This window comes from Enoplosus armatus, chromosome 12 (genome assembly GCF_043641665.1).
Source record: "Enoplosus armatus isolate fEnoArm2 chromosome 12, fEnoArm2.hap1, whole genome shotgun sequence".
In the NCBI taxonomy this organism is placed as follows: domain Eukaryota; kingdom Metazoa; phylum Chordata; class Actinopteri; order Centrarchiformes; family Enoplosidae; genus Enoplosus; species Enoplosus armatus.
Genome location: NC_092191.1, coordinates 4,070,574 through 4,140,000, shown reverse-complemented (window position 1 = coordinate 4,140,000; position 69,427 = coordinate 4,070,574). Strand labels below are relative to the sequence as shown.

The 69,427-nt window shown below is 40.2% G+C and overlaps 2 protein-coding genes across 4 annotated transcripts in view; both read right to left on the bottom strand.

Moving 5' to 3' along the window:
* Positions 1–8,728: 8,728 nt before the first annotated feature.
* Positions 8,729–35,511, bottom strand: cdh5 (cadherin 5). Its single transcript, XM_070916407.1, has 15 exons — positions 35,443–35,511; positions 25,941–26,180; positions 25,304–25,583; positions 24,631–24,747; positions 24,272–24,439; positions 23,923–24,104; positions 21,616–21,729; positions 21,376–21,518; positions 21,148–21,281; positions 20,293–20,402; positions 19,612–19,714; positions 14,658–14,788; positions 14,358–14,472; positions 10,151–10,283; positions 8,729–9,113 (listed from the first exon to the last, which is right to left on the bottom strand). Exons 2-15 carry the CDS (start codon positions 26,178–26,180, stop codon positions 8,729–8,731), a joined length of 2,355 nt encoding a protein of 784 aa, XP_070772508.1. The 5' UTR covers positions 35,443–35,511.
* Positions 35,512–66,344: 30,833 nt separating this feature from the next.
* The window catches only part of mtx2 (metaxin 2), a 4,625-nt gene continuing 1,542 nt past the window's right edge, over positions 66,345–69,427 (bottom strand). The window contains exons 4-11 of one of the 3 annotated variants that reach the window (XM_070915942.1): positions 69,275–69,347; positions 68,941–69,017; positions 68,649–68,741; positions 68,490–68,528; positions 68,277–68,402; positions 68,047–68,123; positions 67,493–67,644; positions 66,345–66,775 (exon numbers count right to left, since the gene is read on the bottom strand). In XM_070915942.1, coding sequence (XP_070772043.1) covers positions 66,726–66,775; positions 67,493–67,644; positions 68,047–68,123; positions 68,277–68,402; positions 68,490–68,528; positions 68,649–68,741; positions 68,941–69,017; positions 69,275–69,347 — 687 coding nt within the window. In that variant the 3' untranslated portion in view covers positions 66,345–66,725. Of the gene's footprint in view, positions 67,645–68,046; positions 68,124–68,276; positions 68,403–68,489; positions 68,529–68,648; positions 68,742–68,940; positions 69,018–69,274; positions 69,348–69,427 lie in introns of all 3 variants that reach the window. The other 2 variants (XM_070915943.1, XM_070915944.1) reach the window with 2 other exon arrangements.

The following is a 69,427-nucleotide window of genomic DNA, read 5'->3' as shown; positions in this document are numbered from 1 at the left end:
CAACCCAAAGAAAACAGTTTTCTCCTCCTGCAGTAACAATAGAGACAGCAATTTTATTTATGAGATTTTATCGAAAGATGTGGGCAAGAAGACAAGTTGGAAGGTTTCAGAAACAACATCGGTTTGTCTCTGACAATGGAAGACATTCTTCACACTGAATTGGACACAGAGACTGTTTGATTCAACTGAATTCAGCCTTTAAACCTTATAGTCCATTCTAGAAACCTGGTTTCTTGTTGACACCCATTGAAATGTTTTCTGACTTCTTGTTAGGATTCCAGCATTTCCAATGATTCCAAATACTGTGTGTCAGGTGTAATCATAGGGACATGTGCATCCAATTATGCAAGAAATCAAGAGTTTTGCATTTACTGAAACAGACCATAAAACAGCAGTGTCTTAGCTTTTATATTCTCTCTCTTTATGTGACATTTCTCTACACTGCATAAAATAAAGAGGTGATTTGTGCACCTTCTGCATTTCCCCCTGAATGGTTTAGAATTACGGTGATAGTAATGTTTTTACTTAAATTATCAAAAGGTTTTAAAGGGTTTGAACATCGCTTGGGTGCATAACAATCATCTATACTGAACGATCTAAAGGAAATAACAATACACTGAGAATGAATGAGGACATATTTTGACAGATGTGAGATGTTTATACCATTAGAATATTTAAGGATTTCATTTGATGATGTGTAATGAAATTAAAGGTATCTAAAGGGTGTGTTGATTATATGAACCTATTGAAGGTACATTCCTGTAGTGAAATGATAGGATCACTTTCAAATGAGTTAATGAGGCAACAGAAGAGAGTACCAGGTTGGAACTTAAAAACCTGTTTTCCCTTATCAAATGCCATTACACAAAATCATGTGTGCACGTGACACTTCAAATTTCTGTTGTTGCAAGGTGCACACTCACATGCATCTCTGCTGTTTTTCATGCTAACACAAACAAAAATAACAGCTCACGACAAGACGCAGAGTATTCTCTAACTGGATTACATGCTGTACTCATGTAAACAGCTACCCGTATCAACTCCTTTTGCATGTAAACACATACTGCAGCCCACTTCAAAATTCAGACTTTCTTTGATCAGGCTTCAAAGGATTATCCTTTCGCAGTCTCCATGTAATCGTATTCAAGGATAAAGCACGCCTCAGTTTAATAGTTGGTTTTGTAGTTTGACCGTAACTCAATGTTTAGCATGTTGCCCGCCAGCTGGTCCTGCCCCATCCTCACCACAAGTAGACCAGAAGTTGAGCTGAGGTTGAGGGAGGAGGGAAGATGAGATGGAAGTATGCCTCTCTCCTCTCTCCATCACCATCTTTCTTTCCTCTCAGTCGCGCTCCTTCCTGCAGACATCCGTCACATCTTCCAGCCATCCTCCTCGCCTGAATAACTGATGACGGAGTGAATTTGGTGCCTGTGCAGCTCACAAGACTCAGTGAAAGCTTTTTAAAAGCATCCCTGTTCCTGATTAGGTATTAGAGAGTGTTATCATAGAGGAAATATGAGAAAATATCAAGGCATGGGGGTGGTTTCACGCTGGACCACATGGAACCATTAAGAGTCGCGTTGTGGTCGTGCTGTCCATGGAGATATGAGTCAGAAATCTGCTGGTTTAGAAACATATTATGTAGATTATGATTTGATGGATGTTAACGCCCTGCTTTAGGGTGTCATCTAAATGCATGTAATGTATTTAACCTCTGATGTCTTTTACACTCTCTACCTGGGCAGCCGCCACATCCCCCACTTTCTCCCAAACTCCTTAATTAACTTTAGGTTTATGTCTTAAAACAACACTCACACGCCTACCCTCACCCATCCACACATGCTTTAAGGTACAGTCACATTACACTTCAAATCTGTCCCATTAATAAATAAATGATCAGAGTGACAGAGTAACTGTAACCAAAGTATGAGAGTGATTCTACAGTTTATAGTCTGGTAATGTGATATTGTACTGAAGAGGGTGATAAAACACGCTAGAAAAATAACGAGTCAGTGTTTTTATGGAAATGTAATGTGACTGTACCGTAGACTGCTGACTCGTTTCACATCTACACACCCCAGGTAGAATTCTGTATTCTGACTGTAACTTTTTATATTATAACCTTTCATATGATTGAATGCATGTAACGTCAAGAGGCCAACTTCCTGTTGTTCGAGTTTGAGGTTTCAGTTTCACCAATTGCACCAAACAGCTGTTATTGACATAAAGTATTTTAGTGTGCCTGGTGTCAAGCAACCAGTCAGAAACATTGGCCTTAGCCTGGTAACCCAAACCCAAGCAAGACAATGATCCACACAAAGTACCAGCAAGTAAGAGGTCTTGGTGTTGAGATGTGGCCTGAATTTGAGACTCTAGAAGAATTACAATGTTAGTTGTTTATTCAAATGTTGAAAAAAAAACAAACCATCTTGTAAGGCTAATTTGTAAGACAAATTAGCTATTTTGATGTTTAGGTATTAGGTCTTGAGCTTCCTGACACATATGCGTGTATGTATGCGGTCACACATAACAACATTACGTTGAACAAAGCCTGAAGGTGTTTGGACACCTGGTCCTGTTTTAAAGTGAGATTCGTCAGCCAGATCAAAATCACAAAATCTTATATGTTGATCTTTAATAGTGTGTGTGTGTGTGTGTGTGTGTGTGTGTGTGTGTGTGTGTGTAGTCCCAGCAGGGAGTCAACCCAAGATGTAATGGGAGAATTGACGTCACTTTGGCATTTCCCTCTCATGTTGTCCCTCTCTCACTCTCATTCTTACCCCTGTGATCTTGCACACATAGTCGTGTCTCGCGTTCATGTCTCACATGGATATGATTACATATATGGAGGTCTGACCCCTCAATCCACTGGCTCCTACAATAATAAAACAGCATGAACCTGTGGTGAATTTACACTTGGTTTGAAAATGAGAAAAACAGAGGATATCCTGCGACTCACATCTGATCACATGTCAAAGATGAAGGTGAAGGAGGTCAGAGCTTTCCCCACACCGCCTCACAATGTGTAACATTTGACATTTTGGATCATTTTACACAAAAGGAACGGAGCTGATCTTCACCACATGGGATCTTATGTATAAAAAACACTGACTGGTATTATATACATTTTTTGTTTTTGGGATCCATGTCAGCCCTTAAACTTAAAATTTACGTGGTGAAAATCTGCTGCAAATCAACCACCTGACCTATTGTTGGGTTATTATCAGCTAATTCCACCTCCTCCTTTCATGGGCATGAGGGATGATGTTATTGTTTTTCAACTAACCTTCAAATCCAAATCCCTGAATATACTTTTGGTATCGTAACTCTGAAATACGTGTTTTTGTAAATTTTCTAATATCTTTACTTTTTAAAAATGTTTTTTCATCTGCTCTTATTCACCTTTTCTTTTTAGTTGTCCTCCTCAGCTTGACAAGGGTAAAAAGAGGATTTTCCCTGTTCATACCGATCTCATGTCCATGAAATTAAAACATAAATGTACTTGTACTTTAATTGTACTTTTTAAACATACTCATAAATGTATTTTTGGCTATTATTTAAGTGGTTTGAAACATAAAAACATAAACCTGTAATCTTTAAGTGTCGCAGAACTTCAAAACACCAATCTCAAGACAGCAAAACATATTTGAGTGTTTATTTTTATTCTACACTTACAAAAATGTCAGGTAATAAAAAGTAGTTGCTATACACCATAAAAACAATATAGAAAACATTGTGTTTGCCTTCAAAAAATGAATTACAGTATTTTTTTTTTTTTTAAAGAATAAAGGCACATTTTGCTCCCTTGAAGACCCTTACTGTATTTACACAAGAAGAAAATGTATTTCTATGTGGTTGCTATTTTTTATAGGTTTGACACCCATTTGTGTGTATGTACATGGGTACAATCACAAGCACACACACGTGAACACAAACAGAAAATCACATATTCACTCGGGCAGTCGCTCATACATCAGAGACTACTCTCTTTCATTTGTAGAAAATGAACCTATTGTTAATTTTTACAGCAATAAAAAAAACAAGATTGTGTCAAGTTTAACATCTTCTAAATACAGTAACTGAGGCAAAATATAAACAAGGTGAGGCCAGAGAAAAAAATCACTATTAGGCACAATTTTTCTATGTACATTTCACTCAAAGTAAACCCTCAATAACAAATGGCATACACAGAGGAAATTACAGTTAAATCACTTAAAGGTCTGGTTCGTGAAGCTAGTATATTGATACATATGGGGCGTTTGTTTCTTGACATGAAGATGAACAACTTTTCTTTTGTGCCTGGATCCCAACCTGAGAGATTTATTTTCACTGTCTGGATCCAAAGTGATTCACCATTCGATGGAGGAGACAAATGCTCTCACACAACCATTAATGGCCAACAAATAAAACTTAAACATGGCACTTTTCAAGGTATTAAATAACTCGACTCGACAAAATGGCATCACTGTTACATAGTGGATTTCAGAGATGCACAATAATGGCAGTTATATAATGCTAGTTATGTTTTGCAATATCTGATGAGTCGCTGTGGAGAAGCGAGTAACATCATAAATGACAAAAAAAATAGTAAATGAAAGTGGCAGCCTGAAATCAACGTGTTTTACATGTTTTTACATGTCAGGAAAACAAATTCAGTTTCATTCCAAAACAATATGTCCAAGTCATCATGTTGCCAGCACACAAAGGAAAAACAAATATTACACTTTTTAAAAGGAATCACACATGACATTAGTCCTTGTCTAAACACATGCTCCATATTTTGATGTTTAATTCTATTAATGACTCTTTTAGATGTGCAAATGTATATATGTATGTGTGTTTTTTACATACAGTTTTGGAACAGGACTAAAGAAGCGGAAAACACTGCTGGCGAAAATTGTTGGTAACTTTACCCATCTACCTCTCCAAATGTCTCACCTTAAGTACATGCAACACTTATTGCTGTTAGGAAAGTGGATAATAGAGCTCCTCCATCTGCTACAGGCTGCTGATTTCAACAAACAACATTTTTTTTGTTAACCCAGTTTTTAAAATGAAAGCTGTAATCAACCATAATGGTGATAATACACAAACAAATGCAAGAAAAAAACAAAAACAACTTTAATACTGTTTCCTTGAGAGCCACATGACAGGACAAAAAAATATTTCCTCCAGTGTACAGTGAAGTAGAATTTAACTCGACGACAGCCGCTGTTTGTTAATCAGTTAAATCATCTTTATCGTGGATTGGATTTTGGAAATGTGTTCAGCAGTAATAAGAGCTGTCACAAGACTCACCAAGTTTTTAAAAAAATGTCGTCTATTTCTTTTTTTGTTGTTGAAAAAATATGGTCTACTTGTGTTTGAATGTAATCATCAGTGCAAACTTTTAAAATGTAAAAATGACGATAGCGTAAGAGATATAAACAGAGGCTAAAAGTCCTTTAAAGTTCAAAACATAGATTTCTTTTTCTGCTACTTGGAGCCACCAACGTGAAGAGTTGCTTATAATGAATGTAAAGATTCAACTGTGAGTAATCTTTATTGATTTCTGAACATTGTGTTGCTTCATAAAGATGCCAGGGAAGCAGGTTGTTAACAACACTTTCATGTGCGATGTGTCTCAGCGTTTCATCACACACATCTTTGCTCTGAAGTGTTTCTGCTCAGCTGGAAAACTCATCACTGCTCCGCATTGTTCTCTTCATCTTTCTTTCTTGTTAACCCCCAACCTCATCCCATGTTTCTCCTTGCCTCGCTCCCTTTTCCTCTCCTTGTTTCCCAGGCCGGGCTAACAGGAAGTGAGCACAATGTGTTGGCTCACGAGAGATAACACAGACAGGAAGGGGCGGGCGCAATGCCCCAGATGGACAGGAAGTTGACCCCACTGTTTGGTTTAGCTGATTAGAGGACCGAGAGAGAGCGAGGCAGTTAGGAAGAGATAGCGTGAGGCAAATACAAGAAGAGCAGGAGAACGAGAGAAAGACTGAGAGTGAGGTGGAGGAACTGGCTGCTCTGAGTATATATGTGAACCCAACAGGAAAGCATTCGGAGGGCTTCCAGCTATTGTATCCACCGTTTATCAAGTGGCATTCCACGCAGGCCGGATTAGAATAAACAGGAGAATAAATAAACTATATTCTCTAAACTAGAATGAAATGACATTTAAAAAAAACAAAGGGACCGTCCTGAAGACACGTGGCTGCGTCTTCAGCAGAGTAGACTATTTTAATTGGATCGGGCACCACGTTACAATAAAGCTAACTGCTTCATAAGTTGTCATTCAAGAAAATAATCAGATTAATCAACAATGATAATAATCCTTAGTTGCAGCCCTAATAAAAAAAAAGTCATGTGTGTTACCAAAACGTAATGCACAATGAGGACGAGTATGGCTCCAGGCTCCTGTGTTTTTTGTGGATAAACGTATAGTTCAGGGTGGACTATCCTGTTTATACCGTGACCACATGCCAAAATACACGCATTGTGCATCCATATTTTGGGACAATACACTGTTTAAGATGGAAACTAAATAAACAGTGCCACTCTAAATAGTTGCGCAAACTGTAGCCTAATAATAATAACTAAAAGGAGTAAACAGTAAGTTTGCCTCATTGTGAGATAATAGGAAGTAGTTCCAGGACAGCTTCATCAGTACAGTGCTTTTTGTTTCTGTAAAATTCATCTAAAGATTGTCAAAGTTTGGATCAGAGAGTTTATGACCACAGTAGCCAAAAAGGATGAGAGGTTAAAGTTATTCAAGCCACCTCAGAGCCATCACAACTGCCCAACTAGCTGCCCTTGCCACTCGGTGTTTCCTGAGTTATCTGAATGACTCTTGTTCTAGTAGGCCTCTGAGAATTGGGCTTTCATCTCAACAATAACTGTGATGATGGGTTCTGTCAAATAAACCCTGGGAACACACTGTAATTCTGTCTGAGCAGCCGTAGTGCTGTTTCCTTTCTGTCTGTCTATTGTCTTTTCTCTCTTCAGGGCAGAAGATATCTGGGAAAATGGACAAAATGAGTCACTGAGAAAATGATTTCAGATGGTTGGTTTCAGAAAAAAACTGCAAAAGCTCTAAATATCAGAAACTTTTGATGCACCTTATCTGAACTTTTTCCCTTAACTGTGGTCAAACACATGACACCTAAGAATTGCTGCCCGATTGCAGTAAGGGAAATGTAGTAAATCTGTAAAACTATATGCAATGACAAGTAGGCATATCACAAAATAACCCACTGGACATCACACTCTGATCAACACTGTGAGTTTTCCAGGGTTGAAATGTCTTTAAGGATAACTGTCTTTAAGGATAAAGACAGTCCTTTTTAGTATTTCAGATAAAGAAAAACACAACTGGCATCTCGCTGTGATCAAACACTTCAAACCTCTTTGAGCTAAAACTCTTGTGGCTGCTCAAAGTTTTTCACCTCAAACAGTGAACCCCTCAAGCGATCACATTTACAAATCAAATCGTCAACTTCAGATCAAAAATAAAATCTTGTTTGTGGCCCTTTTGTCAAATATAAAAAAAGAAAACATCAAAGTTTGAAGAGATTACAGGCCCTCAATACCAAAGAGAAGACAGAAAAAGTATGGCAAAAATCTCAAGTCAACAATGAGTTGCTTTGACATGCACCATTTTGCATCCCCAGTGGGACAGAAATAAACACATTTTAAAGTTCTACCTACATTAAAATTCAAATATTAGTCAATGTACTTAAATAGGCTCATATCCAGATGACATTAGCCAGGATATATGCATACTTTTACAATATTGTTTTTGTGGTAAATGTAGTCTTTGTGCCCATATATATATATATATATTAAGGAATAGGCATTAGTGATAGGTGTATTTGTAGATGAATAAATGTGCATAGAAAGGACTAATTTTTAAAGAGACACGATACAAACCTTTACCTGCAACACAGTCACTGGTGATTTAAAAAAAGGGGGATGCAAAATGGTGCTGCATAAAGGAGCTGAGACATGAATTGAATGCAAAAGGACATAAAGAATTTGAATAACTGAGTAACATCGCTGGCCAGCAGTGACCTGATTAACTCATAAATTGTCGCAATGGAGTTTCTTCGTTTTCAGATCTTCTCGGGTAGAATAAAAGGGTTGTCATGTCAAACATCACAACACTGTGCCGGAACAAAATGCATCCTTACGGCTCGAATCTCTCGCTGTCACCAACAATCAATCCTCTTGCACTTCTGTGAAGCAGTTAGTTCTCACTTTCTCCTGTGGCGTTGTGTCCTGGTGTTACTTTGAAAATCTTTCCAGCATCTCACTGGAGAAAGCAAAGGGCACCATGTCGTCAAAAGAAAAAGAGATCTCCTTGATTCAACTTGATGGAGCTTCCTGGATTTGGATGAAGCTCTTATTTTCTGACTAACTGGGAGTGAACAGACTGGGGAGGCTCGACAAACTAACAGACTCACTGAGTTACACTTGAGAACAAAAGTTAGTTGTTGTTACACTGGAAACAAGAGCGCCCTGATACTGTTTTCAGAAGCTAGTCTTTGGAGAACACAGTTGTATGCTAGATCGAAGCTCCTGGTCCAGAAACCCCATCAAAGCCTGGTTCTACGTGTGTGTGAATGTATATTTACTGCATGCTTTTGGCTTTGTGTGAGTGTATTTTTGTGGTTGTTTTCAATGTGTGTGTGTGTGTGTGTGTATTTTGGCATCATATATGCTTATAAGCAGACGGCCTCCATCAGTATTGATGGTAGTAGTCAGGTCCATCCACGCCATACAGCTCAGCCAGGGTCCTGAACCTCGGCCCCCAGTCGCTCAGGAAGTCGTAATCCAAGTTCGAACCAGTGGAGGAACTTCCCAGCGAGCTGAGACTTCCGGCTAAAGACTCTGGTCCCTCGTAGCCGTAGATGTGGAGAGTGTCGTACGGGAAGCCGTCTCTGTCGTGATCCGCCTCGTCTTTCTTCACCTTGATCATCACAGCCATGTCGCCCTTACATGCGGTGGGTTGAGAGTGGTGAGGGGGCTTCTGGACCATGGCGTAGAGAGAGGGGTGGGGGTGGCGGTCTGGGTGACGGAGTAGGGAGCCATCGTGGCAAGCGGAAGAGAGGATTGAGACATCGTAGCTAAAAGAGAGAAATACTGTATGTTAGCTTACTACGAGCTGGTTTACTCCCCAAATAAGAATGGGATCATGGGGCCATGAGCTGAGTTGTTTTTATTCATAACGAACATTTTCACATCAACCAATGTTGATGTCATGTGTCAAACCTAGACTGATATTAGTCCTACAAAATAAGGAAAATAAACAGTCAGAAAGTGCCATCAGAGGGAATAAAAACATAACCTAAGACTGTAAAATATAATATTTCATCCTATTTAATTTTTCCTATTTGATCCTTTTTAAAACATCCGGGGAGCCCTCAGTCTAATATGTTTAACAGTACGAGAACAGAAAGGTCAATAATAGCTTCAGGTTGCGTTCTGCTGCTTGTCTTATCCTTTCTTGACTCTGTCTTTGACTACTTCACCCAAGCCCGTCATGTCGTTTGACAGCATACAGTATGGTGCTGTTAATATGGACAGTGTATAGGATTATGTATGGTTTTAATACTATCTAAATATGGATGAGATTAGATTCAGATTAGATTAAACTTTAATGATTTCTTTTGGGTAAACTGGGTCAGCAAATTGACAGATACAGCAAAGAAAATAAATATTGCAAATAGGAAGAGTTGATAGAGAATATGATTTTCTATGAAGTATAAAGAGTGCAAAATAATAAAAGTAAAACATCAATAAAAAAAGAAACATCAATGAGCAGAGTATAAAATGAATATCTTTGCTGTAGCATTGTAAACAGAAATATTAATGTGAAGAATATTTACATTTACAGCATTTAATCCTGTGTTTCAAATAATAAATTACAAAAGAGAAATTAATGACAAGAGCAAAGATGAAGATGAGTAAAAAATTTAATGTATAGAATTCATTCATCTTTGACTTGATTGTTTTGTTTCAAAGGTTAAAAATCTCTTGTCTCTGTTTTAAGTGAAGTTCATGAAGAAAAAGGGAAATGTACCTTGTCGTAACACACTTCAGTTATATCCAGGTTTTCTGAATAAAAGTATGTGTGTGAGTCTTTTTATTTTCATGTACGTACCCATTAGTGTCCATCTCTCCTCCTCCCTCCTCATCGTATGTGACCAGCTGCTCGTGAATCTCCCCGCTGTTCTTCATACTGGCCAGAGAGTCCTTCTGGTAGCGTTTCCTCATCACGAACAGGATCACTATGACTGAAAAGTAGAGCAGAGCCTCGATTTGTACCAGTGTGAGGTCTGACCTTACAAGATTAAAGCGGCCAAAAGGCATTCTAGGAAATCACTGCCAGAGGAGTAGATGAAGGAATAAAATAGATGTATTTAAGCCATATATAAAAGATGTGAAAAGCTTCCATTAAAGAAATAAGTAAGAATTCATAAAGATTGAAGACATCCACTGTAGAACACAAACAAAAAGACTGCAATCTTTCCTGCTGGACCAACAGTTGTATGAATTTCAAAACATGAGAGAAAATTAGGCCAGAAAAACCACAACAGAAGAAGAATGGGGGCAGGAAACAAGTGAGGAAAGTGGAACACTAATGAGGGAATGAGACGAGAAAACAGAGCAAGAATGAGGGGAGAAAACGAGGAGTGGATGGTTTAAGGTGTCTGAGGCGTTCGCCTCGAGCATGAAAGCCTCAAATGAATCTACTCAGCCGGAGACAAACAGATACCACAAAAAGAGAAAAAAGAAACAGAAACGGGAAGACAGATTCAGTAAATACAGGAGGGGAAGTGGAAATGAGTATGAGAAAACAAGGCGAAGGGGGATGAGAAAGAAAGGAAAGGGAAGAAAAGTTGGACCTGGCAGATGACGAAGAAACAATTGAGAAAGAGGGAGAAGGGGGTGAAGAAGGGAAGGGGAAACAGAGGAAAGGAAGTAAGAGAGCAAAGACAAGAATGCACGGATAAGAGTCTTAAAAAATAAAATCATTAGAAAATGCCCTGTAAGAATTATGACTTTTGTCCGTCAGGAGCAAAGATGGAAGTAGCGGCATTGTTGTGGAGCCACAAAGACCACAGAGGAAGAAGGTTGTGGTAGTTGGATGGATCAACAGAGACCACTGTTCACTTCCTGTCTCCTCCAGTCAGTCAACACTGGTTTCTAATCCAAAACATGATCTTTCACTCGCCCTAATCTAGTTAGTTTCTGCCCAAACCTGCTGACATTTTTTTGTCTTACCATTTAGAGAGGAGCACATATCAAACGACTGAGTAAAAATACACTGGACAACAGATGGACTTTGATTTGTGTCGAGAAATATCACATGTTCCTGTTCCGAAACATAAACGTACATTCATTAAAAGCAGTTTGCTGATTTAAAGAAATGTGGGCAACAAGGACTGTAAACGTTAAAACTTTCTCTCACTATGTGGCATGAATTGTTTTGTCAAAGTTTTAACGTCTTAATGAGAATAACAGGCAGCAACCCTTGAACATCAGACTCTGTGGGATGTTAGCGCCTGGTTGTCAACATGAGCAGGCCCACACAGCCTACCAGTCTACCCTGGTCTTATCAGTCGTAACGCCCAAGACCTAGATACAATAGGCCCAGCAATCATAATGTGTGTTTCAAGCTGAACCGTAAAAAAGATTGGGAAACTGGGGAAAGCACCAAAAGACAAGAGATTTTGACCCTAACAGGCATAACATATAGACTTTTACAGGTTATATGACGACAGTAATGCAGTGACTGTAATGACTTTGTTGCATTTCTTTTGTCTAAACTTACTGTGTGAGTTGACAAGAAAGTGAACAAAAAGAAACAAAAAGTAAAGTTTTTCGTTTTCTTGCTGACGCCCTGCATTTCAGTAGCCATAGAGATGAGGAATGAGGACAAGGGAGAGAAAGAATAAAAGGAAAAGAGAAACAAATAAGGAGAGCAGCCAGTGATTGAGGGAAGGAGGAAGAGGAAGAAATGGGAGAAGTTGGTTCTGAGGAAATCAAGAGAGAAGACAGATGAGGAGAGGAAGGATACATTTGACATTAGATTAGGCCCCAAGCCTCAGTCCCGATATGAACCTCTTTCTCTCTCAGCAGACGGGCAGCATTAGCCATGCCTTTTAGTCGAGGGCGAGCGGGACTAATTTAAGTTTGCCTGGGAAACCAACAGATTAATCTTTTACAACACATGCTCTGCAGTTTAATAAGCTCTGGAGATATCAGACTTAGAGGGACGAGAAAAGAGGGAAAAAAAAGAAGAAGAAGCCCTTTCTTTGTACAAAAACGACTGAGAAAAATTTCTTTTCGTGTGTCAAACCCGACTTCTTGTGAGAAAATGCGTTGGTGAATGGGGAGCGCGGTAAATTGCTTTGGGCCCTGGCAGATAATGACAGTGCATTAAATAGTTAATCTGGCCTGCGTTGGGGGTGTTTGATAAAGAGAAAGAGAAACAGAAAGGGGAAGAGAGGGAGGCAGAGAGAGAGAGAGAGAGGGAGGCAGAGAGAGAGAGACCCAGAGGGAAAGAGAAGGAGGAAGAGAGAGATGAAGAAAAAATCGGAGGGGAAAAGGCGCGATAGTGAAGGAGTGTATTAATAGTTAATAGGTTGAGTGTTTGGTGGTGTTTGATAAGCAGACGGCACCTAAAGAGCTGATAAACTCTCCTCATTACCACTCCTATTCTTCTGCTGCTTTTCCCACAATTCTCCTCTTCGGCGTCTCTCGTCTTTAACCTCTTTCTGTCTCGCTCTGTCAATCAGTCTGTCTCATTCCACCTCAGTTCTCCGTCTCACTCGCCTCTTGTCTGTCTGCCTGTTTCACCCCTCTCCACCTCCCATATCTAAGTCTAGATATAAGTTTTTTTCCATCTGTCACTCCGCCTCCGTCCCTCTTAATCTTTAAGTTCTTCTTCTCTTTGCCTTTCTTCCACAGCACTTCTCATCCCAGATCTCTCTTGTTTGGCCAACTATCTCCGGCGTGCCTCTCATCCAACATGACAAGTGTCTCTTTTTCCCCAGAAAAAAAGGAGCAGGGGGCGAAGGTATCAAAGAGAATATTGAGCTCACAACCGCAGGCATTATTTCCACATCCGCCGCTGCATTATTCATAAAACCAACAACAAAGGGAGGGGAAATGTTCCCCACAAAACACAAACCTTATTTATCGCAAAGCAAGGGCAAGTGAATCTGTGCACATGCCCCAATCACCCAGTGTGGCGTCTCCCATCTATCATTGATACCGTCTTCATGAATTCCTCTCAGAGAATAAAAACTCTGCGGGTTAAAGAAGGTCTTTTGCACCTGTTTGTTAACAGACTGTAAAACAACCAGGACTTAAGGTAAAAATCAATTCATCACCAATGAACATCTTCTCACAAATGTCTGTTTTTCTGCTCTGTGGACACCCATCACCTTCTCCCTGAAGGTGAGAAGTTAAATTAAACCAGTGGAGGTCAGCAAAAAGAAGATCAGCCTCTGTTGAGATTAGTTTTCAGCTTCTAAATCAGTCAACATAACTCACAAGCCCAACAGAGTATATGCGGCAAATACACTTGATTGGTGTATGGTTAAATATTGAAAAAAGCCCAGGATTATCACTTCTGTAAGACAGGATGTGAACCTCTCATCCAACGCCCTGCTCTCCACATTTATACTTTTCACTGCGCTACATGATCATCACACTATTTCATGCATTGTAGATGATATTGGATTTTCAGAGACAGGACAGGGATCCTTACTGCACTGATTTAGCAATGCACTCCTATAATATTGTCTGACTCACGATGGACAGCAGAACCAGATATATATATGTGTCTTTTTTTTTCTCCATACATTCCTCTTCCTTCTCAAAATCTGGCGCCTTCATTACCCACAATGCATCTCGACCACCGAGACCTCACAGTGCAGTCAGAGATTCGTGAGTGTTATGCTAGTAGCAGCTAATGTAGCCTCGAGCCTCGAGCAGAGATGAGGAGCAGAGGTCTGGTAAGCTCACTTCTTCACTTCACACACTCAGATTTTGTAGTTTTCAGTCCCAGCCGACGCCGACTCAAGTGACTCACTTAAGGCAATTTATCAGATTTAACACAGCTCCCTCTGGAGCCACAAAAGGTTTTATACAACTTTTTTTTTCACATATGGAGTAGCACTCCCCAACACTTGTAAACAGACTTTGATGTGTAAAATCGGGCCCTTTAAGATGCTCTTGAAGATGAAAAAAATGGTGTCCTGAAGGAAAAGTTCTTCAGGCATTCATAAGGAGAGCAAGAAAAAAGGATTGTCCCCACCCTGATGGAGACCCTAGCATATGATCTGTGAGAAACTTACCCAGTATGGTCAGGATGCAGAGCAGAATGGCTATCAGGGCATGAACACTCACTCCCATCCTCCGAGCGCCAGCTTTGCACTGCGTAGGAATCCGCCTGGCGTCACATCGGCACGACTACAACAGGTGATACAAACAATCACTCATTAGTGAAATGAAGGTGCTCATTTACTGCATGTCCAGCTACACTACACTTTTTACAACATTTTACAATTCATCCATTTGTCTGCACTGAAATAATCTCAAGCAGTTTAGTACATCACAACACACACACACAGAAAAATACACACACACACACAGACCTTGATTGCCAGTTTGGTGATGCTGGTCTGGATGGGTCGTCCTCCGTCACTAATGCGCACATCCACGCTGTAATCCTTGGGGTCATCCAGGCTGAACGGCCCCTGTTTCACCATGATGTCTGCTGTGCTGTCTTAAGAAAGAAGCATATAAATACACACAGTGAGTGTACTAAAATATGACAACCACCTTCACAACACAAATTTACCTTTCCTTTCTGCAAAATCCATGTCTAATTTGTCTGACTCATCACTTCAGTTCAGTAAAGCGGATCTAATGTTCACCTGCTCGGTATATGGAGTCTTTAAAGTCTATTTATACAGCAAGCGTCTGTTCCACAGATAAAACAAGATATGGGAACAAGAAGAGAGTCGTTACATAAAGGTAGACTGATCGTTTGTGATTATCTGTCAGTTTGGTGCATTTAGGATTTGAGTCATTTAGGATTATAGATAATGGCAGCACCTTAAAAACCTGAAATTGTGGCACCCTACATAAGGCCCAAAATGTTGTAAATGCTCATTGACATGCATTAACGTACTGGTGACTGGAAACGTCCGTCCAAAGACATTACAGCCCCTAATCATTTGAATAGAATGTGGTCAATCGGTGGCCACACAGGTTTTGAAAGTCAAGAGTCAAAAGCTGAAAGTCCAAGAGCCTCAAAAGTACAGAAACAAAAAGAGAACGACAAATGTTGAGCAGAACAGAGCAACGTCTCCTCAGCAGACCTGACCAACAATACAGTCATTAGTCAAATCCCCGGCAGGCAGAAGTTTCCTGCTGAGACGATGGGGAGAGCCTTTCTCCACAATATCCCACCGCTGGAGGAATTTCAGAGAACACAATGGCAGGAAAAAGCCTTGTGAGCACTCAAACATACTTCGACGCACTCTGTTAAACTCTTTGACAAAGAAACATGCAGCACAGCTCTGGTTTAAGGGCAAGTTTAAATAAAAACAACCTGGGTGTTGCTGACATTTGCACTTTGAATACTAATGACATCGGTCTTGTGGAGGGAGGTACAGTAAATCACTTGGCTCAACAATTTCATCTCTCCTGAGACTTGTTTCACATTTTTTAAAATGAACCCCACCCTTCACAGGTTGTACAGTGTTATCAGCGAAGAAACTGATAATCATTGTATTTGAAAGGCCTTCCTTCGTCTCTATACATTTCCACTTTGTTTGACAAGCTTTGTTTGTGCTGTTATAATACATACTTCTCATGAAAACAGGTCACAGTGTGTTCTGTAGATTATCCAGAGCGATGGACGGTATAAAGACCTCACCAGCACTAGTCAGTCAAAATCATGGCTACAATAACTTTACAAGCCGACAGCCTCGCTAACTGCCACTCAGTAAGTTCATTAGCTCGGTCTTAACGGCACAAAAACTTCTTCCTTTTCTCAAACTAATTGCATGGCAAGATAATACTGGAGGTAAGTGAGAAAGGCCGCTTTTTCTCATTTGGGTAAACTGAACCTTTAATGAAAGTTTGAAATGTCTGACATACAAATAAGGATTATACAACCACCTCGCTGGGATCAGGTTTCCACTGTTACAAGACATGTAGTCACTGAAGGTGTGTGTGTGTGGGAGGACGTGGGTACAGATGAAGCCTTAACTAACTGAATAAAAGATGAAAACAACTTCTGTCCTCCCTTCATCTCATCCCTCCTCTCCGTCTCGTCTCTCCTGCTCCTTCTTTGTTTGAATGCATCTCTTCTTCTTGTCTCTCTGGATTTCTGTATGTTTCTCACTGTCCTCTCTATATTTCTTTTGTTCTCTCCACCTCTCTCCTCTTCCCGCATCTCATTAGTCTTTCTCTCTTCATCACTTTGTTTTCCTTCCTCCTCCTCCTCCTCCTCTCACTTGTCTGTCTGGTATTAATGCAGTAAGCTTCGTGTAGTCGCCTGGTCTGAACACCGAGTCCTGTCACTTCACTGTGCCGCTACACTGACTGTTGGAGTGTGTGGATCCCGTAATGAAAGCACGGTTGTTTTTTGCAAGTTTTAAAGAGCTGGGAGTCGATAAATATTTAAAAAGCCCTCACTTTGCAGCTCTTGTTGCATATGTGTGTGTGTTTGAGTTTGTGTGTTAAGTGATGTGAGGTGCTGTCAGATGATTTTTGGGGACCACAGTCTTGAGCCACAGGGGAGAACAGAGGTTCACACTGACAACAAGCACTTATCAAACAACTATCCACCTCCTCCCCTCTCTTGTCCTTCTCATCTCTTTCTTCTCCTCTCTTTCCTCTAACCCCTTTTCCTCTCTAGCTCACTTTACTCTTCTCGTCCATCAGTTCCTCCACTATATTTCTCTTCTCTCAGTTTCTAACATTTGATGTTTCATTTGATGTGTCCTCGTCTCATCTCCTCCTCTTTATCCCCATGTATCCTTTCATTCCTTGTCCTTCTCTTCTCTCTCATAATTTTTTTGCCTTTTTTCTCCCCTTCTCTCATTTTTTTCTCCCATTTATTCTCCTCCCCCTATTTTCTTCCTCTTTCCTCCAATTTCTAATCTTCTGTCCCTTTTTCCACCCTCTATCGTTTCACATACTCCTTTGATTTTCTCTGACTTTTCTTCCTCTTTACTAAACATTCTCCACTCATTCATATTTTTTTCTCTGGTTTTCTTCTCCTCTATTTATTATCTTGTTTATCGCTCTTCATTATTCTCTCTCCTCTACATTTGCCTCCTCTCCTCATTTTAACACGGTCTCACTTTAATATTACCCATCTCCCCTAATCCTGATCTCTTCCTCTCGACTGCTTTCATCTTTTCTTCCACCTCTGCCTCATCTGTCTTTCCTTTTGCTCTCCTCCGTCTTCCTCTTCCTTTTCTCCATCAGTTCAACATGTCAACCCCTCCAGGCACGAGCAGGGAGGAAATGGATGAGGCAAGTTCATGCCTTTTTTCCCTCTGTTTATCTTCCTTTCAGTATGTTTCAAGTTTCACTTAAATTAAATAGTAACACTTCACCTAAATCTTTCATCTGACTACCTAAGGCTTTCATCTATTCAGACGTTTAATATTTGACTAGAACAGTTGGTAACACTTTTCCTAGGGCTTTCATGTATTATAAGGGTATGTGATGATCAAAAATGATGAAAACTGTTTTACTTGTGCCATTTTGTGTCCTAAGTTAAATAACCCAAATAGGCGTTGGAAATCTGACGTAACAGAGCACCAACCTTTGCCTAAATATCATGTCTGGATCAAAGAAAATGTCTCTGTAGAGTTCCACACCATTATCTATGTCACAGTCTGTTTATTCGAGTTGACATTTTTTGGCTTGTACATTTATATCTACACGTTTACAAATAAATGGCAGTGGATCTACTGACAGCAAATGCTGCTTTGAATTCAGTAATCTTTTGGTAACAGAAAGCTCTCTTTTTATGTTGAGTATGATGGAGCTATCAGCAGACAGATACTATGCCAAAGAGGGGAATAAAGTGTGTCAATTGAAATATATAATTATATATAGTGACATTAGGGGGTGTAAAAGCAGGTTCCTCAGCGTTCTTTTAAACCACACCATAGTATAGTCAATTATAAAAATGTGATAAGCTGATTCACCACTTTGGTCCATACTGAAATATTTATATTTTTCAAATAGATTGCCATGAAAGTTGGCACAGATATCCATGTTGCCCAAAAGACGAATCGTAATCACTTTGGTGATCCTCGGTAGATTTTCATCTACCGACCCAAGCAGTCCAAAATCAATTATTTAATTGAATTATTCAGCGTAAAACACTTACCAGATGGATTGGCCAAAAAATATTGTACAGACAGACATTCATGTTTCCCAGATTATATATCCTACTGACTATGGTGATCCCCTGACTTTTCCTCTAGCGCCACCATGGGGTTAATATTTGTGGTTTTAAGTGAAATGTTTCCACAACTTGGATGGATTTTTATGAGTTTTATTAAACATATTTACGTCCCCCCTCTGGATGAATTGTAATAACTTAGGTGATCCCTCAACTTTACATGTAGCATCATCATAAGGTCAAAATTTGTTCAGTACTTTGGTTTATAAATACCTGCAAAACTAATAACATTCACTTTGTGTTTAGTGGTAAGTAGCAAACATTACCGTGCTTAAATGCTAAAACTATGGTGGTAAAAAATCGTAAACATTATATCATCTAAGCATGAGCTTGTTAGCATTGTTATTGACAGGAAGCTAGCATGTTGACATTAGCATTTAAGTCAAAGCATCATGGTACATAAGTACAGCCTCACAGAGCCACTAGCATGACTGTAGTCTTGTTTGCATGTATAAACAAATAAGGGTCATATGGATGTTTGGAAGAATTAACCCTCATTATTTCATACATTTTGCTCTAATTGAGCAAACGTTAAGTCAGTACGTGTTACGTTCAGTAACACCAAAGTCTGTTTCATGTTTAATCAATGAGACTTTTAAATGAAAAGCCATAAAACAATTAGAACAATATACACATAATCAAAATGTGCATGCTGTCATGTATATCCCTGATAAAGTGTTGGCCACTTGGTGCAGTTTTCCTTAGAAACATTTTTCCATTGTTTTATGGTAAAAAGCACCACAGTAGCACTGTTTGTGACATGTCCCTTTAACATCCTTAGCTGGGATTAGTTTAGAATACACAAAGAGTCATCTGCAAGCCCACCGAGCCACTTGCTCTCATTATTTTCAATATTTGCTGTTGTGCATTCCAGACAGCACTTATGGTCCCAGACAGGCTCTCTAAATCCCCCGTCTGGATGGTAGAACCAAAGCATGCTTTGAGAAGTTAAAATAATTTCAACTTTCAGCAACAAAGCACTGTGCCTCAAATGGAGTTTCAGTTGTTGCATAGCAACAAGTGCCGAGGCCAGTGCTTCCTGCGAGCACCATTTAGAGCAACAAGCAAGGGAAAAAAAGGTAAATATATGCTCAGTGCACACAAAGACTTACTGCCATAGTCTTTGATGGTGAAGTTGGAGCTCTCACTGGCCAGGCTGAAACTGAAGGAAGCCGGCTGGTCGTCTTTATCTGTGGCTCTCAGGGTTCCTATCACCTGAGGAAATGGACAAAAAAAACAAACTTAATCCACCTTGGAAACAAACATTGTTCTTAGCCAATGTAGTCTACATGTATACAGCATATATAGTATTTGTGAAATGAGCACAAACACCAAAATGCAGTTTAAGGCACATATTGCAGACATACGTATGTAAATTACATTCCCTCATCTTTCAAAGACTGTGTGTAGTAGCAAACATTGCACATGACATTTTGAGACATTTATCGTGCGTAAACAGCTGACGGTGATTATTGGCAAGTGAAAAGAACCTTTTAGTCAAAATGAAAACTTCACATGCCATGAACCATGAGCTCTATTATTCACACCTTTAACTTCTACATATTCTACTTCCTTGTTGGAGAATATAGGAGAAAAGCATTGCAGCATCTTAAGACACTGAGCCTCAAAATCTACCCAAACTGAAGAGGCCATCGCTTCGACCTTGCATTTTTGTTTTTGTGTGTGTGCTGCACCATCTTGGGATAAAGGCACTATGATACAGAAAATGCAGTCCATTTGCTTTTCTTGCACAGAGAAGTGTAAATAAACCGTAAATACTATGTTTTTCTCACCATATCAGTGATGTCGTTCTCACACACGAAGATCTCATCCACAGCCAGCTCAGGCTTGTTGTCATTGATGTCCTGAACTATAATGTTAACTTTCACAAATGACTCCAGACCTACAGAGGAGAGACAACAACACATTTTAATTAATTAATATTTAGTGTAATGATGGATATTTGTTACAGGGGCTCATTTATAATTTGGTACTGTAGCACATTTTACAGACTATAATGTTTATAGTCAAAAGAAATGCACAAGACACTTCAGAAAAAATCCGTACATTTCTATTTTTGAGCTTTTTGTTTGGCAGTTTCTTTTGTCACATTAAAGCAGCTTTTACATTTTATTTTACATCACTGATGTTCATTTTGAATGTTCGTCTCTTGATAAATTTGTGGGTCTCTTTCCTGTCTCTTGTGCTGAGATTTTGAAACTATCTTTAGTACAGTACATGTACTGTATATTCAGGACCTTGTCAAGCTCAGGGGACCATTGTGTTCCTTAAACATCGTGACAAGCCACTAAAATAGATCTCTGGATTTCATTCATTGCTGGACTAAAAATATATAGTTTGGTTTGGAAGCTGCAAGTGAACAAAGAGACCTCTAATGTGATTTTCCTGCTTACTCTCTCCTTCCCGTGTGGGTCGACCAGGTGTTGTGGCAATGTGTTCAATCTATAAAAATCCCTGTGTTACTCTCCCATCCCTCAATAAACCCAGAAGAGCAGCTCAGTGAACAACAAGGCTTTTCTAACTCCCTCCCTCTTACTGTTGTTCCAGAAAACACATGGTTTTAATTTTTTATCTGAGGTTCTATTGTTTAAAGAAAACAGGATTAATAAATGTAGTGTGTGACGTACCACTTGGCTCCTCCTGTGCCTTAACTTGAAACATGTGTGTGGCCTCCAGCTCTCTGTCCAGCATCCTCAGGGTGGACAGCTGACCTGTGAGCGGGTTGATACTGATGGGACAGTCCTTGTCTAAGATGGAGTACCTAAACAGAGAGAGAGTGAGAGATCAGTGAATCAGCCACTTTCCAGGATTAATAACATTATTTGTTCTTTTCAGGAGTTTGCACAGCAGCATACCGTATGCTCTTGTTGGCTTTGTCAGGATCTCTGGCTGTGACTGTTCCTATGTTGTTCACAATACGTTCTTCCACCACAGTGAAAGTGTAGATGGGCTGGGAGAAGACCGGTGGCTCGTCTACATCCAACACCCTGATGTTTACCTGTCAATTTAAATCCATTCGTAAGTGTTGAGGAAAATTACATTCACCAGCTCTCCAGTTTCCCTTAACGACTACCAGTGTCCTGTGTGATATTTACCTGGGCTGTGGTGACAGCACTGTTCATGTTGTCGGCCGGAAAACGCAGATTTCTTAGGTTTTCTCGCACCTGGACAGTGAAGGTGTAGCTGTTCGTTGTCTCGTAGTCCAGAGCCTGGGGATCCAAGAAAAAGGTGAATGGGAATTCCGTCCACAACAAGTCAAAAATATGTGAGAAATTATTAGATCAGGATTTTAGTCATGAGCTCTTCTCATCCTTGTATATATATATATATACATATATATTATGTGCCCAAATGTTTTTGTCCAACATGAATAGCCAAGAGTTCATAAGGGCCAAAAAGACTAAGAATCTCTAAGACAGAATACTTCAGGACTCCTCCAAACTATGCACAATGAGAATTGTTTTATCATTTCATAGATATGAATGCTGTCTACAGATCAGTGTGTTCATTGTAGGTTACAATATTTAAAACAATACAAGCTCATTTCTACCTCTCATTAACATACACCTCATATTCATGCATCAAGATCTGATGCAGCTGGAAATCCTAAATTTCTCTGTTCTCTCATCAAAATGCAGTAAACTTACTTAGCGTCTCCTCCCCTCATTAACATAATGTTTTTGAGACCTAACTTTAATGTCTTTAATAAACACTTTATGACGCTTGTTGATTGCTGATGAAGTTTTCATCCTATACAGAAGTATGTATATTTCCACTCCTGTTTTTAGACTGGGGACGCATTGCATTTGCACTTTATTTTTTATGTTCTCAAAAGCATCTCCTATCGTCATCCTCAGTGCATTCACACCTGCGTCTGTTCACCAAGGACAGCCGTCGATATCCAGGTGTGAAAAGGCTCTAAATGTCACAACTCAGCTGAAACAACCTGGTCAAGCTCATACTCTGGATTTAAGAAACACAATAAAATGCCAACTTTTCCCTTCATGTTAAACATGTTACCGTGCATGGAAATACCTTATTCCTTTCACTTTTTCAACATCTGCACAAACTAAGACTTGCATAGTGTTACGGATACACTTTCATGTCAACAAATTTATGGCAGCAAGCAGTGCTTACTGTCACATTTCTGCTGGGATTATCATTTCTTTCCCCTGTATTAGAAATAGCCTACTGTTCAGTTAAATGTTCTTTCTGGTTTTATCAGTGGATGGGACACCACAGGTAGACAGAATATTCTGTTAACTGGATTATTCATGGTAACGGGTATACTCAGTCGCAGGGTATCAAAGGCATGTGTAAACAGCTTAACAGGAATAAGACCTTAACCGCAGTGTGGCCGATAGCCGGCTTACTCTGTACAAGTAAACACAGCCGGAGAGAAAGATGAGAGGGACTACAGAGCTAAGGGGCGAGTTGAGCAGAGAGAAGATTGTGGTGCGATTTGATTCCAGGCCAGCGTGGGTACGAGCTATTACAGAGCTCACTTCATTAGAATACATTTTCAGCTCTCTGATGTCCTAAATACTTTATCTGAAGAGCACAATCCAGTGAAGTAAACCTGCTAGAACTCCTGCAAGCAGAAATAGCTCTCCTAACCAGAAGGAGGAAAGGAAATTTCTGTGTTATACATCATTGTCCTGCAAATAGAAGTCTCACATTTGACATGGCAGTTTTTAGGTGGCCATGTGGTACAGGGAGTCATTACCGAAAACCACTTTTGAAAACGTCAATACATTAGTATACTTGAAGTCATGGAAATCCTGTCAGGGCACTGTGTCCTTGATCCTTACACTCAGCTCTCGGATGTTTGTAATGTCAGTGATGCCGGCATGCAAACCTATTTTTGTGCTTGCCTGATACCGCTCTGAATGAAAGCATCACTTAAATGCTTAAAATATAAAATGAACATCAAACCACAGCTAATCGTACTATTTGGACATGAGGGTCTCGTTGGTTTTGGGGCTGGAACATTAAAGTGTGAGTATGTAACACTACCTAAACTACTTCCAGCTAAAAGTAATATGAAATATCCACTTTCTGCAACTTCAAGTGATAGTGCAGCAGTATGAATGCAAGCATGACCAATCAAATAAGAAGCCAGAAGAGGTAGGCTACTTTAGCCCATCTGTGGGAGCATGTTGGACAAAAAAAGGTTGGGGACCACGGCTCAACTCGATCACAGATTGCAGACCAAAAACATGGCAGCAAATTAAAATGAATTAATTAATCAATTAATCAGAATTCCCACTAAAAAAATCAACTTGACTCACCAAGAGAAAGGAATGCCATGGCTGATTTACAAATTCAAAAATAAAAGCAACTTTAAAAAGCTTTTGCCTTGAGATATCATCGATTCATTCGTAGTCACATGAGCCTCCTACCTGTTTGAGCATGAGGTTGCCGTCCTTGTTGGGGCTAAGTTCAATATTAAACACCTTGTTGTTCTCATTAGGAATGGTGAAGATGGGTTCTTTGTTCTGAATCTGATCTCTGTCCTCCAACTCCAGAGTACCTATCTTCTCGTTCAACTTGTGGTCCTCTGGAACCTGCAGTTCGTATGTCTCTGCGGACAGAAAACAGACATCAAGTAAGGCTGTGTATATAAGACAGTTACAGTAAATATGTAAAGAAAGTATTGTGAATATTTAATGGGCATGTTATCATTGTCATGTGACTGGAAGAGCAAAGCCTCCACCATTTTTCATATTACTCGAGCACTCTGTTTCTTACTGCGGGTGAAAGAAGCTATGTTGTCGTTGGTGTCGGTGATGGTGATGGTGACAGAGGTTGTGGCTGTGCTGCCAGAGGCCATTCCTCTCATGTCCTGAGCTTTAACCACCACCACATACTGACTCTTGGTTTCCCGGTCCAGAGTGTTTATCTTGCAGCTGATCACACCTGCAGAGAGACAGTGAGAGAGAGAGACAGACAGTCAGAGAGGGTGTTATCTTTGAGGTCAGCGCTGACTCATAATCAAGTAAAAATAGCTTGTATAGCTACACCTCCCATAAATTAGCTTGTTAAGAGAAGAAAAAGACAATGTTGCTGCAGGATAACAGTCATGCTGGACGTCAGTGCAGCGAGCATACCTGTGATGCTGTCGATTTCGAAGGCAGAAAGGTCCTGGGTCAAAGAGTACCTGAGCTCTCCGTTAGCAGTGGTGGGGTCATCAGCATCGGTTGCTCTCACCTCAACTACTTTAGTTCCTAAATGAAGAAAATTAGAGTAAAAAAAAAATAGCATCATCAATAAGACATCATGCTACAGAGCATAATGTTTTCTTGTATTGAACATCAAGGCTGCTTTACTGATTAATGCTTTATGAGTATGTGCTAAGATTGTGTTATTTAAGTCACCAATGTGCCTTTTTTCACAGAGGGATGTGCTAATGATTGTGACAGGTGTTGACATTATGTTTCATTTTTTTCCCCAGACTTTTCACAGTCTATTTTTAATCTAAATTATTGCTGGATAGTAAATGTCAAATACATACTTGCAGCAATAAAAACTTTGTCCTGCGAGAATTTGCTTCATTTATGGTCTTGGCAGCATATATATATATATATATATATATATATATTTTTTTTTTTGTGCGTATTCATAGAATTTGGCCTGTGTGAAACGCAATGATGTTGTGGGCCTATAAAGCCCATTTAATATGTTGTATGTAGTATAGGGCTGTACAAATAAACCCAATAAACATTGAAAAACAAAAACTGATGATCTTTTTCAACTAATTCTTTTGACAGTAACCCTACTCACCTATCGTGGACCTCTCCATAATAGATCCATTGTATGTTCTGGGGAAAACCGGGGTGTTGTCGTTGATATCCGTCACCTGGACAACAAAGTCTCCAGAATCCTCTATCAACTGCTTGTTCCCATCGTACATCCTGGCAGTCAAATGGTAGGCGTTCTTCTCCTCTCTGTCCAGAGATCTGGTGACAAACAGGTCTCCTTTGTGATCCACAGTGAAGATGGTGTTTGCTCCTTCACCTTCTATTTTAAAGCTCTTCACCTCCACTCTCTGGCTCGACTTAAGCTGTGAAAGAAAGAAGAAGAAATAGGGACTGTCTCATATTTTTCAGCATTCAGGTTTTTTTCCCCAGCTGGAGTGAGGACCAAAATCAACAACCTCCCAGCTAATTTCTACAAATAAACTGAGTATTCTAGCAAAATCGCTCAGATATTCATCAAAGAGCTGGTTAGCAACAAGTCAATGCCCCAGATTCTGGGCATGCTACAGTATCAAACTGAATGGACGTGACAAAAATACACAATTGCTGTCCCTTCAGACAGCCAAGGCAAGTAGATTATTGATCACTTAAAGACTAAACTGTAGAAGCTGGTCCAAAGAAGTGGACCCGAAAGTGAGGTCAAAATGCTGATGTTAACCTACCTGTCCTATCTTGTAGGCGACGGGCGCAGGTTTCTCCTCCTCCACGTAGAGAGAGTTCCAGATCCACTCTCTCTTCTGCCTGAAGAGGACAGGATGAGACTCCTTCTTCACAATCTCAACAGGGCCTCGCTTCTCTGCTTCCACCACAGGAAGGCCAGAATCTTCAGCAACAGCGAGAGAGATGGACAAGACCATCGTGGCCATAAGCCCCATAGTCCACAGCTGGAGCCAAGCCATCATCTAGGGAGGAATGAGGGAAAAGAGGGGGCAGAGGGGGGTAAAAGGATGAGTAAGTGTGAGAGAAGGAAGAGGCAAGACCGGAATAAGCGATGTGAGGAAGCAGAGAGGAATATGGAGGGTGAGGAAATGAGAGAGGGAGCAAAAAAGAAGCGAGAGGAGATCACATTAAAACCACTTATCAGCCGTGGACAGACCCCTTCACTGTGCCAGGGTGAGACTCAGAGTGAAGGCCAAGGACTCGCTGTCCCCTTACAGTCCGCCGCTGAGCTCGAGGTCTAGCTATCATTTAGGACCAGGGCTCTTAAACCTTTACAGCCTGGGACCCAAATGAAACATTTAGCCTCTCATCATGGGACCTGGGCTGAGGCATATCACTACTGTGGTCATATGGGGATCTATTAAACATAGGCCCGTGACCCATTTTAGGTCCTGACCCACTGGTGTAGCATGAGAGAGAGACAGAAACAGAAAGAGACAGACAGATCAAGACGGAGAGAGAAGCTGACATTAAAACCACTTAGGATGTCTGTCTTTATCAGCCATTAGAAAGGCCATTTTCCATAAAGGGACTGTTTGACATTTTGAATTTTTGATTGGTATTTCTTTTCTTTTTTTTTTCCTTTAATACAGCACATCAAATCGTGGAGAAAAAAGAAAGGGTTTGGGTATAACGTAGTGAGGGCCTTGTTGCTGATACCGGTTCTTGAAATCTAGGATTATAAGAGAAGGACGGATCAAATACGATCGTGTTCCGACAGACAATACGTCAAAGAAAATACATCCTCCTCATGTGTTTCAATAAGACAGCTTCGAGGTGTAAATCAAGCGCACGCACTCATTCAGCAAACAAAATTGAATCTGGCTTAAACTTTGCCGTGACATATGAACATGAACATGAACGGCGTAATGCTACTGTTTACCTTGAGATCATCGAGAATGAGGATAAAACTATTAGCAACTATTTTTTAAGGCAATGCAATTTTTGGTTTGCGGAGAAATCTTCTGCCACATACCCAAACTGTTACAGAGACAAATCACACCTGATGATGGCACTAGAGGGGATCAACAACGTTCACAAAGAACATGACTGTTTGCATCAAAATTTAATGGAAATCAACATTCAAGACCACCTGCTGGTGGTGCGAAAGGAAAAATCAGGGGATCACCAAAGTCATAAGGATTCATCCTCTGGAGAACATGAATGTCTGTACAAAATGTCATGGCAACCCACCCAGTAGTTGTTGAGATATTTCTGTCTGGACCAACACACTGACAAAATCAAAGCGATGTCATATTTTTACATGAACTTAACCCAGTTTAACCACAACAAAAATGTGTTTCAAACCAATTTGAGTCTGACTTTAAGAACTCTGCTCTATTTATTTAGACACAGTTGACTGCAAAGGCTGTCTCACTGCCTAACTACTTACAGGATCTCACAACATCAATGGTACGTGTTACATCACAAACATCATTGATGTGGTGTAACACGTACCATTGAAACAGAAACAGACTAAATTGTCCCAAACCAAAGGGGGTAACTCATGTTAAAGTTGAAATTTGGTGGAATCACCTTTAAAATTAAAAACCAAAGTGGCACCTCATCTGATTTATGGCTTTTGACTGATTACGAGTTGGAAGACGTTTCACCGTCTTGCATCACTTGCTCCTGCCTGCGAGCCATTTTAGCACTATTTAACCAAAATAAAAACATATAAGGCACACAAACACCAGCAGCCTAGTGAACTTTAGCTTCTCCTCCCATTCTTTCTCACTGTCTCACCGTCTCTGTCTGTCTCTCCATCTCCCCCATGGTTCCTGTCCCCTTCTGCCCCCACTGGGCTCTATCTAATAAAGCAGAAATGCCAGGGAATTAATCTTCAAAACATTTTAGTCTATATGTGCTCTGTACTCCAGTAGATATCTCAGCGCAGCCCTGTGCCATCCCAGTAGACAGATTAGTGCATTTTATTGTCTTCCAGCCATTAGCAGCAGGGAGGGAGAAAGAGAGATTACGATGAGGGGATTATACTGGCACAAAGTCTTCTCCCTCTAATGGCCTAATCTCATATTCTGCTGACCCCCCCTGACCTCTTCACACGGCTCCCCACAAATCAGCTCAAACAAAGACTCAGCAGTGTTTTTTGGCCTTTAGTTCACATCCTTTTGTTTGGGATTAATTTTTCCTCTTGTGTTTTTCTTTGTTTAGTTTCTTTTCAAGACTAAATTAATTAAACAGAAGTGCATCGTCTTTTATTGCAATTTACTGTGGACTTCTGAATGGAACAGAGAGTGGTTATAGACACATGTGTAGTGCCAGTAAATATCTGGGGGTTTTTCTGATTGTGGACCTCATATCTCTGGTAATAAACAGAAACACCTTAATCCCACTTGCTACTGTCCTTCTCTTACTTCAACACTTTATTCTCACTAGATACACTTAATTACACTTCATTAACTCGCCGAATTGATGTAATTTATCAGTCCTTTATCTGAGCTCCCAATGTGTTGATGCATGTCTCAATCTCGCCATCATATCTATCTTTTCTATTATCATATGCAACACTCCAGAAACACAGCCCTGAACCTAACATACTGGTTAAAACAGTGGCAGTGTATGACTCTCATTCAGCCACCCCCCTATTAAGAGTGTCAGTGTTATCCAGGGATATAAGAGTCAGGTTGATGGGATGTTCTGAGCCTTAATGATAATAAAAGAGATTATTGACTAGACTATTGTCAAAGCTGAAGAAAACATCTAAACCATAATTCTGAGGCAATTTCTGAATCCTTAAGAAGTGTCTTTTTTCCTATAATTTCAAAGCAGATTCATGGACACGTCCCCTGTGTGTCTGTCATGGCTGTGTGTTCATATTTGTCTAATGACCTTGAGAATAAGGAGTACGCGAGGCTAGCACCAGGTGATTTATTTCCCAGAGTGTGCATCCCCTGTGCACTGGCACCCTTGCCTATGTTGCCTCTACCATCAACCATTATTTGGGAAAAACCAAAAAGAGTCTAAACCATCACAACAACAGGAAAAACTAGGATGTAAGGAAGCAGAGGGTTCTCCTTTGAACTTTGATTAAATTTGTATCATATAGATGTGAAATATTAAATTTCACATAAATAAAACTGATATATCATATTCTTGAAAAGCGCTAATTGGTGGGATCGTTGGTCTCCCGTAGTAAAATCCCTTCATCAGAAGGCAGTATATTTAATGGGCATTTCTTTCTTTTGACATCAGTTGTGCATGTCTTTGAGCTCTTTCAGCTGTAACATCTTCGTTTTATGTGATGTCTTTGAATAGTTTAGATAAGGTCACTTAAGTTTAGCTCTCATGCTGTTGAATTTTGTCAATTTCTGTTCAGAGTGTCAATTTTTTCAAAAACATTTGCCCACATTGCAGAAGTAGATGGTAACTGAGTGAATTTCCACTCTTCACTGAACCTTAACACACGCACACTTCACAGTGAGACATGGCTACTGGTAAAGACATGGCATGTTTCCTGTTTCCAGTGTCCTGCTCCTCACCCTGCTTAGCTTTTACTGTGCGTCAACCCCGTATCCTTCCTCTCAACGTGTTCTGGACGAACAGAGCAATCACTCCCTGTGCCGAACATGTATGTTCTCACGTAGTGTCTTCCAAAAGCATAGGCCTGCAGAAAGGAGTCCTTAAATGACTTTCAAGGAACAGAAGCTCAAGCGAGCAGAGTATGTTATCTATGTTTTCAGACCAATAATCATCTTGTATATTAGCCTTGTGTTAGATTGAGTTGTTTAACAGACTAAACCTGAGCATGAAGACCTTTGTAAGTGACCACATATGAAAATGTTGTGCCAAGTAAATGTATTTTTTATAATTGGTTAACCCTGATTGAGACTCACTTAAGTGTGTTTAAGATAGTTGTTTTTTCTAACCATTAACATATGTACTGAAATAAGTGCTGCTTGCTTTTTTTGGGAAGATGGGAGATTTATCTACATGAGGGGATTAGAAGCATTTCTCCAACTCAGAACTCATTAACTCATTAATGTGATGTGATGGATTCATTCATGCATCAGTTGTTCAATTCAAACGTTATCACGACGTTAAAGTAAATGAGTGAATCAGACATTTTAATCGGTTTGCTGCCTGTGGTTGGACATCTGTTTTTAGTTATATTGCTGCTCATGTTGTGGTCCTTGGCCTAATCCAATGGCACGTACAAACATATATGTCGATATAACTCGACTAAAAACTGTATTGAGTCTCAAATCGCCACTGGGCACAAATTTGAGACTGTATCTACAACATCACTTTAACAAAAACAACACATGCAACCCAGAACTTCACCAAACATTTGCTATGGCAATATTATTCTTATTGGATTAATAATAGATCATGTTTTGGCAAATTCAGGGCTTTAGCTGTCCTGAGACATTATAGGGAAAATATTTTTGTACCGTGCAAAGAAAGCTACAGCTTGACACAGAGCCTAACTAGACTTTACCTCACCATCACATACAACATCTTACTCACACATATATAATAACATCCCATTACTGGCTTCCACACACACACACACACACACACACAGTTATTTCTGTGATGACAAATCCATTGGGGGCATTTTCCCTAAAAGGGAATTTTTTGAAACTGCATTTCCTTCTCCGTCTTACTCCTTCCCTTTTATCAGCAACAGGAAGTGTAAACACAATGCCTTCTGGGAAATGCCGTCGAGTCTTGTTAATGAAGGGTCATCATTAGTTAGTGGACACACCCTTCCTGGTATTCAGCTGCTACTGCGGACTGCTTGTCTGTCTCTCATTCGTCTGCTGTCTCACTTTGTTTCAGTCTGTGTCACACTTTTGGTCTCTCTCTTCCTTCCTCTTGTTCTTTCTGTCTCTTTCTTGCTCGTTTTTTTCCACCATTTCTTTCCTCTAAAATGTCTCCACTTCTCTCCAGGTGAACCTCTCAAGGTGAAAACGGCATCTTGTTTTTCACACAGTCTATTTCTGTCTCCTGTCTATCATTCCTCCTTTTTCCTTTTCTCACCTTTTCTTCTTCACCTCTTATGTTTTTCATCCCTGTCACTCCCTCTACTTCACCTTAAAAGCAGATTTAGCACCTTATAAGATAAGGGGGGGGGGATAAACACTTCAATGCATCAAGTTTAACACGTTTTTCGCAACTTAACTCCACTTACTTTTAAATCAGTAGAGGACATACAGGCTGACATATGGAAAGTGACAGGAGTCTTGAGTATGATCATAAAGTTTAGATTTTCGTTTAAACAGTTGTTTATACCTGTCATTTTTATTCATGCTGGTAGTTGTTAGTCTTATGATAATCTCCTTTTTATTTTTCTACTCATCTGCAAGCGTCATGCATACAAATCTCACTTCAGGATTATGCAAAGTTATTTATGGCATCATTTATCAAAGGCATCTTTCAGAGGTATGAAGAAAAAATAACATCCAGGAATATCTGTAATTACATCTGTACATTGTCCGCAGGCAAGGAAGTGTGTGTGAGTGTGACAGAGGAGCAGAGATACAGTTGTCATTCTCCGGGATGTTTTGTGACTGGCAGACAGGTCTGACCTAGTTTCACTCAACCAAAGGCTAAAGCATAGAAACGAGTCAACAAGACTTCATAATCCTGGCGGTTGCTGAAGGGTCGTTGAAGTTCATGCACAAGTCTGGCTATTTCGTTTCCGTGATTTAAAGACAGAAATACAATTCAGCTCTGTCCGCAGTGATGAAATCTGAGGGATTTGTCTGTATTTTGTCCATCTGTAATTATCTGTATGTCATCATCTCTTGGACACTTCGTCTTCCACATGAACTTAAAAGAAAGGAGTAACACAAAGTATTTTCTCTTTACGGCTCCACTACAACTTTGCATCACTCACAGGAAGTGTAATATCAAATTATTTCTTTTATTTCTTTTTTAAATTCTTTAAACATATGTATATTATCACCTGTCATCTCCTTATCTGAATCCGTACCAGTGGCTATATCCAACACCAAAATAATAAGAACTTGAGCATACAGGAAGAATCTAGCCTGGTTTCAGACCTGAATTGTAGAGAGTTTTGTAGACAGAACTAAAGTTTGGGGACGTCATCTTCCAATGCCAGAGGCAACAATGGCAAATAACAACTCGTCCATGAACATATTCCTCTGATCGGCATGACAAAGCCTTAACTCGCTACTGATTGAATAGAGCAAAATGACGACCTCTCTGTCCTTTAACATGACAAGGTGGTGTATTTTTGTTCCACTAGTGGATTAGTCTAAGCATGAATGGCGTGTCAGTTGGTGAGTCTGTCCATTTGGTCATCAGTCTGTACAACACTTTGCAAAATATCAGCAATGTGAGCAAAATATCTTTTAACAACTATCTAACAACTTTGGCAAGGTTTCTATTATGTAGTCCATGTGTACTTGCTGTGAATATTCACCCTCCCCAGAGGATGATTCCTAAAGATCTTGGTGACCCCCTGAAATATCAGAATCTATGCAGATGATCATGTAATATATTGAGCTCCATCATGCTCCTCAGAGTTTGTCCATTTTAGGCAATCTTTAAGTGCCAATCTTGGGATGAAATATAAACATTTATGAAGGTGATAATTACTGGCTGGATTGCCATGAAGTTTGTTAAGGCTATTCATGGTTCCCAGAGGATGAACCCTGTTGACTTTGATGATCACATGACCTTTTCTCTAGCACCACCCTTACATGAAAAGATAGCATGCTGCATAATGGAACAGGCTGACTGCCGTGACATTTGCCAATACTCCCCAGAGGATGAACTTGTTTGAATTTGGTGACTCGAGCCATCCAGAGGTTTTTTTCTGCTACTAGTCAGGCGAACTAGTCAGAGAACATCAAAAACATGACTATGTTGTACATCTTGTCCAACACTTTCTCATGAACACATCAGTCCCTCTGAGCACTAGAGGAGCTTCAGTCTTAAAGTCTTGTTACGTAAAGACACAGCTTAGCTTACTTTGGTCTACTTTTACTATCCTAAAATCTGGAGTTTGTTTATTTTGGTATATGTGGCACAGGGAGTGATTTCACGGCCTCAAATCTGTGATGTTGGACTGCTGAATTCTGTAGAGTGTGTCTGTTGTTGAGATTAAAACAGGTTTAATCACAGAGCAGCTTCTAACAATCTGTCTGCCAGCAAGTCACACTAGGAATCGCAAGTACTCACACACACACACACACACACACACTGTGTCCTCATTGACACTGTCATGTCACAGAGTGTGTTCATGGTCTGATTGGTGTTCTAGTTAATTCTATTTTCTTTCACAATCAGACAAATCAGATTTTATTAAAGTGAACCGGGTATGAATGATGTCGGCCGGCTTTAAAACTGACACTAATGACCAACATCTGAAAGTAATTTAAAGCCTAGCGTGTTATCCACATTGGTTTTGACTCAGCTGTCAGCCCCCGTCTCTGCTGAAGGCAAAATTTCCCCCGAATAGTGAAAATGTTAAAGGAGGCCAACGATGAGGGATTGAGATTTTCCTGTACATATAGTGAATGATCATATAATTCATGTACGTGTTGTTAAAATGGTTACGTTTAATGGTGATTATTTTAACTTTTGTTACAGCCTCCATCTTCTACCAACACGCAGCTGCAGGTGGTGTTGATTGGCATTTATTCATGTTAAAAATCTGTCCAATCAGGCCAGTTTGCAGCATCTGACTGCCTCACATCCTCCATATTGAACTGAGGTGGAGCTGGAGCAATGGACCAATCAGGGTGGCCTTCAAGTACATTCAACAAATTTCATTACATTCAACTCCATTTTATTTTCCTGTTAACTTAAACTATTTTTTTTGGATAACTGTATGTCTGTGATGAGAATTGGATTTAAAAATAAGGAAATTACAAGTTGTTCAGATACAAGGTGAAGTGTGCTATGTGAAATGCAGAATACAGGTCAGCCACTGAAAATAAAACCTTAACTGGGTCTTTCAGTTGTAATCAGTGACTTCAGCCGAGCTAACGTCTCCACAGCTGGACAGCTTGTCAACCACTCTGACATATATCTGAATGAATGAATGGCTCTAATCATGAATCTTGTGTGTGTGTGTGGGAGGGTGAAGTCTCCCAGATGGCACCCAAAGGATTTTCCCTGATATTTCCCTCTCCAGGAATTAGACCACTGGGTTTAGTTGCATCAACGGCTTTCGACATAACAACCAAATCAAATCACCTCTGTCACTCTGGGCCATGGATCCAGATCCACAGAGAAAAATCCATCACTACCAGAGTAACTATTCTCACATACACAGGGTGGACTAAATAACAGAAACACTGCACATCCAGGACGACTGCACCATGAACCCTAGGATCAGAAATTATCTCAATAACCTCTCAAACAGCGTCTTGAGATTTTATTTTTCCACCCCTTCATGTACTGTTTGGCATGAATTGATGAGGAATGAGATATTAAATAAATTGTGTATGTAAAGCAGGGAAGTCTTCAGCTGACAAAATGACACCACTCAACTGACAAGACCTTCGCTACTTTGGAAATATTAAATGGTGTCATCAATACTTTATAGCCTCACCAACTTGATATCAACTTGACAGTTGCAGAAAAAAGTGGGGAACAGCTGAAGACTTCCTGGTGGATTTAGTTTTTCTTTAATTTTTTTTTCCCCTGCTCTGCCCACAGATCATCCTATATCGTCTTAATGGTCACAGCCGTCTGTCTTCAGGAATGACAGTCCCGCCTCTGGAGGGGGTGGAGGGGGGGCAGTGCTCAATTACAGCATTCAAATCTACACCGAGCTGTCCGAGATCATTGGCATAACATATGTGAACAGTGACGGTGGCCGACAGCCTGTCCTTAAAGGGGTTATAACCATCATTTCAAGTTATTTCTGTACCTTCTACGAGACAGTTTGACTGGTATTCATGAGCGTTTCACCCTGGAGTGACTCAGAAAGTAGCCTGCAGCGTTTTCAAAGGATCTGGGTTACATTTTCTGGTTATGCTGTTGTACACTGCTTTTCAATCAGAAGGAAAGGTATATTCACACTTGCATTTACTGAAGAGAAAAGCTGTGGATGTATCGATCTGTACATTTGTTTCTTCTCTAGTTTAGCACCTATTCACAACTTGTTATCTAGGTACATGCACACACACACACACACACACACACACACATAACAAACCTTTGCCATCAGTATTTCCCTTTCAATTTTCCCAACCCTAATATAGAAAAAAGAAAACTTACCACACAGATAGAAAGTCCAAGCCAAAACTGTTAATCAGGTCTTTGTTTTGGTACAAAATGAAGCCCAAATCCTTCAAGGTGCTCTCTTGCTCACTCACGCTGGGGTTATACTTTATTAATGTGGCAAGTTGTGGTAGAAATTAGTGGCTGGTTGGTGGTCTCATGCTCAACAGGGAGCAAAACCACCTCCTGATTCGACTATGTCTCTTCCTCGCTCTCGCGCTCTCTTCTTTTTGTGTGCTGGTTTTTTTTTCTGATGTTGAAAGAGAGCAGCAGGTGTTGTTGCAGGGATTTCTCTCTCGGCTTGATTTTCACAAGGTTTCTGTACAAATCCTTTTCTGAATGAGTATCTATCCCAGACTTTGGATTTCCAGTGCAACAGATTTAGGAATAAAAACAAGAGTTCACTCAGCAGGTATTCGCTGAGATATCACTCACTGTTGTGGAAATTTCAGGAGTCTCTTCCTCTGTAGGTTTTTTTCTCAAACAGGTATCAGTCGCTCCAGCTCTAAAGTTTTTTTTATCCGAGAATGTCTTTATCTCCTCCTCAGGTTGTCCAACAGGTTTTGAGTCTTGCTCTTTTTCTTCCCGTCGCCTCTGATGTGGTTTTCTCATCCAGCAGCTAAAAAGTGTTGAACCACAGCTGTCAGACCACAGTCCTCTCTCATACAGGTCACTGCCCACTTCCTCTTCCTGTTATTGTGGTCAGAAATCCTCGCTGGTGCTCCCTGCTACCGCTCCTTTTCCTGTCCTGGAGGGGGAAACAGAGAGAGATGGAGGTATGGAGAGGTATGGGATTGGTGGAAAGAGGCAGAGAAGCAGAGAGGGAGCACATATGTCAAAACAGCTCAAAGACGCTCGGAGAGGCAGAGAAAGCAGCCGGCTCATGTTCATGAAGCAGATGGAGTGAGTGTGTGAGAGAGAAGAAGGGAGGGAGGGTGATGGAGAGTAAGGTGAGAGAGGCGTTACTTCTCAGAGAGAGAGAGAGAGAGAGAGAGACGGAGAGTGGGGAAAGATTTATTATTCATGTGTGTGAGATAAGGATTAAGTTAAACAGGTTATTGGGGATAATCCTTAGAGATTTCCCCACATGAGGCTGGTAAATATTTCAGAGGGCTGACTTCGGTGGGTGAGTGTGTGTGTGAGTGTATCTGACAGAGAGATCTCGTCTAAGCCGGTAAATGAGATGAGTCGGATGCCCCACCACACACACACACACACACACACACACACACACACACTCCATCTATCTCAGCCCCCTCCTCTTCTCTTCAGGGGGGGATCGGTCGTCAGTAATTTGGCGAATTGGGCAGGAAAGCCGGCTGTGTGTTTTTGCATGAAAGCTCTCCTGTGGCTACAGCAGTCGCTCTCTCTCTGTCTGTCTTCTCACTCCCTCTGTTTGCTCGCTCTCTTGTTATTTGCAGTTTCAGTTCCACTCTACATGCAATATTTTCATTACAGCTGGGAACGGTATTGCCTAACATCAACATGACGAAAATCAACATTTACTTTAAAGCCTTTCCCTTCTTGCAGTGCCAATATGTACTTTTTTCAACAAGTTATCCAAACTGAAGGACAAAAGTCACTGATTGTTTGTCACTGCCTTTCAAAACTGTTATACATTTTTTTCTATATGTTTCTCTGTGTTCCTCTGTGGTTAAAGAACAGAGAGACTTGATTCACACTGGGAATTTTTAGTCTATACCAATTAGTAAATATAATGTATATAAGCCTATCAGCGAGCTGTGCAGTGTGCAAAAGTGGTGACACTTGATTTCTGCAAAAAGTTCACGTACACCCGAACCACACCGGGCACATGGGAGAAGTTTGACTTCAGGGCTTTCTGACAGGAAGACAGGACTTTCACCCAGGAGGCCGCTGATCGTGTCCCGTGTGAAACCAAAAGTCAGCACTGATTTATTATTTTAATAATGTTGATTCTTTTCTTAAACCTAACCAAACTGTGACCGTTTCACAACGTTAATCACTTGTTATAAAGGCTTTTTGGCAGAGACACCTGAGGCCTATTAATGTGTGTTTATTAACTGGCCCCTGGTCTCCTGTCATTTTGCAAAAGTGGCCTCCGGGCAATGCAGGGTCGTCTTCCAAAAAACGCTGAACCTGGCTCAACTTTTGCTGCAACACAACGTGACATCACCTAGAAATGCACTATGCCAGCGTCCAATTGAATACTGTGATTATTTTTTAACATGAACACCATATTTAACCTCTCAATCATTAAGATGGAGGATAAAGTGATCGACGCCATAATCATTTTTCAAAGTTGTAAAAAGTCTGCCCGTCTCGTGCTATTATATACTGCCGTTCAGTGTTTTGGCAGCTTCATGAATCTATTAGTGAAAACCAGCCTTCTTGGATTGTATCTTAGCGTCTCACGGTACCTGAAGTGTCAACCCAGCCCGGTGTGATTCTTTCTTCTGAGTGTCTGTTATAACGACATCATGCTACTTCTGGCTTCACATTTGAGAGACTCTCTCAGTTACTCTCTCTGTTAGCTTGTATGCATTTCTTTCTTTTTATCTTTCTTTGGATATTTTTTATTCCTGCCCTTTTTTTCCCTCTTGTTTCCCTGGTGAACTACACTTTTCTAAGTGTCATCTTGTTTTTGACAAAGAACTAACATCTAACTTGAGGGAAAATCTTTAACTCTATTCCCTCTCTAAAGTGTGTGTGTGTGTGTGTGTGTGTCATTTTAGACACATAAGGGAGAGACTAGTGACTCTGATGACAGTTACACGCCAGAGAGAAAGAAAAAGTCTGAAGGACATTGACTGAAAATCACTGTTTAAATATCACCCAACATTATTCTCATTATCAGTAATAACAATACCATAATTAACACTCTGTGGTTTGCATATCTCTATTTATATTATGTATAATACGTATTGTACATGTTACCTAATATAAACTGCTTTGTAAGTATTAATTTTTGAAAAACAGGCCTAAGTCACCTTTAATTTTGAGCGACATTTCATCGAGACGACTTGGGTAGAGTCAGTGATGGATGTATGTAGAAAAGGAACAAGAAAGAAAATAACAAAGAGAAAGAGTTTGTTCTCACGTCGGCTGTCTGTTTTCTTTGAGTAAACGAGGCGTCGTGTACAAGAGTGATAGTTGTCCCGCAAAGAAACAAACAAAACATCACAAATTTGATGGAAACTCTCTTGTTTACACATCTCATTTCCTCTCCCCCTCTGTGTCTCTCTGTCATTCTGTCTTTTCAAAAATCCTCATGCTCTTGGCCTACTTTTCTAAAAAAAAAAACACTTTGGCACTAAAAATTGCATCCTCGCTCCACACATGTAAGGAAACGGGTGATATTCCTCCACTGGTGGTTTGACTGGAAGAATACCACTGGGGGCCGAACATCAAGGACTGGAGGACTGAGAGAGAGACAGAGAGAGAGACAGAGAGAGAGACAGAGAGAGAGAGAGGCGCATGTCTAACATGGCAGATCTTTTTTAACAGTGCTATATCTGACTAAAAGGGCCGCTTTCATCATTAACACCTACATTGCTTCTGATATAAGTAGATTCAGAAGGTAGACAAAACAACATGGAACCCACTGCAAACTCTGCTGCAAAGGTGGGGCATATTGGGGTGAAGCACTGTTAGTTAACAGGCAATAATACATTGCGACCCAGTCCACAAGGTTTTTTTGTCGATATATCTAGTAGTGCTTCTGATTTTAGAGGGGCAGTTTACCTAAATATCAACAAAACACATTTTCCCACTCATCAAAACAGTGGTCGTAAATTGCTTTTAATTAATGGCGCACTGAAAACTAAACAGCAATGTGTCTTTCCAGAAACAATATAATCCTCAGTCTCCATTGTGAACAGAAATTCCCAATAGAAAGTGTTTTCAAATGTCAGTGTTTAATGCTTTGAGTGCCGCTGACCTCTGAGTGAACAGACCTTTTAAAGCTACGTCTGATTTCTTATTTATAGTAAAGTATTGGCTTCTTAGTTTAACAAGTATTGTAATTGACGTCTGCAGGACGTAACAAACCATTTGTCTTAAATTAACTGACAAATCTGATGGAGCACTAATTCACTGTCAAGAAACTGTAGTATGGCACAAGAAGAGATACAATTTTAGTTTTTATAATGAATGGAAATCATGAAAACCATGTTGTTACTGTGAGGAAAAACCCAGCATTTTTTTCTTCTCTTTCTGTTCACATGCTAATCTTCTTTTGTTTTGAAATGATTTCTCTTTTTTTTCTAATCATACTGAAAGTTTGTTTTTCTTTTCTCTTTGTTTGTGGAGATTGGAAATAAATGGCTGCCTGTTTTCTTCAAGCCTTGAGGCCAACATTTTGTTTCGTCCCCTCCACCTTTTTGTCACAACATGCTAACTCCATGCTACGTATCGTTGCAACAATTACTCTTCAACACTTTGTTATTTGTGTATCTGTGCACATACTTGTGTAATCAAAAGAGCAACAGACTGCAGTTGTAAAATCTGACCCTTTGTCCATCTGGTACCATGCCTAATTATCACATAGAGCTTTAAAGGACCCCGTCACACTTTTACAGTATCTCAATCAACATCCCATAAACTAATCAAGGATAGCATTATACACCATTACATTTAGCGACTATTGTAAAATATTTCTTCCCCCCATAATACTTAATCTGTTGAGACAGTCATAGAATGAGGAATAGCAAGAAAAGCTGCAGTTTTCCTGGTTTTATAATCTTATTTAACCTCCTTTTTTCCTAATCTCACAGTCTTATCTGGTAAAGAGAATGATTACAGGTCTTGTGGCTGAAATGAGTCTTTCTTGCTGCCGTTTGGCCGGTGCTTGCATCATCAGGTGTAGGATTTTGGGTGGTGAACAGAGCCTGCCTACGTGATACAGAGTATTGACAAGTGCAGTGGAGTATAAAGGCATGTCATAATATGACAAAAGCATGGAGATAGGGTTGAAAAACTGTGAAGTGGTTCCTTAAATGGTGAGAAGAGGCACCAAAATCCTCTACATGTCCTTGGTGAATCATTTGATCCAAAGCACCATGCTAACATGTAGCCCACTTTGAATTACCTTGTGGTTGAAAGGTGCTATACAGTACAAATAAACTTGCCTTGTCTAGATTCTACGTCACGACTTCAAGGTTAAACTTGGTAAATTGGTTTGTAGATGTTTTCACCTTTAATCCATTAGTATTAACCAAATTTAAAAAATTTATATTTTGTCACAGATTACGCTTTCTATATGCAAGACTAAAATCTTACATAAATAGACAGAAGCAGCTTTACTGTAGAATACTCTACACCCACCTCATGCGTCTAAGAACAATGTTTCCACGCTTATTACTGCACAAGCCAATCACTAAACAAATTTAGCATGTATTTGCAGTCATGATTCATTAGTCGCGCTGCAACACATTTGTTAATCGCTTCACCATCACATAAAAGGCTGTTAGAAAAGCTTTATGTAAATGTCAGTCTGATCAAAATGGTTTTACACTCTTCCTCACTGTGTTGTTGCATCAGAAGCTCCATTCATTTCCCGTGAAAACCTGCATTTCTTTAGTTCTACCTCATCCTCAGCAGTTGTGCATTTGGGTCAAACATACATATTTGATTGTATATCATATTCAATATGTACACTTGAGCAGATGTATTGAAATATCCAGTATCATGCATGTGATTAGAGGAACCATCACATCCATCCACTCGGGAAATGGAGGCTAGGATAATTAGCTTCCACTTTCCGAGTGGCCAGCTTAGATTGCTGAGGTTAGCACTGATTCCCACTATGCGTCACATTTTTGTCCCACATTATATTCAGGAGGGGGGGTTTACCTAACGTTAGCTGTCTCTCTTTCATGGGTCCAGCTGTGGTGATGGAAAATTATGTCAAACTTCGAGACTGTCCTCCCGTGAGAAATAAAAGCATCAGTCGGTTCAGCCAGTCCCCTAAAACTACATACGTTTAAGATTAAGCGACAAAGCCCTCTAGCAGCCGTTGTGATAATGATGGGAGAAAAGTCGGAAGTCAGTTGACGTTGTAGCACAACAAACTCCACAGAAGGACGAGGTGTCAACAAAGCATTGTATCACATAAGACCACTGTCTCCCATTTCTCCATTTCTCTTAACCATGACCACGACCGTTCCCAAACACTGACCTAGTGTTTATTATTGTAACCATCCCCTTATCTTAATGAAGTAGTAATTTTAACCCACATTTCCCCATTTTTGTGCCTAATCCTAACCAAGTCTTAATCATAGCAGTATCGCATCATAAAACAGATTTTTTAGCAGTGATTTGTAACAGGTCTAGGAGGCACAGACAAATGACATCATCCTGCCAACAGAGGCGTTAGCTGAGGAAACGGCTCTACGTGTTGTTCTGAAGGGCGTCGACAAACGTTACTCCACAAGTAAGTTAACACTCTGTAATTTACGCTGTGGTTGGAGGAAAGACACAGAGTAACGTACAGAGCCACAGAGTACCACAGGGAGTGTTCAAACAGACTAAGAACAGCTAAGAATATCAGTCTGATATAGATTTTTTCTAGTGATCTCCACAGACACCTAGACTCCTCCGTACCACCATTGTCTATTTCTTTTCTTCTCTCAGGTAAAATGACACAGAACACAACAGAGAGACAGAAACCAGCTTACATTAACGCCCATGTCAAACGTATCTTCTCTCAGTGAAGTTGTATAAATGACTTGATGACCTATTCAACAAAATACCTTACAGATGTTGCACCACCTTCAAGGGGAAAAGATCTCTGGTTTACTGGCAACGAAATTCCAACAGAGTCCAACAGAAGTCTTGGGCTGTTCTGCCTGGCTACCTCAAGCAAACAGTGGGTACCCTGCTTCATCTCAGCACACAATCTATAACAGGTCAGACTGAGTCGCATATGTATGATTTAGTGTCTAAAAAGCAGAACTCTCCACCAGTCCTTGGCTTCTTATGCTTCTGACAAGCAGCAATTGAGGATAATGGAGTGAAAAATGTAAGAATATTGCCAAAGTATGTTTTCCATGGCCTATAAAATTAAGAAGAATCAGCACTGGTCTGCAGCTAAAGTTTATCTCTACTGTTTCTGTTCAGCACCTGCTTTCCTGTATTTGTACTCAGTTTTGTGATAAGCTGCAGTATATTATTTGGGTCACTTAGTATTAGTGAAGAATTACAAATTACCTGGGGATTTAACAAAGTAAGAGCGTAGGACTTCTCTTTCCACTGGGTGTTCTTATTTATTGCGTCAAAGTCTATAAATAAAACCAGAAACGATACCAAATGTTCGGATGCTGGTGGCTGATTTGACACAGTAGGAGTTGTTTTATATTCTACTGACTACATAATCTTAAATTTGAAGTGAAATTATGATGCATTCACAGCACTTTGCACCCTGAAAATGTTGTGAAAATGGAGTTGTGGCAAACAAAGAAAGATGCCTAACTCTTCCATGACCTCGTTTAAAAAAAAAACGTCATTTCAGTTTTTACCAGCTTGAATTGTTATGACACACAGATCCGGAGAGATGGGACATTAACCCCTACTGTGTGCATGTGTGTGTGTGAATACTTTTGTGTGACTATACAATGCTTGCTTACATGTGTGTGTCTACCATTTTGTGTGTGTGTGTGTTGTGTAAATAGACAAAGATCCCTGAGGACAAATGATGAGGAGATGATATCTTGTGAAGTGTGCCCTTTAAAAATAGCAGGGTCGCTGTCAACATTACTTGGCGCTGGATGAGCTTTCTGTTTCTGTGTGTGTGGGTTTGTGTGTACACTCCTGCATGCCACCATGATCTGTGTGTGCACTATTATATGTGTGTGTGTGTGTGTTTGCGAGCACATGCGCTCCTCCACTGTATTTATGTTTGAGTTTTCTGCGTGTGTGTAGACAAGTAACAGCTATTAGGATCTGTCATCATGCATGACTGAGCTCTACATGGCCTGTGTGTGTGTGTGTGTGTGCGCGCTAATAAAACGTGTGTGTCCGCAGAGAGGTATGAGGTGCATTTAACCAGAGCTCCTGTGACTGATGTAAATGGTAATGTGAAATACCGCCTCCGGGCGACACAGACAGAGAGAAAGAGAGAGAAAGGTGGAGCGTTGGGGGATAATAAATGAGGAAGATGATCAAACAAAGGAGCAGAATAAAACAAATAATAAAAGCATTTTTATATACAATATGTAAAATGTAATGTAATATATCTCCTCTATAATCTGATCTCAACACATTAAAAGTGTTATTTGTATTACCATTTCACTATTGTCAAACGAAAATCTTCAAGAACTAAGAAGACACGCTTGTTTTACTAACCTAATATCCAGACTTTCATTTAGTTACCACCTCTTTATTCAGTGTGACACTGTGATTTTGTTTACCACATTTTGTGTAGGCAGGAGATTATTTTTGCTCTCACATTTCACCTCTGACTGATGTATTCAACGGCTCCGTTTTCATTTTCAGGCAACACAGAAGCCGTCAGTAAGCTGTGTAGGGGTCAGCAGAGGCTGCAGAGAAAAAGGGCTGTGGGAAAAAAGTTGAACCTGGCTCGACTTTTGATGCAACGCAATGTCAAATCTTCATAAACCTTGAATCTAATGGATCTATTATCAAACTGAATTTACTGGACCATATTCAATCGTCCCCCAGCCCCACCCCACCCCCCACCCCAAAAACGCAGGGCTGTTTTCAGAAAATGTAGTTATTGAAAACGGGATAATCCAAAGCAAGGTGTCACGGTAAAGGAAAAGAATAGATAAAGTAAGTAAGTTTTTGACATATCAAAGCAGATGAAATGCACAGGTGTAGTTAATAACATTGATGACGGCTGCATGTTATTTAAGTGATCCAATGCCAATGTTGGTATAATGTGCATGTTTGCAAATTTCACCTGTTTTACACGCTATGACATATCAAAATAGCTGCAGTGAAAATTTGAGAAGTGGGCATTGATTCAGTGGTCTGGAAATAATAAGGTATTGATTTTGCTATTGTCTTTTTTGTATATATATACTGTATATAATCCAAAGCGCTTGGAAAATGGTATTGGAAAAACTTGACCTGACACTAGATGAAAAGTTAAGTTAAGGGATCGTGAGGGCGAGAGCATGAATGTGTGTCAGGTGGCACTAGAGGAAAAGTCAGGGGTTCACCAAAGTCAGTGGGCTTCATCCTCTGGGAACCATGAATGTCTGTACATAATTTCAAGGAAATCCAGCAAATAGTTGTTGAGATATTTAAGTCTGGACCAAAGTGGTGGACCGACGTTGGCCATCCAATCTGCTAGAATGGCTAAAGATCTGGCTGTATTTCACTGAGGCAGATAAATGCAGTTTAAAAGGCAGTTTTAAGATTTGATTTGCAACGAAGTAAAGTAGGTGTAGAACATTCGAGAGAAATATGGAGGTAAAAAAGTAAGTAGGAGGGAGGGACTGAAGGATAGAGGATACTGTATCACACATGCACACACACTCACATTATTCATATGCAACATCCCTATTAAAATCCAGAGATAATGACCTACAAATTTCTCCCAAAACGGACTCTCCGCCCTGTTGCCTTGTCTTGTTTCACTCCCCAATCTCTCCTTGTCTCTCCCACCTGTCTGTCTCTTATTGCTCCTGTCTTTCATCACTCCCTCCGCTCTGTGGCCGAAATCTATCAGAGGTTGAATCAATGACGAGATGTCTGAGGGTGTCTCTGTGTGTCTTTGGGTGTATGTGTGTGTGTGTGTATCTGAGGTCTGAGGCAGAGAAAATATGTGTATGCCTTTGCACATTGAGAAAAGAAATCTGTGTGTATGTGTGTTTCTTCCTCATTATGGAGAGATTTTGTGATTGTGTGGTTTAATGTGCTCTGCCTCTCTCTCATCTCAGTGTTTCATATATCAAAAAGTGTGAAAAACACATTCACAAGTGTGTGTGTGTGTGTGTGTGCGTGCATGTGTGCGTGTGTTTCCTTGAGGATGCTAACTAGTGGATGCTAAATAATGCAGCGTTCTGCCGAATGCCTCTCCTCCCCAACAACATCCCCATTAGTGATTCGGGGTTTGAAAATGTTAATGCTTTTAACACAGTCACTCCTCATTCACATCAAACTGGAGAAAATAGCAGGACTGGAGAGGCTTGCACATACAGTATTACACAAACATGGACAGAGGCAGAACCAGATAGACAGCCTTGTACCAAACCACAGGACATACATGGAGAGACACAGACATGCAAAGATACTCACAGAAACATAGAAACTGACACATACATGCTAGCATATGAGCCAGACACACGGCCGGCTGAGAAAGAGGTTTAGACGAACGGGGCTTTTCATCTTCTTTATTATTCAATAGTCTGTACTGTCTAATCAAATGGTCTCTTTCTACTGTATTTTCTCTTGTGCCATTTTCAATTGTCTGTAACTTGTGCTGCCATTTTTTGCCAGGAGCATCTCAAAAAAGAGATTCATTGAGAATTTCATGGTAAAATAATAAAAATTAAACTACCGTTGGCTATCAAAGAGGTTAGAAGAGCTGCCCGTCACACCTGGAAGGTCTTCAACTTGAAAGAAAGCCGTTGGTCCAATCCCCTGAGCGGTGGAAGACCACTGTTGGCAGGGGGGAGGAAGTAGTCCCTACTGTGGAGGTTCCCCAATAGGGCATAACATGAGTGGCGGTCCAAGATCCCAGACTTGTAGGAGGCAATAGATCAGTAACGAGGATGTGATCCCTGCCTGACTTCCCAGCCTCAAACACTGTCAACAAATGTGGTGGTGAATCTGCTGGATGGCTTTACGACACAGCAACAAAAAGAGGTAACAGTTCTTCCAGTAAAACCGGAGAAAAGAACATGGATGTATTCAGAGAGCTGGATTTGACACAGCAAGTCAGTCTTGCTGCTAATTTGTAAAAAAAAAAACAGTACTGCAACAAAAACATTTTCGCTATAGACCTCCATTATATGAGATGTCTGTAAAATTGTTAACAAGACACCTTGAATGACAAACAAGGTCAATATTTACATCATGAAGGGTTAATATTCTTTTAGAAGACCTATTTTTATGTGTGTGAGTGTGTCCCCTCATCATAAAGTCTATTCTAATGCATTTGTAAGAAGAAGCAGAAGCAAACCAGGAGGATAAATTCAGCTCTCACAATACATCCAGTGCCCTTTCAGAGTTTTTCCTGATGAAAACATTGTCTGTCTGCACCATAAAACCACAGGGTTTATGGGAAATGTCATAGTCAAGCACTGACGCTGGTGTGAGACGCCAATCATCACCATCCACCGTGGTGGCATCTGTTTACAATAATTCTACCGATGTACTCTTTTAATCGAGTGTACAGATGTTTCAAATTTCTTTATATGGCACTTGCAACATCTTACAGCTGCAGCAATGAGCAGCGCAGCTCAACGCTTTGTTTACAGGCAAAGGGAGTGATGCTCGACTTCTAAAATGAGGCAATAGAAAACCAACTCACATTGCAGCATAGAGCATTAAAATTCAGAAACCGTGAAACTGGCATTCGTTTTATTCCCCCTTGTTTGAATTTTGGGCAGCGCTCAGCAAACAAGGTGAAAAGAATGAGCTCCCGATTTTGAATTCTTTTAAAAAGTGACAGAGAAAGACTTTATCTTTTCAAATGACTGAATTCAAATGAACTCACAGTGCAACTGAAAATGTGTTCAGTTTAAACTGCCTGAGGCAGAAAGGGAGAAATAAACATGCTCTGCGCGCTTCCTTTTGTTATTCCTCCCTCTCTTTTGGTCTGAAAATGGAGCATCTTTAGAGGAATTCTACATTGGTGTGACATTTCAGATTTATAGAGAAAACAATATACATAAGGTATGTTTTCACTGGTTCAAACACAGTATTTTATTATTTAACATCCACACTACACTTGAAACATAAGGATTTCTTTGTCTTATAGTCAGAGATGTTTGTGTGTGTTCCCTTCTACTTCACTGTTGAGCTCGTATTCTTATTTATTTATTCTCTCTTTTTAATAATTTGCCGACAGGAAGGTGAATATTGTAGCTTCATCTATCTAGGAACCATATTGTGCTGCCGGGATCACTGTGTGTCCCTCTGGATTAGAACGTCTGCTAAATGTGTTAAAAGGTAAAAATGTAAATTATTTCATTTTCAAGGTCACCAAACTGTGAGATTTTCTTTGACACCAAGTCATGCAGCTGTGATGCGGAGAGCATCAAGGTTAAACTGTTTTGATGTTTCCAGTAGGTGATCTCCTTCTCTCCCCCTCTCTGATGATGCAACCTCTCCTCACTCCTTGCCAAACGGTGTTAACTAGTGCCCAGACTCTAGGACCGTCTCCCGCGTGCCTTTTCTTGTTTTTTCTTCTTTATTGCTGTCCCCCGCCCTCCTGCATGCGTTTCAAATGCCCTCCCTAGAAGCACGGCGAGCACTAAGCGCGCCAAACAAATCTGACTGAGTTGTTTATCACAAGCGCTTGAATGTCAACTTGGCAAAACCTGCAGCTATAGCTGTTGTGTGGAGAGGAATGAGAGTAATTACACAGACTGACAGACATAAACACACACAAAAAGCTTGCAAGAGATGCAACAGTGCAATCAGAGACACAAACACACACACACACTGTGTTTTTTTTATAATAAATAGACTGAGGCGATGCTTTCATGTTGCCTCTTAGTTTACAGTATGATGAAGCCGTTAATTGTCTTTCTCTCTACCTTTCTCTCTCTTTACTACATCTTTCTTTACCTCTTTCTTGCTGTCTCTTGTTTCCTCTCACCCTTCTCTCCCTCCTTCTTTCCACCTATTTCTCTCTTTCCACCTCTTTCCCCCCTTTCCCTCTTTTTCTCACTCCCTGGTTCAATGATTGGAGACTTCAAATTGCCACTGAATTTCATCATAAAACCCCACTCTGCTCTTACTGCCCTTGTTGCCTCCTGCCAAACACACAAAGATATGCAAGCGCACATGCGAGCTCATGCCACCAGAACCTATTATTCTGGGTAACTATCAACAAATCCATGTCAAAAACAATTAGAGAAAAGGGGGGGGGGGGCTCAGAAAGAAAAGCAACAGAGAGAAAATTGGAAGTTCCTTGTTTGCAAAGAGCGAAAAAATATTTATTGAAGCGTCTGATGCACACAAATCAACAAAAGCACACAGAGCAGAGGAGGGAGATAAGAATGGCTGGAACGTAACATGCAAATAGGCAGGCAATGTGTTTCGAGCTCAGTGCTCTCCCTCCGGCTGCAACAAACCACTTTTCACACAAACATGCATATACACAATCAAACTGACATGCAGGTACAGTCACTAAATACTTGATTTACGTATTTCGAAATATCACACCAGTGCATTCTTGTTTTACCAGCCTAATTCACGTTTAAAAAAAAAATCCATGTTATTTCTCATCTTCAAATCTACGCCTCGCTTTGACTAATTCTAACACAACTTTGATTCATCCATTTGCCAAATCTGATCAACTGGCAGGTCTTTCTAGTGAAAAATCCTCCGGGACACAGGAAATGGTGAGTGTTATGTCTCCGAAAGTGGGCTATTTAAACAGAAGAGGATCTGAGTCATGATGAGCTGTAATATCTGTTATGGACAAACGAGCCACATTCTGAGTTTCCGTTCAAAAGCGACTCCGGTTTTTATGCGGCGAACAAACGAGGTCTCGTGGTCAAATCGCTGCTGGGGGTCCACAGGGGACAATATTGACCTTGTGGCATGAATATTTGATAACTCAGTGGAGTGTACTCTTAATTATCATTTTTGATTTGATATATTTTCAGTTATACGGGTATACTATGAGTCATTGTTGGATTCTAACCCAGGCAAACGTCACAGTGACTATTATTTAACTAGCTGAAACAATATTTTTGGAATGAAGTAGTGGTAAACAGTAAATAGTAAAGGCCAATATGGTATCAGTGCAATATTGTTCTTTTTTGGCTGGCATTTACACGTGTGTGTGTGTATTTTCATGATCTTATTTTTATAAGAATGTATCACAGAAAACATCAGTGAAATTATCTTACTTATCCCAGTGGTAGCACTAACAGGAAGCTCACCAAGATTGAAATGATTCATCATCTGGAGAGCATAAAAATGCTCAGTAGTTTCACGGAAATCTGCCTTTTACCTTTTGACACTTGTTGTGTACATGATGGTTAGTTTTGGGGAGCTGGAGGGAAGGGCAGGGCAACTCTAAAAACATAATTTATCTTCTGGGAACCATGAATATCCACAGCAGATCTCATGAAAATATGGTCAGACTGACATTGACGGACGGACATCTCCATCATAAAACAACTGGAAAACTCAACGAAAAGCTTCGGCCGTTCAAATTTCACTTTGATGTTACAAGTGAGGTCACTCCATTGTTGCGTTATGTACAAAAGGAAATTGGTCACAGAGCTGACGCAGACCCAAACACTTTGTGAATTCAGTGTTGTGGCGTTTACTGTCACACACCGGTCAGCTGGCCGTCTGCTATCTATAACACATGACGTTCGATTTCCATTGACTGAACATCAAACGCCACTTCCATAAAAGGATTTCCTCCCTGCTCACATCTGGAAAAAACATTGCGTGTGTGTGTGTGTGTGTGTGTGTGCCAAGTGAGACAGAGAAAAAGACTTAATCTCATCTAGCCAATCCTTAATCAGGTCTCTCCAGTCCTTCCCCTGGTTCCCCTAGCAACAACCCTTCACTTCCCCCTCTAATCTGGCGATATGTGTGTGTATGTATGTTTGCAGACATGTGCGTTTGTGTGTTTGCTTTGCCATTGTCTCTCTCTCCATGTTTACCCTTGGTGTTGTGAGCTATTATGAACCTTTTCTCGTTAAATTACAGAACAGTTTTCTTCTGAAACTTTGAGTAAAACATCACAGGCCGGAGAATTTGAGTGAAGTAGCTACATCGTTCTAGAGTTTTTACTGTTCTGTTGTCCAGCTGTGGACTGGTCAGAAATTTCCATCGGCTCAACAGGAAGGAAGAGGTTGCAGGGTTTCACAGTGCTTGGTGTATGTGTGTGTGTGATACATGCTGCTACTGTTTCAATAGGAGGAAGTCAGTGTGACCCTGCACAGAAGAAGAATTCCTCGGTCCACAGCTGCAAAAATAAGAAAAAATTCCCTGACAGTCACTGGTGCACATTTTTGTTGCATTTCAGCCTGCTCACGTCACTTTGATGAGTTGACAAGTACTCACATTTACTGTCCTGTTGGCCACTGTGGGTGATTCATGAGAGAGCCAGTGACTCTTTCCACTTGTTTATAGGTGAGAAGAATGTCGCCGCCTTTGATACCGAAAATGTTTGTACCGTGCAAACCAGCGGGCTGGAGGAGACCAAACCTACACGGACCACAGAATCAACAAAAAGAGAAATCTACAAATATACAAACAAGGAACACCGAAAGAGAGAGTAGAAACAAATGATAATAGCCAGTATTTTTAAACCTGGGCTCTATTTTCACATATTTTGGGGTCTAAATGACTAATAGGCACAAAGCGCTTTGGAATTGGTCCAGTAGATCGCCTCAGCCGGCGGCCGCTAAACTGTCTCTGTCAACTGTCAACTGTACCCGTCAAAGTAGGTCAACTAAAAGTGCTTGTTTTTGCCAGTGACAGGCTCAGATTGTTGTTCTAAGTGTCTTCCTGCAACAACTCACCTCGCGCAAGACTTGCGAGTGAGACTTCTCCTTGAGTGAGACCTCTGTTCAACAAAAAGGGGATCCTTTCCTTAATGTTGTTGTCTGTCACTGGCAAACACAGGCACTTTTAGTGAACATACCATTGCAGCCTGTTTCATGGCTGCCAGCTGAGGAGATCTGGTGGACATTTAGACCCCAAAATATATAAAAAAATAGGGCGCAAAATAAGTTTTGGAATTATCCTCTAAGGACAAAGAGGGGAAAACACACCCACAGTAAATCAAAAGATGGACGCTGCAGATGGGGACAGCTTGTGGAAACTTGTGGATTTCAAGTCTTGCAGGATATGCAGGACAACTTTTCTATCGTTGCAGTTTTTGTGCTCTCATGATTCAAACTGTGGGCATCATTTCTGTTCATGTTTTGGTTTTGCCCTTGTAGCTTGTTGAATTAACTTGGGAGGACACTATAACAAACAGTCTGTAAGAGCTGCTGCTATTTTGAATTGGTGCATATTATACTTTAAATTAAGTAGAATACTAAGTGAATATTAGTAGTATAAATTTAGAATTGAATTACCAAGATGTGATCAGTAGTATAATTATTTGATGATTAAATAAAATTACCATGAAAGTGATAAAAAAGAAAATGCCCCTAAAACATAAATTGAGTTTAAAAATGCTGTCTGAATAAAAACTAATTTCTTATCTCACTTTCTTTCTCTTTCCCTCTCCCCCTTGTCCTTCAGTGCCCTTGTGACATGCATTACCCCTCTCTCTCTCTCCCTTTCTCTCCCTCTACATGGAAATATCCCATCGCTTGCAGTTTCTCTTCTTTATTCAGTGAACTTGATGAATACAACCAGAAACGCTGAGTTTTCCCTTTCAGTGTCACTGTATTCCCACACTCCCACAAATCACCTGATAGAACAGAATAAGATAGACTTGAATTCAACAGAATATAACAGAATACAATAGGGGAATAGACTTTAATGGATAAAGCCAAAATCCATTAAGTGGATGGCAGTTTTTCTAATAAAGTCAACAGGATTACGCAGAGTAGAAACTCCTTTTAGGTTCACACTGCAAATCTGTTGAGAACACCTCTGATCTGTCTGAAATCAGACGCATATTTCTCTCTTAATCCCAGCTTTTCAGCTTTCTTTCTCTCTTGTTTTGTTAAATTCTGCATCTAATGTTATTTTGGGCCCAAGCTAGTGGCTGCATGGCTGTCGTCTATCATTCGGTCGGCCCTCCTGGTCCAGACTGAAAACTACTGTGGGATGGTTTGCCATGAAATCATGATTCCCAGAGGACTGACTTTTGTAATCCTGACTTTTCCTGTCATTTTTGGTTTGTGGTGAAATATGACAACTATTGGATTGTCATGACATTTGGTACACACCTTCATGTAATAACTTTGTCTCCATACAATATGTTTCTTCACATTTAATGATTTACTTTCCTTAATAATTACTCGTCTGTTAATAGACCTTAACGGAGGCTCATTCCATTTAGGTGTGCCTGTCTCTCATACTACACTGGCATGGCTTCCTGGCTCACCTAAATGGAACATCATTAATGTTATTAGTTACGCCTTTTCCTGCTATGACAAGCCGAGATTCACGTTATTGTTTTAATTCAATCACATTTTCCTGATCAACACCTTTTGGCACACTTCCTGACTCTCTGTGCCTTGTGGATACTGTAGGCTGGGTTCTCCCCAAAGACTGGCTGTAATTCACCTCAGCTGTAATCACTTACTTTTTAATTTCAGTTGCATTTATACTCTTGTGTTCATATTATTCCTTTTGGCTTTCCCTTCCTTTATCTATTTGCTCAGCTCAGCTCAATTTGCTGTATTGGTATCAGTGGATCATTCTGCAGTATAAAGTATTATTGTGATTGAACATGGTGGACACAGTGTCTGGGTGTGTTGGACTCCCCTGCTCTCTTTCCTCTCCTGATATTCAGCATTGAGACTCCATTATGTGGGATTTCTGCCTCAGCTGAGAGCGGTGATACAGCTTTCAACTTTTACATGCTACAAATCCTCTTTCTCTCCCCATTTACACAAATCCTCACCTCTATCTGTTTCCTTTCTCTCCCCACAGTTAATACTTGTTACTTTATAGAGGCTTTGCATTTATGCCCTCATGACAATCCACTGGGGAACTTGAGATACAAAGAAATGTAAATATATAACAAACAGGCTAGAAAAGTAGAGATACTAAAGCAGTTGTTGTAGTCGTAGATTTGGTTGGAGTCAGTTCAGTTAACTTTTGTATATTTGGTTAGATAAGTAGCCAGTAGGCAAGTTTACAGGCTATAATCTAAAGTGACTCAAAAATACAAAGTGGAAAGTTCACAGAATCCTGTCTAATAATAATATACTCAAATGTTTCTCTGGTGCACAACAGGGACTACTTCATTCTGAAAGAAAGATTAATATCTTATGAAGTGCCCCAGTTGTACACAGTTCAAAAGAAGTCTAAAAGTTTCAGTAAGATTGAGCAATCCTTCCTCCTCCTCCTCACAACATCTGTGTGAGTAAAAAAAACCAACAACCCAAGAGTCCCATCACCAACAGCAAAGGTCTGTTATGACATCTATGCACTCTGGCCACGACACTGCCTGAGCAGGCACGACTCAATTTGTGTCCAAAGGGTGCGTCCAGACGGAGGAGTGAGAGGTGAAAGGTCGTCTTGTGTTCATGTGTCATGATTTGCTGGATTCCAGAAGACGAAGATGAAAAGTTCATGTAAAACGTGTTGCTGATGAAAGGATGATAAAGGTTTTACAATTTAAACATTATTCATGTTTATTTCATCTCACCTTTAGTCATGATTTCTTTCATATATTCGTTTTGAAATATTCTTGTTGCATTTATATGACTCATATGAATTTAGAGTAAAATGATTACAGGGGAAAAGTAATGGAATTGCAAGCAAGAGCCCTAAAACATGTCTCGAGGTTTTGTTATGATAGTAGTTCTGTTCTTAAATTCTTTGCTTACTTTGTTTCTTTCACCATTATTTTCAGTTCCAGTATATTTTCTTTCCCTTTTGGTCCTGTTTTGATGTCGGGTGGGCTTAGTGGGTCCCAAAGGGTATTTAGCAAGTGATTGGCAGAGGTCAAGGGTCAATTCTGAACCGCCCACCCCACTTGTGTTTCACTTTCCCAAAGCAAATAGAAACATGGAGAAGGCAGAGATCAATACATTGTGAGGGTAACCTCTTAATGTTTTATTTTGTTTTATTGTGATCATGTTAGCATGCTGCTGTTAGCATTTAATCCAGTACAGACTCACAGAGCTGCTAGCATGGCTGTAGACTTTTACTCTTTCGGTTTCATGTTTACAGTTTTCCCGCTTTTTGGCCCTCAGGTGACTTAATACAGTTCCTGAAGTTTCCCTGGTCATGTTTCCCAAAATGGGCTTTAAAGCCTTTTGTTATCCATGCCCCTACATTTATTCAAGCCCTGCGCAGACGTGTCAGCATCCCCAATCACCACCACCATGAAAAGGTCAGAAAAGGCCTGCAGGTAGAAGACGATGACGTCCAGTCGTAAACAGAGGAGACTGTGGGGGGTCTGACATCGGCTTTACCCCAGGCGACAACAGCATCTGGAGTGTGTGTGTGTGTTAATCTGAGCGGAGTGTGTGTTTAAAGCGCAGTGGGATGATCTGCCCTCACATCCACAGAAAGGGGAGAGGAGAGGAGGGGGTGGGTTTAAGCTCGTTATTAGGAACACCAGGCAGAGTCTCTAGAAAGAGACTGGAAATCCCACTCTGTCTCTGTGATTGTCTCTCTATCTCTCTCTCTGGATTTGGAGTCTGTACTCCCCCTCAGCCCATCTATCTTCCGCCACCCCTCCTACTATTGTAGCATAAGCAGCATTTCCCGGAGAGCAACAGAAAATTGATTGTGATAGGGTTAAGCCAGTTTTAATGTCCACCCGAAAAAGAAACCCCCCTCCCCATCCAAAGGAATGGGATTATAATAAAGTGCTGCATGAGCCATAAGACCTGCTCTCCGTTTTTCATCATCTATAGACAAGGGATTCATAAAACTATAAGAGTGAAGAGATTTTAGGGTTAAAGGACAATTCCGGCTTTTATTTGTGCTCAAGCCTACAGTGTGTATCACAAAAACACACCCTACATACAGTATGCATCACAAAAATGCACTTGAATGAACTGGTGCTTCCTTGATCCAGATGTTGTGGCTTCAGTTTTCTGTGTTTAGGCACCTGATGACCTTTAATCCAACATCCAATCAATAATAATCAATATCATAAAGTAAATTCGACAGAGATTAGTCAAGCATAACACAGAAACTGTGGTAGATGACCTCTCTCAAGAAAGTCTCAAGTCTCTGCAGGCTGATTTTGTTAAAAATAATTTATATCTAATGGTTCAATTCCAACCGTGGACCTTTGTTGCATGTCATACCTCTCTCTCCCCCCTTGTTTCCTGTCTGCATCTCTACTGTCATCTGTCCAATAAAGGCATAAAAAAGGCAAAATAAAATATCTTCAAAAAACAAATGACACCTAACACTGCCTGAGAGGATAAGAAAACACATTTAAAAAGACAAAAACAGAGAAGGCTTTGTACATTATTCAAAATCCCCTCACTCAACGGACAAAACTAGAAAGACAGCAGCGGTCTTGAGTGGGAAACTATTCTGTGAAGCAGGGCGATGCTGAAAAAGAGCCCGGTTGCTGCTCAGTCAAATAAAAAAAAGGTTAGCGACAAATAAAAAGAGAAGCTACCGGAGCGAGGAGACGCATCAAGGCCAAAAGGCAACGCTCACTTAGCATACAAAAAGCCTCACGACGAGTTCACGTAGCTGCTATTTCTGGCAAAGTGGCTCACAACAGAGGCGGAAGGATTGGATTTCAGCGCTGAGGCCCGGTATCTCTGGGCTAGTGGCTCTGGGCTAAAGGCTAATCGGACACAGGAGACAATCAGTCAGGCGTGATGAGAAGGTAGACTGAAAAAAAAACAAGCCATAAAAGTGAGACAGAGAGAAACAAGAGCGGGAGGTAGGGATTTCTGGTGCACACGGGCACTAGCAGTTACACATATCCACACATGCACCCAGAGGGATAAGACTTTAGTCAGTGGCCGGGGGCAGCAGTCGTATTTGATGCGTGATTAACAAATTAATCTGCAGTCCTACTCAATATGGATTAATGAGCTATACATAGCTCTCATTAATCTTCCATAGAAATAATGACATTAGCATCATTAAGAGGATCTGGATAGTTAGCATCATTTGGGCTTTTCTAGACCACTGCCCACTTTGTGTGCGTGTGTGTGTGTGTGTGTTAATGTGTGTTTATGTGTGAGAGAGAAGTTTCTCAGAACAGCCACAAAGCATTGGCCAGAGCGAATGTAATAGTTGAGTGGTTCAAGTCAGTTGAAGGTAAAGTCTGTCAAAGAGAGCGAAGCACTAACTGCCTTTGCTAGAAGTTCCTTCTGATCAACGAAACCAAATGTCAACTAAATTATTCAAAATGGAGAAAATGGTGAAGTTCGGTCCGTAAACGCTGGTTCAATGTCAGTTTTAATGATCTTTCATGGATCATTTCAAAGCGGCCGACAAATAAATCTGTTTGATGTCTGGTATAAAAAATGACACAAGCATCATTTGCTTTAACAAGCTATTTCTAGCAGGTTGTCCAATGTCAATTACTGTTTGTGAGTGTGTTCTTTGTGCAGACCAATTTGAGTTCTTTTTACCTTGAGACAAGAGTTTTGGAAAATTAGGACATTTATTCGGGTCCTCAGTTCTCCAAAGGGAAGTCTGAGATTTGAGATTCTGTTTTAAGTTAATGATTAGAGTTAGGTGTAGTTGAAGGGTAGGGTAAATGCCTGCCAAATGCATTACGTCAAGGAGAATCCTCACAACTATCGTGTAGTATGTGTGAGTAATCATAGTGTGGAGACACAAATGTGTTCACACAGTCACATTGTGGGTAGTGGGACCAACAGGACCTCCCATCTGCTGACTAAACCTTCGGTCACCAGAAGATAAACCATTTATTTTGGGCTTCAGATTCAGTTTTATGTCATTATGACAAGTTTTGCATCCTTTCTGTCATTTACCAAACCTGCCTGCTCTAACATTTGTCTCATCTGTCTGCCTGCTAATGATACCAGCTAATATTTGGTTTTGATTTCCTTGCTTGCTCTGTTTTTGGACTGGCCTGTTGCCGACCCTTTTTCTGAATTAAGTAAACTGTGCTTTTCCTTACCTTACCTTTTGGGTCCATACAACACTTTCCAGATGTAGTACAGGTTAGGGCTGACAAAAATAGGGTTTGTGTGGGTTTGTTTTTTTGTTCAGGTTATAAAAACGTTCTCCTTATAATGTATGGGTTTAGGTATGATGCCAGCCCACTGGGTGTAGACCCTTTTCTAACAAACGTTTATACATGAGTTAGTCCAGACCTCTGGAGCCTGACAGGACGGACGTCTGGCTATGTGAGACCTTTAAAAACCAAACAGATTGTTTCACTGATGCATTGTCTCCAAATTTATTTGACTGCTTACTTAGTTACATTTTACAGATAAACGGTTTTCAGTGGACAGCAAAAGATTGTTCAGGTGGATCAAATGACTGCAGAAATAGTTCTTTAAATGCAGAATGTAGCCAACATAATAAGACAAGAGGAGCCCTTCAGCCACTGAAAAACCTGTGATGTTCAACCACTGATTTTTAGTCTCACTAAGCATGATGTCCTGGCGTCTCGTACTCCTCTACTGCCTCTTTGTCTCTTCTTTGGTGGACTTCTTTCTGTATGAGCTGAACACATCAGTGCAAAAATGGCAGCTCTAGAAAAAGGCTCTTTGATTTTTAGATGACTAAATAAAATAAAAAAAAGTTATCTGTGGGGATATAGAAATGGACTCCATAATAAATGAGAAAATGGATCCAGTAATGGAAAAGAGGAGGAGAAGGAGATATGAATAAGAGAGAGAAATAAGACGTGAAACAGAGGACCACTTCAACACACAGGCATCAGTTCTCTGTACAGTATATGGACATGACAAGTACATGAGAAACACATTCTTCCACACCCGAGCACACACACTCTCACTTTGTGCTCTCATGTTTCCAGTAAACATCACTCTCTCTCACACACACACACACACACACACACACACACACACACACACGCACACAGCCGGTGGAACTATAACATAAGAAAACACACACACACATTGAACCTCTAAAATACAGGGTAATGCCTCTTAACATTTGTGGGTATGTATACTTCTTCAAAAGCCAGAAACCGGAAATTATAGAAGACCAGATAAAGTGTAAGATGTAAAATGAGACAGTTGTTTGTCTGTGTTTGTGTGTCTGTGTGTGTGTGTGTGTGTGTGTGTGTGTGTGTGTGTGTGTGTGTGTGTCTCAGGTAAACAAGTGGAAGAGACTAAATAAAGATGACAGAAAGTGAAAGTAAATGAAAAGAAACTCACTTACCTTTCCAATAAAGCTGCGACAACAGTATCAACCTCAGCCTTTGACAGAGAGTATGTTCTGCTTTGTGCAGACTGGATCTGAGGTATTCATGGACCACTGAGGTGTGTGTGTGTGTGTGTGTGTGTGTGTGTGTGTTTAAGATCTGATGTTAATAGGTCTCATTATGAACAACCTCTAATCAGTAAAAATAGCAATGTAGGTCAGTGTTTAGTCTGCACACACATGCATGTAGTACGACACACACACACACACATTCTTTATGTTTCACATGGTCATTAAATTTCAAGGCACATATGTGTGTGTGATTACATGGTGCTGGGGTCTCTGAGGCCACTTAAGCCCTGCGGTCATAGAGGGCCTCCACACACACACACACACACACACAAATGGAGTGAGATCATTGGAGAAAGAGTGACAGCTTCAGGAAATGAAACACACCTCAGATTACAGTTAAACAACATTAACTAACACTTAAAACATGTGGCTTCGCATGACTCGCTCTCTCCTTCAGAGCCGTGTGTTTCTTGATTAAAACCTTTCCTTCTTCTGTCGGCCGCTTTAAACACAAACAGCAGAGTGTGAAAATGTCACTCGGAGAACACCCAGGACTTTCTCTCCAGGTTATATTCTACTTTTATTTTCACTATTTGCGCCGATCTTGTGGTGTCTCCTCTCCCTCATATTCTTCCTGTTGGTGTCTGCACACACCGAGCATAGAAGGAGATATCAAGGCTTATTTTCCTCCCTTCAGAAGAAGCCATCTGCTGCTGTTTAATATTAAAATCACGTTTCAGAGTTAAGTAAACCGTCATAGCAAAACACACAAGTTTCTGTTGAGTGTTTTCATATCAACACATGCATCAAGTTATACTCTTTGCTTGCTGTCAGTCAGCCAACATCACAAGAGGAGTTCTCCACCAGGAAATAATGTTTAAAAATATGATGTTGCCTCACAATCTGTATTGTTACATCCATGCAGTGCTTGAACTGAGAGATAAAAGGTGCCTTTACTCTAAAGCAGCAACTGCACCGCATACAGCGCAGTGTTTATGGCTGGTTTACTGAGATGAATGACTATCAGGCATGTGGTTATGTTAGTTTCTCACTAAAAAAAATGTTATCGTGTTATTATAGTGTTCCCAGGTTTGATTTGTGGGAGTTAGGGGTGTGTCGACGCACATTACTATCTGCCACACTTACTCCTTTGGTACACCAAACCCAAGAAGTTTCAAATTATACAATTTTATTACACTATTATTTTGTAATCATTCTGTTCAAAGACAAATTATAGCCAGATACTGATTCTTTACATAGATTTACATTTGTGGTTTCTTTTATTGAGCAATGTTATTGAGTCTAAAAAATATTGAAATCACTTTTAAAAAACCCGAAATTAAGTTAAAACAAGATCAAAAGCTGAGAAAAGTGAGTTCAGGTGGATTTAACTTCCATTTTGTTACTGAAACAGACGACTGTTTTGATGAGAACCACTTTGAAATTAGTTGGCAAGACACCTCTCACCACATGGTCCTAAACAGCAGACATTGTCTGTTTTCCTCCAGCAGCTGTGCAGCTTAATTAAGTCACACTTTAGATCTCAATGAGCAGGAGCAGCTCCTCTCTGGGCTTGTAAGAAAGAAAATATGAAAGCAGAATCTCATAAAATAACAACATTGTTAATCGCCATCAGAAAGTGGAGGTGTGCAAATAGAACTATTGGTATACAGGTGCTCCACCCAAAAATGTGTCTTTTGACTATGAAACACTCTGAAAGGTGGCTGTAACAGGTTTGTAGTTTGCTCCTTCACTGTAATTGGAGGCTGGGATCAGTTTTAGTTGACAGTGGTTACAATGGATTCCAGTAATGACAAGCTGTCATGGTGGAGAAAGACTCAAAACCACCAGTCATCCGTATGCTCACTATGTTCTAAACAGTCATATTTTTGGCAAAATGCGCTTTTATCTCAGTTTACACACACGACCCTGTAGCTCAGTCACTGATTGCCCTGTAAACTCGACACAGGCAGATGTAAATGGGCCACACTGACTCTCTGATCCGAGATTCTTCTTTAAAACAAGCAAAATAATTGCTGTCTTGACCACAAAACTCACCACAAATCATCACTGGAGTTACTGACTGACTTACAAGACAGTAACATTATAGTTTTTTTAAACATTGGCAGAAAAACATCAGATAACAGCTTACTTACAAAATGGATTTAAAGTGTTTTGAAATGAAGCCCTACAAGGAAGATTTCCAACACAGACTCTGGACTCAAAGCAAACATGTTTGTTGTTCTATTGTCCTCAATTTGCACACACGCTTACAATCTCATTATTTTGAGAGAAAAAAACGATATAAACACTCACATATGAACCCTACACTCTCTCTCAGACATCAGTGTGAACCCCTCTTACACCTGACTGGACTGTGTTACTGGGGTGCATTAAGAACTCCTTGACAGCCACTTATTGGGGGAGAAAAGAACATTTATTACTTATTCTAAATGGACGTCTCCTACTGCACCAGGGTGAGAATAAACCACCATGTGATCTATATGTAAAACTGTGAATTACTATGAGCAAAGTAGGAGAATATGAGAGTCTGAAACCTTTCAATTTTAAGCCTTTTAGGGTAAACAGCAACCTTTCCTGAGACAAATCAGACTTGTGTTTTTTTTAACATGTAAATTCTGACTTTAAGTCTGCAGTTTATCAGCGTACGCTGTGGAGGATGAGGCTGAACACGACTACAAGAGACAACACGGTCAATTAGAAAAGACATGAAAATCGTGAAGGAGGGAAGTAGTAAAATGTTGAAGAGAGAGAGAGAGTGTGTGTGTGTGTGTGTGTGTGTGTGTGAAGGCATGAGGGGACTGTGAGAAGATGAGAGGATTATCGACACACAGCTAATCTCTTTATTCCACTCAAATCTACATCGCCTCAAAAAAACATCACTTCCTAGCACATTTAGAGTGACACACACACACACACACACACACACACACACACACACAGAAGTATGCATGATCACCTTCACACGTGATGGAGGCAAACATGTGAAGATGTTGGAGGAAACACATGCTTACAGGTTTAAATGGCTACTTATACACACAAGCAGACCACACAGGCAGAGACACAAACACACACATACCGGCCTTGATATGGGGGGACCTTCCATAAGGCTTGGTTCGGCTCTTCCCTTGAGACTCGTGTGTCTCGAGTTCGACACACACACTCCACGTCTGCGCTAACGATGATGGTGATTATTTGCAAACTTCTAGACAAGATACAAGCGTGGCTTCTTCCCCTCGCTGTTCGTGCTCGTGCAGTCTGAACGGCTAAGATCGTTCTTTTCAAACTGTTTGTAGGAGATGAGACGTGAACTGTCATCAATAGCATATGTTTTATTGATTCAACCCAAAAGTGCGTTCAGGTTGAAGCAAAATATTTCCTCGCCTGTATGACTGTAAATACTATTAATCAATTTTAAGAGATGGCGGTGACCTATCCCTCAAGATTTCCCATAATGCAGCACGACAGCAACTTCCATTTCCTGATGGCATCAGGGTTATTTACTCAGCGCTCCTCATGACAAATAAATTGAACTTCATGGTCCCCTTTAGTTTTATACGCTAAAAAATAAATATGTAAAATATATTAAGTCTGCGATTGCGCTTGACTTTAGTTTCATGAAATTATAACTGTGTGTAATTTTCTTGCCCCTTTGTCTTCTTCTAACTGAGTGAGGGGCCCTTTTTACCATGCATTCATAAACCTTCAGGGAGAAGACTCATTTGGCTTTGTTCTGTGAAAACAGCAAATAGTTTTTGTTTTCCTGCCAGGAGTGTGTAATGCGAGGTAGAGGAGGGAGGGTAGGGTTTCCTGCAGCACTGTCAGCCTTGGCAGGGTGGCGGGTTTGTGTCAAGTCATATTTTGCAAAGTTAGCCGTACAACCTTGATGAAATTATTTTTTCTAGGTTAGAATGATTTTGTCGTGTAAAAATTCATTCTCCTAAACACACCCACAGGCCCTCGGCTCAGTGTCGGCCTGCCTGCAGCCTCCAAATCACTAAAGCTGTCCCTGTCGACACCTGAGACATCGTGCTGAACCTGTTTATGTGAATGAGATTAGAGATGTACTGGGCCACAGCACCAGAGATGATTTATTGCATTTGTTTTTTATCATAAAGAATATACACCATACGCATAGACATACATGAACCATCTCACCCACTCTCACCAAAGTAAACCAATAAAAACAATCTCCTCGTGCTGTCTTCTCTCTCTCTCTCTCAGAAAGTCCAGATTATGTGTCATGACTCACTCTGATAATTAAGTTGTGTAATTATCAGCCTCCAGTGTCGTATTGTCTAATCTGACACTTCACATCACAGCAACATGTACGTATACACAATCACACTCATGAACACAAACTCTTCTTTTAATGCAACACCCCCCCCCCCCCCCCCCCACGCACACACACACACACACACATTTACGCACATGTATCCTTATGAGGATCCTTCAATGACTCTACATGCGCTCTCTAAACAGACCGACACTGAATCTGAATCTAAATCTCTGTCAGGACTCTTGGCTGTAAATAGTATTTAGCATTATTTTCAAATATTTGATCTAATAGAATTTTAGTTGCACACATCATTTTCTTATCACACATTTAATTTCCTTTTATCACAACATTATTACGTTGTTAATTGTGCTTTGTTCCAACAGCATTTATGGTTATGATTAACCGATATCGACTCTAATTCGTCGTTGTTTTTGTTTTGTTTTTTCTTCTTTTTTCCCTTATGTGCATTAGTATGTTTTGCCTGTCAATGTGTATTATGTTGTTGGTTGTTTAAAATTTATAAATAAAATAGAAAATAAATAAAAAAGCAACATGACTAATTGAAACCCTGTTTGTGCCAGTATGTGTTACATGTCACCACATAAAAAGCACAGAGACTCAGACTCTACAGCTCCACCCCTTCAAATACCCCATCTTTTTTTTTTTGCGTTTTGTTGCATCATGGCTCAGCATACATCAAGAAACAGAATGATAACCAGTGCAACCAGCAGTGCTACAAACTGGTCAGTGGTGCAATGAAACCAGACCAAAAGCCAATCCACATATTACTTAGGCTACTCTCAAAACATGAGGCACATATATAAAGCAAAAAAAGATTAAACCAAGAACAACAGTATTAAAAACAGTAGACATCACTCTTCTGACATGTTTACTGCCTCAGTTTCTGTCATTGTGTCTAAATTCTGTCAGATGAATTTTGCCCAAAACTGCAAAGCTATAAATAGATATATTATTATTCATTTTTGTCATAATCAGCAGGATGGACACTGTTCAAATCTCTGCAGTGGCGGGATGTTTTTCTGTCTTCATGCTGCCCCCTCCTGGAAAACTTCTGTCATTACAATCAGTGGATCTGATGCTCTGAGTAAATCTGTGCTCAGTGCAGTGCTTCAAAAATAAAGGTTATTTCTAGCACTTTGTGAATGTATTAGTTAATAATCCGTTTGTGATAACTTCATGGGTGTTTTTGTAAATTGCACTATGTAAGCACATTACATACTGAAATAATAAAGTCCTTAAGGCTAGATTTTAACTTAGGACCCCTCTACAAGACAGGGCCTCCAGATGAGGTAATAATGATGTTTTTTATTGTCCTTTAGTTGTGGACAAATTACCTCAAACTAATGGCCACATGTTGAACCATGAACCTTCAATCCCCTGATGGTTTAAGATCCCGGGACAGTTTCCTGCTTTGTCCGGTTGGTAATCTAGCCTTGAACAAAGTATGAGGTCTATTAAAACAAGAGTCTGGAGAGAACATGAAGGACGTTGCAGCCATCTCTACTGAAAGCAGAGGCAGTGTTGTAGTTACATGATAAAGACAACAGAAAGGTTCTCTGGCTCTCTGTCTGCAGGCGTCCCTGCTTCCTGTGGTCTCGGAGATGAAGGTAATCAGGGAACCTGGTCTGACTGGCTGCTACATGAGGCTGCTAAACTTGTGTCAGTCTCTATGTCTGCATCTCACAACTCTCACAGTCCACTAATGTGTTAAATAGCCTACATTAATTTCACTTTAGTTCAGTGTTTCTTATCTATTCTGGTTAAAAATAAATGATCTGTTTTTTGGGTTGTGACAGAGTCTACAGCTGCACGGAGGAAACACAAGGTTTTAAAGCTCCTCTCCTTCACAGGAGAGGAGGACAGTGTGGGTGGAGATGTTTGTATCTCTCTGCCTTTTCTGTGATGGATTTCTGTTGTCGGATGGTTCAACATCTTAAAACAAACAACATCTTTGTAAAATGGAGGCTGAAAGAAGCCCTGAAGCCTTCATTGTAAGGAACAAACATCAAAACCAGTGGTGGAATGTAAAAGTACATCTACTCATGTTCTGTACTTAAGTACAACTTTGTTGAGTATTTCTAGTTTATGCTACTTTTATACTTCCACTCCACTGCAGAGGGAAATACTGTACTGTACTTACTCAACTACATTAATGTGATAGCTTTCATTACTAGATACTTTCATTATACAATAATAAATTATGATTTATTGTGGTTATTAAAGGTTAGGCTACCTAGCAGAAAATAGTTATCAAAATTAGCCCCACCTTTACCAGCTGCAACATTAATGTATCACTAATTATAATCCAGTAATATAATATATATGATTCTCAAATGATCCGTTCTGCATAATGAGTACTTATACTACTACTTACTCAAGTATATTTTGATGCTAATACTTTTGCTTTTTTTTTATTTAATGCAGGACTTTTACTTGTAACAGAGTATTTTTACACTGTAGTATTGCTAGTTTTACTTCAGTAAAATATCTGAATACTTCTTTCACCACTGACCAAAATACATTGTATTTATGATAACATCTCAGCATGACTCCACATCATCTGTGTTCGAGTGGACCTGAATGTGATGTACATTGCTCAAGCATGTTTTTAGAGCAAACTCTACCTAAATGAATGTAGGTTATGGGGTTATGTGGTTCTTGGTGGCCCGAGGCTCCAGGTCAAGTGGTCTGAACGTCCTCAAATGGCCATGGACTAAACTTCTTCAATATGATGTACCTTTCTGTTTATTTCTCTCCGTCTGTCCTCCTGTTGTCTGGCCGATGACCTCTAACTGTGTAGAGTTCGGCCATTGCATGTCATCACTCATGATGTCACAGATCCTGGAAGTTCAGAGGTCGCACTCTGACCTCACAGGAAACCTGGAAGACAGGCAGTCTGTCACACACACACACACACACACGCACACAAACTGCTCAATTGGAGGGCAATCAGAGGTGATCAGACATTACCATTGAGCTTGTCTGAGACCTGGAGGCAGAAGCACACACACTGTGAGTGTGAGATGCATCAGACCCAAAAATAGATTGCAAGAGATCTTCTCAAAGACTGAAGCTGCAGATCTCTTCCCTCAAATAAAAAGACTTCACTTTGCAGCATTTTCTAACTCTTAGCTAAAGTATGAAAATATTTCAGATGGTGAGAATGTTTCAGCACTTCAGTGATGAATTTTAACAACTCATCAAGTGTGTTATGAGTGTGTGTGAGGGTGACTTTATTTGATAACAGTATGCTTCCACTGTTTCTATTATCATTTCTCAATAAAAGATAACTGGTGTCATTTTGTAATTATCATGAATCTGTGTTATGAATTCCAACATCAACGGGGTAGAAATAAACAACAAAAAACTCAGTATGTTGAATTTAATGACTTTTATTTTGTAGGCACTTTCAATGGACACAAAGAAAACAAAGGTGGAAAAACTACGGTATAAGTCACATCCTCTTCATCATTATGTTCATGTGTTTTTTTTTATAGAAGAAAGGCAAATATGCCAACACTGCCTCACATTTCTTACAAGCTTCTAAAGTTCCCGGAAGGAAAAAGAAATCATTGAGCTAGTTTAAGTGAAGTCCTGCCTTGTGAAAGGCAGCCATGTCACACAGCTGTGAAATCCATACCCAACCTCTCTGAGAATCTGTGGGTATTTGTAAATGCGCTATGATACATTTCAGAGTAGAAAGCATTCCTGTACAACAGAGTGCAAACAAAGGAAAAGCTATAGCATATAAATACATCTATGCCTCTGTGTTGGGAAACGTCCTAGAGCCTGACACTGAATCCCTGTCTGATCATCTGTAGCTAACCCTGACTTCTGACCACCTTCTAGGACCCATGAAGAGTTGGATTACTATGATTATATAGTATATTAGCATTTCAATACCATAATGCTGGAAATGTAAATCCTCCTCCTGCTCCATGGTCAGTTGAAAACGGATTTGGTGGCTTCCTGAAGTTCAGCTTAAACAGTTACACAGATCTGACGGACGAGCGCATGTGGTGTGTGTGATCGATCTTTACTGTGATTTTAGGGTATTCTGATACCTGGGGTTACAGTAAAGAACTCCCTTCCTGGTATATTTATTTATTTGCAATGGACACATCTTATACCTTAAAGGATAATTCAGGTAGTTCTAAACCTGGACTGTAAAAGGTAACTGTGGTGCAGTTGCCCCCAAGGATTACATTGCAGCCTGTTTTGCGACTGCTGGCTGAGGTGATCTACAAGACCAATTCCAAAATGTTTTGTACCTATTAGTCATTTAGAGGTTTAAAAATACCAGAATGAACCTTTAATAGAAGGACTCCTATCTGCAGCATGCAACAATGCACAAGTACGAAGCAAAAGGGAGAAGGACAGGAAGAATCACAAGGGGACAGGTATGTGAATATAAGCCATTTTTAGCTTTTCAGTGCTACAGTGAGGGAATGAGAGAAGGAAGGACAGAATGTACAAGGTGAGATAATACAGAAACCCAGAGGTTATTTTCAGTCCTTCAAGAGCTCTTTTCTTCAAAGTAGGTCTGTTCAATGCGTCTGCAGAAGGACAGCAGGTTGCTGTAGCTCTTGATCCTCTCTGCCAGCTCAGTGCTGGTCAGTGTGGTCGTCAGTATAGTGAAGAGGTGACCAAACACCAACGCATCCAGTTCTGTAGGCCTACAACACACACGCACATAGTTGTTTGTTACTGCTGAAATTAACTACTGAAGATTTTGACTTTAATTCCAGTTCAGTGGTAAGACAAGTCTACTTTTCATTTCACATTTCATCTACTTCTTTTACTCGGCTGTAAGTGAGACACTGGAATGGAAAGGTTTAAAGAAGTCATAAACCACAAGGTGGTGCTAAAGAGAAAGCTGTCAGATGCTCCCAAACACTTTTCCTTTTTTGTTTAGGATCCTATCAGGTCAGCAACAGAGCTCAATCTGCATGGATTCAGCATATTAAACTGAAGTATGCCCCCTAATGCTGTTTTGTTATTCAAGTGCTATGACAAACAGAGAAAAACAAGTCAAACAGATCACAGATACACACACACACACACAGACTGATACATACTGTTTATTAAAGAAGTATGGTTGTGTTCCTAGCCTCTGAGAGAGTGCCTGGCAGCACTGACTCACGTCCTCATAAACCTGAAACACACGAGAGGACAAAACATTTTTTAAACCATGTTTTTGTCAATATTTTGTGAGACTACAAAAACATAAGTTAGTATCTGGGATAGCATGAAAATAATTTTAAAGCTTGTAAAACATCAGACATTCATTGCCGGGTGAGTTGCTAACCTGCTCCAGGGTTTTCCCTCCCCAGCCGATGGCGTTCATCTTCCTGCGAACCTCCCACTGCTTCTGATAGGCGAGGATGTTACTGAGAGGCCACGAGTAAGGACTGCTGTATCTGGGGCGTGAGATCTATATAAAACACATACATATGATTAAGAGGCACTGAATAATCACTGCCAAATGTTTTATTTTTAATCTAAAGAAAAGTATACACACCTCAGCAGCTGTAGCGTCATCACACCACTGGACGTACAACTGTAGAGAGGAGACTTAAATGAGAAGATATCATCCAGAAACAATTGTGTGTAACCGTGTTGAGGTTCTATTACCAGTATACTACTGTTTCAGTGTGTGTGTGTGTGTGTGTGTGTGTACCTCAGCAGTCAGCAACATGTTGTTGACCAGCTCCATGTACGCTTTCATTTCAGCTCTCTGAACATCATCTAAGCCATCGCTCAGAGAATGACCCTGAGAACCCAAAAGCACACACACCCACAGAAAATGATGTATCTTCTCATCTTACATGAATCATATTTTTCCAACTAATGAACTAGAAAAAGAAACTACAAGTTATTTCCTAACATGAGTAATATTCCTAGAAAATAAAATTAGTCTATGAGCAAGCTGTGATAAAAATTCAATAACACCTTTGATATCCGTTACACACCTTAGCTTTGGTGAATTGCACTATCGGCCCCAGTTCTGACACCACCTGGTTCCCTACGTGGATAAAGGGAATCTTACCTACAGGTGGCAAAAGAAATTACAGAGGGAGAGAGAGGCAGACCATTACAGAGTCTTAGAGTCAGTGACACCTGTTTCAACCTCTGGTTACATGTGGATACACATTACTGGATTTTAAAACGTCCCGGTTGCTCTGAATTTAAAGATACAAAGTTAGCATTCATTTTTCAGTGAGATAGACCAAATGCTGGGATTCAAACATTGTATTCATGGCATGACAAGATTAAATTCACCTCTGCAGCAGTATGTGTACTCACCAGAAGGTGACATGTATTCAGCATTTGCTCTGCAAGCCACCTGCACTGGTAGACCGCACATCCTGAGGTAGGCCTGTACAGGAGAGAAGCACGACAGGGTTGATTAGTGCTGAAACATTTAAATGATCAGTCAATAAGAAATGAAATGATGAC

What these genes read in the sequence shown, in the direction of transcription:
- cdh5 (XM_070916407.1), bottom strand. Translation starts at nt 26,180, where the DNA reads ATGATGGCTTGGCTCCAGCTGTGGACTATGGGGCTTATGGCCACGATG. An exon ending in TCGCCTACAAGATAGGACAG is followed by an intron (nt 25,584 to 25,940) that starts GTAGGTTAACAT and finishes TTTCTTTCACAG; the next exon opens with CTTAAGTCGAGCCAGAGAGT. An exon ending in CGAAATCGACAGCATCACAG is followed by an intron (nt 24,440 to 24,630) that starts GTATGCTCGCTG and finishes GTCTCTCTGCAG; the next exon opens with GTGTGATCAGCTGCAAGATA.